The sequence below is a fragment of the Heterocephalus glaber genome, unplaced genomic scaffold (assembly GCF_053883595.1).
Source record: "Heterocephalus glaber isolate CG9 unplaced genomic scaffold, H.glaber_assembly_v1.0 deba00000594, whole genome shotgun sequence".
Lineage (NCBI taxonomy): Eukaryota > Metazoa > Chordata > Mammalia > Rodentia > Bathyergidae > Heterocephalus > Heterocephalus glaber.
This window is the reverse complement of record NW_028258151.1, coordinates 8122760-8194848: the sequence shown is the minus strand read 5'-3', so window position 1 is coordinate 8194848 and position 72089 is coordinate 8122760.

Below are 72089 nucleotides of genomic sequence, written 5' to 3'. Positions count from 1 at the left end.
AGAATTCTACTGAGTGGATCTAGCAAAGATCCTTGTTAGTCCTGATATTTCTACTTACTAATTTTCTATCAAGTTACCCCTCCAATCCTTGGTCATAAACCCCATTTTTTCTGCTTGGAATTTGAGTCAAGCTCAATTTCCCTCTACTACAAGACGCTATTGCAGTGGTCCTTGTACTATCACTATGATTCCTCAGTAATAAAGCCTGCCTAATCCTATAATAGGTGTCATTAATCATTTTCCTTTAATATCAGCCATTAACACCACAGGGCAGAATGGAATTGGCTTTTGCTCTTTGGCTAAAGAATATTTTAAGATTCAGAGACGCACAAACCAGGCTTCAAAACATGAAAAGTACCTGTGTCAGGGAACAATCCCCAGGAAAAATGATTTAGAAATAAAACTTGAAAGAATTTATGTCATTTATTAATATGCATTTCAGGTACCCAAACTCTTCAAAGAACTCTTGAGTGGGACTTCAATATCAAATCCTTCAAAGTCTTACTGAACTTCAAGCATTCGTTGAGCTTGCTCAGATACAATCCTTTAGCAAGAAGAAAGCTTAAAGTGGTATCATAAATATGTTTATGTTAGCCTGCTGTGGGAACACTAGAATACTTCCCAATCTACAATTATATTTGAGGCTAATAGAAATGCATGTAAATAAAGGCTGATGAGATTTTTAAAGACCCTGAAAACATCAGGTGTGAAGTCTCCCCACCTACTCCTTTTCAGTTACTGCAGCCCAGATGTATAGGGTAATTCTCCCCAGACTCTGCAGGAGTCTTGCAGGCTGCTATGATATACATAGATGTGCTATGAATCATCACATAGGTGCTGGTGGAGTTTGTTTCTGTAATGACTGGAGCCGGTGCCCTCAGCTCTCAGTGCTCTTTGTTCCCAGTGCTTTGTTCCCATCATGTGCTTGGTGGTTTGGAAGGCCTGGTTTCAGGACATCAGTTCTGCTTCCTGTTGTAGGATACAAACCCTGTGCTGAATTCAAGTTGCTTGTGTTATGTTTAAACACACTATCTGGATCTAGGCACATTGATTTCCTTTGAGGGTCTCATTGGATGAGAGTCAGCACCATGGATATGACCCCCACACTGGCCCAACATCTCCAGCTGCTAAAGCACTAAGTTAAATGAACTCTTCCCTAGTTAATTCTAACTCTCAAACAGATGAGTTGCTGTTCTCTGTAAAATAATTTTATATTTTCTTCCCCCCACTGGGGATAAACTTAAAGCAGAAGCTCTTGAAGCATAAGACTACATCTTGGAGTGTGTCAGCCAATAATAGAAAACATTTAAGCTTCCTGTTTCTTTTCCACCACCTTCAGTGATAGAGAGATACTTTCCTAATAATAGAACCACACAGGTTTCCAAGGGCAACATCCTGAAAGGATGTACAACAAGTTATTTGTGAACTGAACCAGCCAGCCACCATCTGGCCTCTTTCCAGAGGACAAATGCAGCCGCAGGAGGCCTCTACTTCCCCTCTGAGACACCCTAAAGTTGTGGACCACAGAGACCATTCCTGCCTTTTGTGGGCCAAGCTTTGTGCTTCAATCACAGATTACTCAATTGATACAGCATTTTTCATGTACCTTTGCAATTTTATTTGTTCCTCATATCCTTCAAATAAGTCTCTCTGTTTTCATCATTTTGCCAAAGACATCTGAACTCCCTTTGATCACAGTCTACACACAAGACAGCTACCACCCAGTGTGCTCAGTGAGAACATTTGGACAAACTTAGCATTTGCATTAAGTGTTGGATAATGTATTGCATGACTACTTTGTACTTGCATTTAAAATCTGTATATTCCCAATCAATAAAAACACACTAAGCAATGAGACATATGTAGAAAGCAAGAATTCCTAAAGCGACTTTTTCCTTGACCAATAAATTGTTAAGACTGTACAGATTAGTATTAGTTATCTATTGTTACATAAAAATTACTCTAAAACTTTGTGGTTTAAAACAATAAGCCCTTATTACCTCACAATCTGTGAGTCAGAATCAACATACCTTAGCTGGGTCCTTTCCATAAGATTCTCTCACAAGAGTCATCAAGATGCCAGGCAAGGATTAAATCTGAAAGTGAGACTGAAGAAGGACGTATCCCTAAGCCCTTCATGGGGCTGTGCACAAGGTCGCCACTGGCTGTTGATCAGAAACATCCCATCTTTGCCAATGGCTCTCACTAGGTCTGTTCAAAAAATTACAGCTCGGGCCAGGCATTTAGCTCAGTGGTTTCGCCACCTGTTACTCAAGTGCAAGGACCCGAGTTCGATCCCTGGTACCAAAAAAAAAAAAAAAAAAAAAAATTACAGCTGCTTTCCCAAAGTGAGAGGAGAGAAACAGACAGACAGACAAAGGGAAAGAGAAAAAGGAAATCACTCCCTCTAGAGCCTAATCTTGGAAATGATAACTTATCACTGTTGCCAGACTGTGATATCTGTCCTGAGGTCCACCCCACAAACAAGGGCAGAGAATTACATAGGGACATCATGTTGGTCAATCCTGATTGTCAACTTGATTGGTTTGAAAAAGACACCTAAGAGATTAATAAGCATATCTCTGGGTGTGTCTGGGTGGGCTATGAGTGTGTGACATTGAGGACTATCTCTGGTCCCTCTCCCCTTTTTCTTAGGTACTATTTCTCTGTTCTGTTTTCCAGCCACCATGAACTAAGTGGCTCCACCATGCCCTTTGTCCATGATGTTTCTGCCTTCCTGCTCATTTCCCATGGACTGAAACCTCTGAAACCGTGAGGCAAGTTAAACCTCTCCCCCTTGAAGTTGTGGGTGTCAGGTATTTTGTCCTAGAAATGAGAAAGCTGACAAATATAGGCATGAATACCAGGAAGCAGGGATTAATGGGAGTCATTTTAGAGACCACAGAACTGTTATATAATTTCTCTTATTTAATTTTATTCATTCATTGAATTAATTGTTCCTGCAAACCTGCTATGTGCCTGGCTTTTCCTGTACTGAAGAAACAGAAATAAACAAAGCAGATACAGCCTTTTAAGAGGCATAGAAAAAGAGAGGGAAAGTATCACTAGATATGAAAGGTCATCTTTTGTTTCCCAAGGATTCTGAAGAAGGAGATAGAAGAAGACGACAGGACTTCAGACACACATACTCCTCCATTGCCTAGGTCACAACTGGAATGTGGGGAAGGAGAATGGGAGAAGCAAGTGAGTAGTTTTAGAAGTCTAGACCAGAGGAAATTGCTTCTGTATTTGTGTGGCACAGAGTAGGAAACTTTCAAGGTACCCTGGAGAAGTGTAGTGACAGCAGAATGACAGTGAACTAACAGAGAATGCAAACCAATCTTTAGATTCCCAGAGGCCATTGGCATGGTATTCATAGGGGAAAAAAATGGGCCATAAACAACTTCTCAGGAGAGGAAGGAAGGGAAGGAAGGAAGGAAGGAAGGAAGGAAGGAAGGAAGGAAGGAAGGAAGGAAAGAAGGAAGGAAAGAAATCATAGTGCAGAAATTCTCACCAAAGGGAGAGTGGAAAGGGTCTCTAACCAAGAGAATGAGATTGGACCACCTGCTGCTTGAAGGCAAGGTGCACCATAACTCCATGTCTGGAAGACTCATAAGGTCCCCAGGCTGGGGAGAGGAGCCATCAGACAGCCAGAGACACGCACTGCACCAAGGACAGAGCCAGTGACGGAAATCATGCAAGCAGAGACCACAAGGCGAGGTTGATGAGGCAGAAGAAGCCAGACCAGGAGCTCCATCAGCACTGGCCATGGTGCTGTGGTGCCTCTGGGGAAACGTGAGCATCTAGGCCAGATCCAAGATGAGAAGCAGACGGGGGAGAATCTTCCTGCTAAGGGCTCCTTAACAAGCAGCATATCGTGTTTCCATTCAAGAAGCCACTGGATTTATAAAAGTTTTTTGCTTCAGCCGGTTTTTTCATGCTTTTGGAGTTGCCACCCATCTGAGTTATATTAAACTTTAAGGACAGAATGATTTAGTGAGCTGTGATTCTGCAAGGTCAGTGTAATATAAGCAGGGAAGAGCAAGGCAGGGTCAGAACAAGGAAAATTTTGGTAAGAGGGAAAAGAAGAAATGTGTTTAAGGAAAAAAATTTACACTTCCTTGTGCCACTTTCAACATACACTAATAGTAGAGGAAAAAATATATATTTTATTTTTTCTTTGATCAACTGCAAACTCAATTTATATAATTTGTATCTAGGTTAAATCGAATCTCACTCCATATTTCTAGACAGAATTGGCAGATGTTTTCATAATATATGGCAGATGGTTTATACACAGAGGCATTGTCAGTTTCTATGTACAGTTTAAAAATTGCTCAAAACACCTGTAGACCAGTAATGAATCTTACTGTTTTTCCATTTGAGGCACAATACTGTTCAAAACACATAATTAAATGTGCTTTTCCTTAATGAAATAATCTGACTCAGTCACTGAAATAAACTTTCTTGTTTTTCAAAATGTTGTACTCACATTTGTTAATGTGTTGTTTTATTTGTCTCAGTTTCCAAAATAGAATTAATTGACCCTGATCCACCTGATATGCACCATGGCCCCTGGGAAGTTACCATCAACCAGCTGGTGTTGCCAGCTCCCCACTGAAACACTGCTTTTTTAAAATGGGAAATAATATGTTTTTATCTTGTACAGCATGATGTTTTGAAGTACATGTACACACTGTGGAGCAGTCACATGTAGCTAATTCACAAACAGCACTTCACATAGTTATTATTTTTGTAAAGAGAGCACACAACTTGCACTCTCTTTGCATTTTTCAGGACCAGGACATGCAAGCTACACCATCCTGCTGTGCGATAGCTCTCTTGAAATGTGTTCTTCCTATGGAACTATAATCAGATAGACTTTGACCAATGTCTCCCCAGTCTCCTTCCCCCTAACCAGCCTCTGGAAGCACCATGACACTGTCTCCTTCTATGGAATTAGCTTCCACATATGAGAGATATATGAGGGATCAAAAAGAGACACATAAATGGCCAGCAACAGGAATATGAAAAAAGCTCATTACTAATCCTTAGGGAAGTGAAAATTATAACCATGATGGGATGGCACCTTGCTCCAGCAATCTTGGCTCTTATCAAAAACAAGCTATCAACCGAGTTGAGAATTTGGATAAAAGGAAAGACTTGTACACTGCTGATAGAATGTCAACTAGTATAGCCACCATAAAACATACTGTGGAAGTTCCTAAAAAATTAAAAAGAGAAATTCCACATGATCTGGCCATCCCACTACCAAGGATCTATAACCCAAGGCATGAAGTCACGATATCTAACAGACCTCTTCCTCCCCATTCCACTGCCATGCTGCTCACAACCAGCCAAGGTGTGAAATCAGCCTGTGGCTATCAGTGAGCAAAGAGTTAGGGACAGCGCAGTCTACTTGCCATCCAGACAGCGGGAATGTCCAGCCTAAGAAGAAGACAGGAGTTGGGATGTGTGGCAGCTTGGTTGAGGTGGGGCCATGTGGTTCTGAGTGATACCAGTGAGGCACAGGGAGACCTTGATAAGTGATCTGTGTGCAGAATTCAACAAAGGAGAATGTGCAGAAGGAAGGGTGGGACAGCAATTGCTGAGGGCTGAGGAGGAGAGGCTGGTCAGGGAGAGACAAAAGGAAGAAGTCCAAGAGGTGCACTGTACAACATAGTGACTACAGTTAAAAAGAATGTGTTGGAGACTGGAGAAATGTTAATAGAGTAGATTTGAAATATTTCATCACCAAAAAGTTACTGCAATGAAAGGTAATATATATGCTAATTAGATACTCCATCACATATACATATATGATAACATCATGTTGTATCCCATAAATTTGTACAGTCTTATTTGTAAATTTTAAAAGGGTAGGTATTAAAATGTTATTTTGTAAAAAAAATTCATATACATGAAGTACATAACTTGTAGAATTTTTAGCAGTCATCTAAAAAATAATATAGCACAAGGTTTTGATATTTTGTTTTGTTTTGTCTTAGACAAGGTTTCACTATGTAGTTCAAGCTGGCCTTGAACTCACTATGTAGCCCAGGCTGACATCAAACTGCCTGAGATTTTCCTGCCTCAGCCTCCTGAGTGCTGAGATCAAAGGTGTTCACCACCACGCCTGGCACATGGTTTTAATTTCTCTGATTTGATCAGATGGTATCATGATAGTCAAATACTTTAAACATTTTATAAGCCATGTTATTTTCTTCATACTTGTGGAAAAGTATTGATAATTTTGCTACACAAGTATATGATTTTTAAGTAGTGTTTATTCATTATATGTAGGTGATGATTGCATTTAGAAATTTTCTATTTTTATTGAAAATACACTGACCTAAATCTTAATCAAAATTATTTTTCTGAGAGCTGGGAAGACTTAAGCTATAATTTTAGCATAGCCATTTTTTTGTATTTTAGGTTTTTTTTTTTTAAGAAAATCAGCTTGGAATTTTAAAAGCACTTACATTTTTTAAATAACATGACTTTCTTCTTCTAAATAGCTTACTGTTTCTGTTTTCTTTTCTCTTTTCCATCTTAAAAATTCCTTTTGGAAACCAAATTAATATTTCAACCCAAAATTACAAGTTATATATGATACCGAAAAAGATGAAATTTCCTTCCAGAGTAGAATTTTCAACTTTTCACATGTTCACCTGTGATAGCCAACCTGACTCCATCTTGAGCCTCAACACCATTTTGTACCTGTGCTTGAACAAAGTGCTTGTGCTTGGAAAAAGCACCCAAAACCCCCACATCCTGCTTGGCAGTAAATTTGCTGCAGTTGCAGGATGTTTTGTAGCTCACCTAGTGTGTGTAAAACTTCCTTTGACCCCCACTAACCTGGCATGATTCTGCTTCTGTAAGATTCTGCTTGCTCTCCCCTGAGCCCTCCCCAACTGAAAGCATAATTTCAAAGGAGAAACCAAACTGCTTCCTGTTGCCAAGAGAACTTTCTGAGCACTACTAGCCCCTTCTTGGTTGCCGGCTTAATAAACAGTTTCAAATCTGATGCAGAGTGTGGCACATCTTTATTGTTCTAACTCGATCATCCATAACACAACCTTTTTTAAAAGTTAAGCAGTTTTTAACTTTAAGTTTTGTATTTGAATCATGTCTTTATAAATAAAATGAATTACAGATTCTAGGACAGATTGAAGCAGTGATATGGGTTTTGAAAAATACTTATTTCCATATAAGACAAAATTAATCATTGAAATGACTGCTTTTCTTAAAAATTAGATTAATAATAATTTACATAATGTGATCCATTCTAAATATGATGCTTATATTCCAAAGGGCTCTGTATTTGTTGTTGGAGAGGTGATGTATGCTGGCAAAAAAATAGGGCAAAAAAGGCCTCTTGGCATTGTCACTCCATTTTAAAACTGTCAATTCTAATGACAACCAAGGCTCCCCAAATCCTGGCTACTGTGAAGATGGAAAAATTAGAACATTTTGCCTCAGAACTTGCATTTGAACATATAATAAATCCTGGACTAAAAAAAGATAATTAAAAATGTTTCCATCTAGTTAAAACTACCAGAAACAAATTTCTTTCCCAAATTTGCATTTATATCTTTTAACATATCAAATCTGACATACCTATGTCATATTTTACTCAAATCAAGAATATAACACCAATAAAATTTACCAAGGTACTGTTTAAAATTTCATGTACAAATTATATTTGAGAATTTGTGAAAAAATATGACTGGCATCAAGTTGAGTGATTATTAAACTTCAATATTTCCTAGTAGATCAGCAAACCCACCATGTTAAAATAATGAGTACACAGTATGTCTTTGTATATTTACATCACTATAATATTCATGTTTTAGAATTATCCAGAAGGTGTTTCTACAAGTATAAACATTTTTTATGTTTCTTTATTTTTATAGAATGAGAATAAACTGTATGACTACTGTCTTCAAAAATCATCAAAGAAAGTTGCTTTTTTAATATTCACAACTATAATTTAGATAATCATATGTTAAGAACCAATGTTTAGAGGAGTATCACTTCATTTATTTGTTTTAATAAAATGTGGAATATTTTGAGATTATTTATAAGTGAGAAATCTAAGAGAAACAAAGTATACCAGTTTCAAGCTAGGTTAGAAATAATAAGCTGTTTTATGAGTGACTTAAACTTTAAAGAACCAAATATAATTTTAATTTTATTGAATATTTTGTATTTTTTCAATAGAATATATAGTGTTTTATGTTGATTTTCACAAGTAATGCAAGCATTTAAATATATTTTAAAGCACTTTAAAACTTCAAAACACTTTGGACACTAGAAGAAATTTCAAAGTTAGATCAATCAAGACGCAACTCACTCTCCTAAATTTTTAAATAAAAGTCCTTTAACCTATTTACACCAAAAAGTCCAAGAACATTATATCTTCAGAAGAAAACTAAGAAACAACTACAGCTAGACAGTGCTGGTAAAATTCTATGGTAGCATCATTTTGAAAATACCAGTAAACCTCAAAATACATTCTAACTCAACAAAGATAAAATATCACTCTCAACCTGACCTCATGAAATAAGTGGGAATATTTTCTTTTTTCTTCATTTTTTTCAGAAATACTCATGTAGACTTGGTAGTACTTCCTTAAATGTTGTTATAGAATTCACTAGTGAAGCCAGAAGGCTGGAGTTTTCTGTGCAAGGAGTTTCTAACCTAAATCCAACTTCATTCATGGATGTAGGACCAGTCAGAGTAGGTGTCTTTTTGACTGAGCTTCTACATCTTGTAGTTCAAGGAATTTGCCTGCTTTATCTAAGTCGTACAGAGTGGCATAAAATCATGCATAATGTCTCCACTTTTCTTCTGTGACTGTAGTGGTTGTAGTGACCTCATCTCCTACTGCAATGCTCTACTCGGCAGCCATGGCCCTGTGAATGCAGCTCCTGTGTCCCTCTAGGCCCAGCTCCGTCTCAGCTCAGCTTGGCCACCTTCCTCTTTGTGGGCTCTTTGTGCACTCAGGAAATCGCTCTGGGTATGAAATTGTGATAATTATAAGGTTCTCTCATTTTTATGTCCCATCTTTCAGGCTCACTGTTCTTTATTGCCTAATGATCAGTATCTAAAAATCATTGCTTCATATATTATAAGATTTTTTTACTGATTTCAGGAAGGAGACTAAATCCAGCCCCTGTCACACTTAGTTAAAAGTACAAGTGACAATAATAAAGCATAAAGTCAGCATATATTGAAATAAGAGAAAAAATCTACATAAACAAAATGTAAAAGCCTAGATTGCATTATAAAAATCTACACTAACAAAATATAAATTGTTGATTGTTTTATTAAAAGTTCAGAACACAGATATCCCTTTTTGCTTAAACCATTCTATAGCTCAAGGCACAGATATTTCAACTAACATAAATTATGCTACAACATCATAGGGGAAAAGAAACAACCAATTCTACAAGATAAATACAATGTTTATCTCAAAATATATAAGAAAAGCGAAGTAAAAAAATAAAGTGGTCACACCCATCAATCAGGTCCAAATATATTAAATAAAACATTTCAGCACTGAAAACACCGAATCAGCCCACTGCAGACAGGCAGGTCTGTGGACACTCTCCCAAGGTTGCCAGTCGCTCTGAAAACACTGAATCAGCCTGCTGCAGACAGGCTGTAGACCCACCACCCCTGCCCATTCCTTTCACCTCTTCTTTGTACAGACACCTGGTTCCACACTACAAAGACGCAGAGGACAACAGACCACCAGACCACTGTACTGGAGCTAATCAAGTTCTCAGCATTTAAAGAATTCCTGCCCAGAGGTAGGGGCTTCTGAGCTGTCATCCAACTGCTCCTGGTCCAGAGGAAGGGGCTTCCAGGCCACCTTCCCTCCTGCTGCACAGCCCACAAGAAAGGACTTTTGGGCCACCATCCCTACCACTGCTCCTGGCTCCTGTCCCACCTCTCCCAGCTCAGAGGAGGTAATATGTGCAGGTGCCAACAGCCGGCGCCCAGTTGAAATGAGAAAACACGTAAATAAGTCTCAAAATCAGACTTCCAGATCACCTACAGCAACCCCAAAGGGAAATGAGATGGAACACTCAGATACTCAACCACCTGGACCCACTGAACTGGCAACAAAAGGGGATCAGGAAAAAAATGAAATCAGAAATAGTTTCTCAGATAACATAGGAAACAAATGGAATCCATAAAACAGATGCAAATAGATTTCCAGGACATGAAAAACTCCACTGAAAGTCTACAAAACAGAATGAGCCAACATGAGGACAGAATTTCAGATACAGAAAATAAGATTACAATTAGTGACCCAGAAAAGAAAAATTGCTTCAAAATTATAAGAGAACATGAGAAATCAATCCAGAAGCTCCTAGATGATGCACACAAAGAAGAATAACATAAGACTGATTGGACTCAATGAAGAAACAGGAGACAGTGCAGATGACATAAAAAAATCTCTTCACAGAAATAATGGCAGAAAACTTGCCAAGCAGGGGAAAAGAGCTTGACATACAGATAAGTGAGGCATATAGGACTCCAAATAGCCTTGATCAAAAAAAAAGCTACACATAAGCACATAATTGTTAAGATTCCAGAAACTCAACAGAAGAATAAAGTTCTACAAGCAGTTAGAGAAAAGAAACAAATCACATACAAAGGAAAGCCCATCAGAATCACAGCAGACTTCTCAACACAAACCATCAAGGCAAGAAGAGCTTGGAGTGACATATTCCAAGCCCTAAAAGAAAACAGCCTCCAACCCAGATTGATGTACCCTGCAAAACTATCTTTTAAAATGGATGGAGAAATAAGATACTTTCATGACAAAGAGCACCTTAGGAACTTAGTGAATACCAAACCACCACTCCAAAGAATTTTACACAATATCCTAGGAACAGACATTGAGGATCACAACCCCAGGAAGCAAAGCAGAATGAACCCATCTGGCATGACAACAAATTAAATGTAAAGAGGGACAACCCAACAAAAAGAAAGTCATGACAATGATGTCAATATGTTTCAGTTATAACCATCAACTTTAATGGTCTCAATTAACCAATCAAAAGAAACAGACTGGCAGAATGGGTCAAGAAGCAAAATCCAACAATATGCTGCATACAAGAAACACACTTAATTCAAAAGGAAACTCATAGACTGAAAGGTAAAGGGTGGAAAACAATACTGCATGTGACAGGAACCAAAAAAAAAAAGGAGGAGGAGTAGCTATCCTCCTTGCAGATCAAGTAGATTTCAAACCAACACTGATTAAGACAGATGAAGAAGGACACTACATCCTTGTAAAGGGAAGAATCCAAGAGGAAGAGATGACAATCATAAATATTTATGCACCAAATACTAGTGCACCCAACTATATAGAACAAATACTAATGGACATGAAAAGTCATATCTGCACTAATACAATTGTAGTGGGGGACCTCAACACCCCACTGTCACAAATAGATAGATCAACTAGACAAAAAATAAATAATGAAATACTAGAACTCAATCAAACTCTTGAACAAATGAACTTAACAGATGTTTAGAGAGTGTTCCACCCCACAAAATCAGAATACACATTCTTCTCAGCTGAACATGGGTCATTCTCCAAAATAGACCACATATTCACACATAGAACATGTTTAAGTGAGTGCAAAGGAATTGAAGTTATCCCCTGTATATTATCAGACCATAGTGCAATGAAATTGGAGATCCATAGCAAAAGAAACTGAAAAATGTCATAAACTCAAGGAAATTGAACAACACACTTCTGAATAACCAATGGGTCACAGAGGAAATTAAAGAAGAAATCAGACAGTTCCTTCAATTAAATGAAAATGACAATACAACATATTGGAATCTATGGGACACAATGAGAGCAGTCTTATGAGGGAAATTCATAGCATTGAATACGCATATTAGGAAAACAGATTGAGCCCAATTAAACAACTTGATGCTGAACCTCAAGCTTCTAGGAAAAGAAGAGGAAGACAACCTCAAAGTTTGTACAAGGGACGAAATTATAAAGATCAGAGGAGAAATCAAGGCAATGGAGACTAAGAGAATGATACAAAAAAATCAATGAAGCCAAGAGTTGGTTCTTCAAAAGAATCAATAAAATTGACAAACCCTTAGCCAACTTTATCAGAAAAAGGAAAGAAAAAGCCCAAATCCATGAAATTAGGAATGAAAAGGGTAAAATTACAATAGACCCAGCAGAAATCCAGAGGATCATCAATACCTACTTCCAGAACCTATACACCAATAAGATGGACAACACAGAAGAAATGGACAGATTCATAGATACATATGAATTACCAAACTTCAATGAAGAAGACTTAAAAATTCTAAACAACCCAATATCAACCAATGAAATTGAAAATGTAATTAAAAACTTATCAATGAAGAAAATCCTGGGCCCTGATGGCTTCACTACTGAATTGTACAAGACATTCAGAGAGGAACTGCTGCCACTACGGTTTAAAATCTTTAATGAAATTGAAAGGGAAGCAATACTCCGAAATTCATTCCTGGAAGCAAGCATCACCTTGATCCCCAAAGCAGAGAAAGACTCAACCGAAAAGGAGAACTATAGACCAATCTCACTAATGAACATAGAGGCAAAAATCCTTAATAAGATAATGGCAAATAGAATGCAGAAGATCATCAAGAAGATCATACACCCTGACCAAATGGGATTCATCCCAGGGATGCAGGGATGGTTCAACATATGCAAATCAATCAATGTAATACACTATATCAATAGAGCCAAGGACAAAAACCATATGATTATCTCCATAGATGTAGAAAAAGCATTGGACAAAATCCAACATGCATTTATGATAAAAACCCTACAAAAAAATGGAATAGATGGTCTCTACCTCAAACTGATAAAATCCATCTATGTAAAACCAACAGCCAATATCATACTAAATGGTCAAAAACTGAAATCCTTCACACTAAAATCAGGAACAAAACAATGATGTCCACTATCACCACTCTTGTTCAATATAATTCTGGAAACATTAGCCATGGCAATTAGACAAGAAAAAGAAATAAAAGGAATAAAGATAGGAAACAAAGAAGTCAAATTGTCATTATTTGCAGATGACATTATACTCTATATAGAAGGCCCCAAGAACTCCACCAAAACTCTTCTAGACTTAATAACCAAATTCAGTCAAGTAGCTGGTTACAAGGTCAACACACAAAAATCAATAGCTTTCCTCTACATGAATGACAGACTCACTGAGAGAGAAATAGGGCAAATAATTCCTTTCACAATAGCATCCAAGAAACTGAAATACCTAGGAATCAACCTAACAAAAGAAATCAAAGACCTCTTCTCTGAAAACTATAGCATTCTGAAAAGAGAGATTGAAGATGATATCAGAAAATGAACAGACATCCCCTGCTCCTGGGTAGGAAGGATTAATATAACGAATATGGCCATACTTCCAAAATTGCTATATAGATTCAATGCAATTCCAATTGAGATCCCAGCAGCATACTTCATGGGCCTTGAGAAAACAATCCAAAAATTCATTTGGAACAAGAAGAGACCCAGAAGAGCAAAAGCAATTCTAGGTAACAGAGACATGGCAGGGGGTATCACAATCCCCAACCTGAAACTCTACTACAAAGCTACTGTGATAAAAACAGCATGGTACTGGCAAAGAAACAGACCTGCAGACCAGTGGAAAAGATTAGAAGATGCAGAAGCAATGCCAGACACACTCAGCCATCTTATCTTCGATAAACTAGCCAAACACCCTCACTGGAGGAAAGATAGCCTCTATAATAAGTGCTGCTGGAAAAATTGGGTTTCAACTTGCCAAAGATTAAAACTAGACCTATATCTCTCACCATGCACTAAACTAAAATCAAAATGGATTAAAGATCTAAATATTAAAATAGAAACTGAACCAGTTGGAAAAGAGATTAAGTAGAACTCTTGAAGACATTGGTGTAAGAAAAGATTTTATGAACAAAACCTCAGTTGCCTGTGATCTAGCACAAACAATCAACAAGTGGGATCTCTTCTTATTAAAAAGCTTCTGCACAGCAAGAGAAACTGCCATCAGTGTGAAGAGACAGCCCACAATGTGGGAAAAATCTTCACCTACTTTTCCTCAGACAAAAGTCTACTGTCTTGAATCTATAAAGAGCTTAAAAAGATCAGACCTCCCAAATTTAAAAACCCAATCTGAAAATGGGCATCTGAAATGAACAGACATTTCTCAGACAAGGAAATAGAAATAGCAAACAAATACATGAAAAAATGTTCAACATCACTGGTCATTCGAGAGATGCAAATGAATACAATGCTGAGATTCCACCTCACTCCAGAAAGAATGACTGCTATCATGAAGTCAACCAATAACAAATGCTGGCAGGGCTGTGGGGGAGAGAAACCCTGCTCCACTGCTGTTGGGAGTGTAGACTGGTGCAACCACTGTGGAAATCAGTATGGAGATACCTCAAAGAACTAGGACTGGAAGTTCTATTTGACTCCACTATTCCAGTGCTGGAGGTCTTTCCCAAAGAATTAAAAGAATCATACCACAGTGATATATGTGCACCCATGTTCATAGCAGCACAGTTTGTGATAGCTAAAACTTGGAAACAGACCAAATGCCCATCAACTGGAGCCTGGATAAAGAAAATGGGGGGGGGGGTATAAAACGGAGTACTACTCAGCCATAAAAAATGAGAAATTGGAGACATTTATAGCTAAATGGATGCACATTGAGGTGATACTCTTAAATGAAATAAATAGGACACACATATTTAAATACCGAATAGTTTCTCTGGTGTGAGAAACTGAAAGTGTAAATAGGGACTAAAATGTATGATAGGTCGTGTGAAATAGAAAGAAAAAGGGCAAAGGGGAAAGAGGTGGGAGAGGTAGGGGAAACGAAAGAAGGGAGTGGAATTAATATGAGAAAATGGAAAACTAGGATCAAAATCTTTGTAAATAGGGAGGACTGGAGGGGTTGAAGGGAGGGCTGGACAAGGGTGAAAGATGGGAACCAAGAGAGATTATATTGAATGAATAATCGATAATGCAAAATAGGAAGAAAAGTTCCAAAGTGGTAGAGGCAGTGGGAGGGACAGGGGAAATGAAAGAAGGGAAAGGAAAAATGATGAGAAATGGGAAAAATGGAAAAAAAAGTCTTTGTAAATAGAGAAGGGTGGAGGGGGGTGAAGGGAGGGCTAGGAATTGGGAAAAAATAAGAACCAAGATGCATCATGCAAAGGTACAAGTTCCCAATGAGAAATGTAATTGTGTTGTATACTAAAATGTGCCAATAAAAGAATTTAAGAAAAATAAATAAATAAATAAATAAATAATAAAACATTTCAAAGCCACATCCAAAATTATTCTAAGTGTATGATGCATCATGTCCAAGAAGGATTTACCCAGAAAGGACACAAAGCTCTTGGAAACAGATTATGAAAATGCTGTGTAAATGTTTATACATGACTTAATACATAGCAGATTTCTTCACCAAAGTGGCACAAAATTTCCAAGTATGAGAAAATGAGAAGGGTATCTAAGTTAAAGCTGACTTCGAGTTCAGAAGGATGTTGTAACTTACATGTACCTGAGGGTCTGAGGGTTTTGTTCCCCTACAGAGAGAGTTAAACCCACAGACCTCTGTGCCTAGGGCCAGGAGTGAAAGATGGTTCTCAGCATCAGATCCTCTACAACGTGTGAGCAGCGAGTCAGAAACAAAGCAGCCAGATTTCCACCTGGAAGTGTAGTTAGACATTTTCAGGGGAGCATGTGACTCAGAAGAGGTGGCTCATTCAGATCTGCACAGCTCATGCATTGGCCAGAAATGTTTTTATATAGAGCAGGTAGATCATGTGGAGCCTCATAAGCCATGTTAGAGTTGACTTCATTCTAAGGTGAGTTTTAAGGAGGTTGGTTGACAGTTCACAATTTGAAAAATAAACACCTTGAAACATGTATATCAAATATGTGCAGATTTGAGTATACATACATTGCACCGTAGGCCTAGGGTGGACGTAGCACACCCTAAGTGAAAGAGGAAGGCAGTGTGGATACTGCAAATGTAATGGAACATAGAAAAGCAAATAGAACAGCCATTATTAAACAGAAAAAGGGAAGAAGCTGCACTGAGTATAATGAGATAAGGAGGGGGAGAAAGGAGTGAAGACCACAGAGATCTTTCTCAAATAGGAAGGAGATCAGGAGATGGAGGGAGGAGCAGGGAGGGGAAGGGGGATGAGAAAGGGAATTAGGGCATGCTATGTCCAAGTACTAGCTACACACACACACTGTAAAAATTGTGCACTGCAAACATGTACTCATAGATGAGTAACAAAAGATTGCTCTAAGGATTTTAGACTGTGATGCTGTTGGCTAAGGTAAGAAAACTAGGAGTAAATCAAGTTCAGGAGAGAAGATCACTTTAGTTTTGTACATGGTTGCACTCATGTAATCCCAGCCCAAGGTAGGCTGAGGCAGGAGTGTTACAAGTCCAAGGCCAGTCTGGACCAGTGGACTCATGGTGAAACTTTAGCTCACTAAATAGTGAATGGAGCAGTTAAAAATTTGATATGAATCTGAGCCTGAGTTTAAAATCTGAATGTGAATGAATCAGTTATGTCTGATGACGACTTAATCTACAGGTATGGATAATTTCACCCAGTAAATAAGTCCTAACACCAAATTTTCAGGACCTTAAATTCCCTCTAAACACAAGAGATTGCACTTGCCAAAAAGACCAATTACCAGTGGGCATATTGCTATGGGAAGGTGCAAGGAGAAAAACATTTTGAACATCCCTCTGAGTTAGTGATTTGGTGGCTTATGTTACCTTTTCCATAGAGTGATTGAGCCAGAAACAGCACTAAACTATATTGGTTTGAAAGGCAAATATTTAGAAAGACACAAACTCAGTATTAGTAGCTGCTTCTGGACAGGAAAAACTAGATAGCTGGGAAAGTGGAAGTATGTGACTCACCATACACATTTTACACCTTTTGAAATTTGTACCTGTGTCCTTTACCAAAAAAATATGGAAGATTGTAGTTAATGGTAAAATGTTTGCTTTTATTAACTTGCCAATCTCTCAGACCAATGCCCTGCAGGACTAGCAGCTGGTCCTTAGGCAGGAATACTGAATGTCATGCTCCTATTGCACACAGCCTGGTAAAGAAATCAGCAGTGATATGCAGGGCTGTTAGCTGCTCTCATCGATTTTCGTTTTTCTATTTTTTGGAACTGTGGACAGAAATCAGTTCTACCCTAACCTCCACGAGCTCGTTATAGATCTGTGGCTACACATGATCATACTGAAGCTGCAATAGCAGTGCCACAGGCGGTGTGATGAGAGATAGATTCACTTGGAAACGATAGTTTCTAATAAGGCATAGCTGTGTGATGCGCAACACTGACAATCTGCTCTCGTTCCACTTGCTCCTTCGTCATTCTGACAAGTGCAGTGCCTGGTGCACATGCTTAGGGCAATCACATGTGAGGACAGCATCAGAGCTGCCCACAAGCCCGCCTGGCACCCACGCCCCTTGCAAAGTGGTGCTCACGCTCAATGGACAGCGCTGCTCCAGGGATCTCCCCCTTGCAGGCTTCTTCCACCATGGACAGGAAAAACGAGGGGGTCTGATTTGCAGGCCCAGGAGGTGTGGGCTCCAGCCCTGAGATGCCATTCTCCTCTGCAGCGCATCTGCCACTCTGACAGGAGCTGCCTCTTTGTTGCCTGCCAGGACACTTTCCCCAGGCAGGTAAGGTTCACATTTTCTTAGCCTGGTTTAAAAGATAACAAACATTTATTCCTGAAAAATGCTGGCTTCATCAAAAGAAGTCTTTACTTTCAAAACTACTTTTTTTCTATTCTGAATATTAAGAATTATTAACTTTTCTGTTCCTTTCCTCTGACTGTATCTCTCTTTCCCAATACAAAGAATGCCTCTGCTTCAATGAGCAGAAAGCTAGAGTGCAACATGAATTTTGGGGATTTTTTTACTTAAAATTGCAATATTGCAAAAGGACTATCCCACTATTGTAGTAAAGTAGGATGGAAACTGATCCGTGCATTTGTTTATTATTATTGTTTACTGGTACATTTTAGGTATACAATATGATGACATTCATCATTGAAAATTTGTACCTGTACATGATATACCTTGGTTCTTATTTTGTCCCCACTCCCCTGCCCTCTCTTCCACCCCTCCACACTTCCCAATTTTCAAAGGCTTTAATTTCATTTTTTCATTTTCTCATATTAATTACTTTCTCTTCTTTCCTTTCCCCTACCCCTCTCACTTCCCCTTCCCCTTTGCACCTTTTCTTCCCATTTCATGTTCTCTATTATACATTTTGATCCTTATTTACACTTTTAATTTCTCACACCAGAGAAACAATTTTGTATTTACATGTGAGTGTCTTATTTAATTCACTTAAGTGTATGGTTTCAATGTGCATCCATTTAGCTATGTCTCTAGATTCTCATTTTTTATGGTTGAGTAGTACTTCATTTTATAAAAAAAACAAAACAAACAAAAAAAAAAAAACACATTTTCTTTACCAAGTCTCCAGTTGATGGGCAATTGGGCTATTTCCAAGTTTTAGCTATTACAAACTGTGCCGCTATGAACATGGGTGCACATATATCACTGTGGTATGATTCTTTTAATTTGTTTGGGAAAATACCCAGCAAAGGAATAGCTGGGCCAAAGGGGATCTCTAATTCTAGTTTTTTGAGAAATCTCCACACTGATTTCCACAGTGGTTGCACCAGTGTACACTCCCAGAAACAGTGGAGTAGGGTTTCCCTTTCCCACAGCCCTGGCAGCATTTGCTATAGGTTGATTTCTTGGTAGCAGCCATTCTTTCTGGAGTGAGGTGGAATCTCAATGTTGTTTTTATTTGCATCTCTCAAATGACCAGTGATGTTGAAAAGTTTTTCATATGTTTATTTGCTATTTCTATTTCCTTGTCTGAGAAATCTCTGTTCATTTCAGATGCTCATTTTTGGATTGGGTCTTTAAATATGGGAGGTCTGATTTTCTTAAGTTCTTTATAGATTCTAGATAGTAGACCTTTGTCTGAGTAAAGCAGGTACAAATTTTTTCCCACATTATGGGTTGTCTCTTCGCACTGCTGGTGCTTTCTCCTGCTGTGCAGGAGCTTTTCAATAAGATGAGATCCCACTTGTTGATTCTTTGTGCTAGTTCACATGCAACTGAGGTTTTATTCATGAAATCTTTTCCTATGTCAATGTCTTCAAGAGTTCTACCTACCTCTCTTCCAGCTGGTTTAGTGTTTCTGTTTTAATATTTAGATCTTTGATCCATTTTGATTTTAATTTACTGCATTGTGAGAGATATTGGTCTAGTTTTAATCTTTGGCAAGTTGAAACCCAAATTTTCCAGCACCATTTATTAAAGAGGCTATCTTTCCTCCAGTGAAGGTGTTTTCCTCCTTTGTCAAAGATTAGGTGGCTACATCTTTTAGTCTGTTCCACTGGTCCTCAGGTCTGTTTCTTTGACAGTACCATGATGTTTTTATCATAGTAGCTTTGTAGTATAGTTTCAAATTGGGGATTGTGATACCATCTACCTTGTCTTTGTTGCCTAGAATTGTCTTTGCTATTCTAGGACTCTTCTTGTTCTGAATGAATTTTTGGATTGTTTTCTTGAGGTCTGTGAGGTATGCTGATGGAATTTCAACTGGGATTGTATTGAATCTATATAGCACTTTTGGAAGCATAGCCATTTTCACTAGATTGGTTTTTCCTACCCAGAAGCAAGAGGTGTCTTTCCATTTTCTGATATCCTCTTCAATCTCTTTTATCAACGTGCTGTAGTTTTCAAAGTGGAGGTCTTTCTTTTTTTCATTCGTTGATTCCTAGGTATTTCATTTTTTTTGACACTATTGTAAAAGGAGTTGTTTCTCCAGTTCCTCCCTCAGTGAGTCTGTTGTTCATGTACAGGAAAGCTATTGATTTTTGTATGTTGACCTTGTATCCAGCTACTCTACTAAAATTGGTTATTAAATATAAAAGACTTTTGGTGGAGTTCTTGAGGTCTTCTTTATAGAGTATCATGTCATCTGCAAATAATGTCAATTTAACTTCATTTCATATCTTTATTCTATTTATTTCTTTCTCTTGTCTAATTGCTGTGGCTAATATTTCCAGAAGTATATTGAATGGGAGTGATGACAGTAGATATCCTTATCTTGTTCCTGATTTTAGTGTGAAGGATTTCAGTTTTTGACCATTTAGTATGATGTTGGCTGTTGATTTTTCACAGAGAGCTTTTATCAGATTAACATAAAGATTGTCTATTCCAATTCTCTGTAGGGTTTTTATCATGAATGGGTATTGGATTTTGTCAAATGCTTTTTCTGCATCTATTGAGAAGGTTATATGGTTTTTGTCCTTGGCTCTATTAATATAGTGTATTACATCTATTCATTTGCTTATGTTGAACCATCCCTGCATCCCTGGGATGAATCCCACTTGGTCAGGGTGTATGATCTTCTTGATGAACTTTTGCATTCTATTTGCCAGTATCTTATTAAAGATTTTTGCATCTATATTTATTAGTGAGATTGACCTGTAGTTCTCTTTATCAGTTGGGTCTTTCTCTGATTTTGGGATCAAAATGATGCTTGCTTCCAGTTATGAATTCAGGAGTACTGCTTCCCTTTCAATTTAATTGAAGAGTTTAAACAGTAGTGGTGATAGTTCTTCTCTAAATGTCTTGTAGAGTTCAACAGTGAAGCCATCAGGACCTGGGCTTTTCTTCATTGGTAAGTTTTTAATTACAGTTTCAATTTTGTTGAATGATACTGAGTTGTTTAGAATTTTTAGGTCTTCTTTGTTCAACTTTGATAATTAATATGTATCTAGGAATCTGTCCATTTCTTCTGTGTTTTCCCTCTTATTATCTTATTGGCAGGTTCTCAAAGAAGGTATTGATGATCCTCTGGATTTCTGCTGGGTCTGTTGTAATTTCACCCTTTTCATTCCTAATTGCATGGATTTGGGCATTTTCTTTCCCTTTTTTTGATAAGGTTGTCTAAGGGTTTGTCAATTTTGTTTATTCTTTCAAAGAACCAACTCTTTGCTTCACTGATTTTTTTTTTGTATCATTCTCTTTGTCTCCATTGCATTTATTTCTGCTTTATAATTTCCTCCCTTGTATGAGTTTGAGTTTGTCCTGCTCTTCTTTTTCTAGAAGCTTGAGGTTCAGCATTGGGTTATTTATTTGAGCTTGCTCTGTTTTCCTAATATGAGTATTCACTGCTATAAATTTCCATCTTAAGACTGCTTTCATTTTGTCCCATAAATTCCAATATGTTGGATTGGCATGGTCATTTAATTGTAGAAACTGTCTGATTTCTTCTTTAATTTCCTCTGTGACCCATGGGTTGTACAGGAGTGTGTTGTTCAATTTCCATGTGTTTATGAAATTTTTGTGGTTTCTTTTGCTATTGATCTTCAATTTCACCACACTATTATATGATAATATACAAGGCATAACTTCAGTTCCTTTGCATTTACTTAAACATGTTCCATGAGCAAGTGTGTGGTCTATTTTTTAGAATTACCCGTGTGCAGTTGAAAAGAATGTGTATTCTGATTTTGGGGGGTGGAACACTCTGTAAACATCTGTTAAATCCATTTGTTCAAGAGTTTCATTGAGTTCTAGTGTTTCATTGTTTATTTTTTGTCTAGTTGATCTATCTATTGGTGACAGTGGAGTATTGAGGTCCCCCAGTACTATTTTATTAGTGCTTATTTGGTTTTTCACGTCCAATTTGTTTTGTATAGTTGGGAGCACTAGTATTTGGTACATATAAATTTATGAATACCATCTCTTCCTCTTGGATTGTTCTCTTTGCAAGGATGTAGTGTCCTTCTTTGTCTCTCTTATTTAGTGTTAGTTTGAAATTCATTTGATCTGCAAAGAGGATAGCTACTCCTGCTTTTTGGGGGGTTCCTGTCACATGGATTATTTTTTCCATCCTTTAACTTTCAGTCTATGAAATTCTTTTTTATTGTGTGTTTCTGGTATGTAACCTATTATTGGATCTTACTTTTTTACCAATTCCACCAGTCTATTTCTTTTGATTGGTGAATTTGATAGGGAAAAATTTTAAAGTAAGTTTAGTAGATTAGCTATTAAAGTAGTTGTGAAAGCAAAATAGGTAGTGTATCCCTTTAAAAGGTTGCCTTAGCCCTTTGCTTTTGTTGTTTAAAGTGAACATTATATAGCTCCTTTGATCTGTAGCTCCACTATAGATAACATCCTAGCTCTGAAGAACAAAGTGGGAATCCTTGAACAAACTTGTGATACATATGCCTTAACTGTCATGTGTTTAGGACTGTAATCAGTGACAGAAACCACCTGTGTCTAACCATTAAACAGGAATTGAAACTTTATGTACTTAACAAGGACCACTAGGAATGAGATAATGACTGACAAAAGCATAAAAGGTGATGGACAAAGAACACAGGGTGCAGACTCTGACCAGACCAGTTTCTGGCAGTCCTGCCTGCTTGTGAGTAAATTTTTATTTTATTCAACTTCTTTATCTCTGTGCATTTCTTTCCATGATTCTAGAACATTTGGTTCCCTGACCAGGAATCAGGAGAGAAATGCTCCTTTTGGGCATTGGCCCGAACTCCACCAGATGGAGTGGCTCTTTGCCTCCTTGAGTGAAATGGTGTGCCCCTGGGACTAATTTCCTAGGCTCCTCAACAGGACACAGAGACCCGCTCACCAGTGGCAGATCACCCAAACCCCAGACAGAAGGCAACAGAAGGAGGTCTGCTGCTGTTGGTGTCTCACCTGTCTCTTTTCTTTGCTTGGTGAGAAACCCCAGGAAACCCCCTAGTTATTAACTTTTGGTTTTGCTTTGGTTTCACATTGTGAATTTGTATTCTGTAACTTTGGGAAAATACAATGCAGGGGCCTGATCACCCCTTGTGCTTTGCCATTTGGAAAGATAGCTCCTCCCATTTGTTTTGCTTCACTTTGTGAACTTTGGGCAAACATAGTGCAGGGTTCTGATCACCCCTTGTGCTTTGCCATTTGGTGAGGTAGCTCCTCCCATCTTTTAACTTTAGGCAAACATAGTGCAGGGGCCTGATCACCCCTTGTGCTTTGCTATTTGGGGAGGTAGCTTCTTTCATTTGTTTTGGTTACAGTTAGGTGGTCACCAGAAGGGAATGTGATAACTTCAGAATAAATATGTGAATAGAAGAGTCCTGGATAGAAGAATGTGTGGGACAAGCTGTGGAACAAGACAAAGGGAGGAAGTGCTTGAGCTTAAAGAGTCCTCCCCAAGTCGCAGAATTTGTGTGAGGTCTGACCTGAGATTCTGTGGTTGCGTTTAACAAAGGCACAATGGTGAGCTTATGCAACAGCCCACCTTAGCCTGAATGGACCTTAAAGTGGCTGAGAGGCCTGAAGCCAGGCAGATGAGTGAGTGATCCCCCCACCTTTGTTTGTCTTGTGTCTCCGTATAAGGGTACCCATACATACACATCAACACTCTGATTGGCCAATTGTGGGGACAGAAATATCTCATCCTACTGTTTTGAAATGCATGCTTAAGAATTTAAAAAAAGGTTTTACTGGAAATTATGGTACTAAGATGAAACCCTAAAAACTTAGAGGCTTTTGTGAGTTAGAATGGTCCATGCTTTGCCCAGCTGGGCCAACTGAGAGATCCTAGATGAGGGTCTCTTTTGGTCCATCTGGCTAAAAGTCACTGCCCCTGGATGGGAACATCCAGATCAATTTCCTTATATTGATTCATGGCTCAACTTGTATCACAGAATGCTTCCTTGGCTTCATATGTGTCCCCTGGAAGCAAAAAATGATATCCTGGTCCTCCTTCAGAAAGAGGACCATGCTGGAAAGAAACCAGTCCTTTCAGATCCAGAACAAGAGAATTTAGAATTTTCCCCTCCTTTTGTGTTACTAAATTCACAGATGCAGAGGAGGTGGGGACAAAAGCATGAGAACTGCTTAACTGTAGTGCACCAGATGGTGCATACTATGGTCAGACTCAAAGAGGATTGAATAGAGCTTCCACTCAAATTGGAAAAAAGAATTGAAAAAAAGAAAATAAGTAATGGATTAAAAACAGCTAAGAAAGCTCTGAAGGGCATAAAACAAAGCCAGAGAAAGTAAGAAATTTTACAAGAGAAATCAAGTTAGAAATTTTAGCTAATTGATAAATGTATCTGTGTTTCAGTTTTAATTGATGTTTAATTGGTCTGCTTAAAATATTTCTTGTACACTGCAAATTCTTCAATTGTAATTATAGGGTTAACTTGCTCTTTTCTGTACTTTGCTGATAAAAAAAACTCAAGGTCCCTACCATCCTATTGGCAACCAATAAAATTTAAAGTGTAACAAGCTGAGAACAAAAAAAGGAGCACTTTAAAATTTTAACAACTAAAGACAAGTTTGTGACAAAAGATCTATAGTAAGTGAGACAAAAAAAATATTAAAAAGCTGTAAGTAAAATAGATGCAATTTTGATGTAAGAAATTTTGTGTTTGTCTTGTTAGAAAGATAATAGAGATGTACAAGACCAGAAGGTTTAGGTATGCCAAAAGATGTACAAAAGTGATTTATCAAAAAATATATATGCTTGTTTGTTGGTTTCAAGTTTGTTATGTAAAGTTTAAATATGTTTACATTGGTTTTCATCAAAGGGTTAAATTCTAAATATGTTACCAATATGTGTACATTGGTCATCTTCAAAGAGTATAAGAGCCAACAGGTTACAATATGACCTCCTCCTTTATAGTGAGTTTAAAAAACTGTTGGAAAAAGGCACAAATATGTCACACCAAGGTGCAATATTTGAGATTTGACTTTAAAAAGAATAAAAAGAGGCTTGGTCCAGGGAAAAAAGTCACTTATTCTCTGCCAAGACCCCTCCAAAATGCTTCAGTTATTTGATTCCATCTCTGCTACCCATTGTCTTAATTGGGAGGACTGTAAAAAATTTTGTAGAACTTTGTTAACCTCTAAAAATAGAGAGAGTTTTAGGAAAAATTAAGAAGTTAATCCCACTAGAATGCCAGGTGATATGCAGAATCCAGACACTTGGCATGAACAGCAATTCCCAGTAAATATGAGGCCTGATTGAGATCCCAATACCCAAGAAGGACAGGAAAACTTGAGAAATTATCAGACAGCCCTTTTAGCAGGAATGCGGGCTACAAGTAAAAGGCCTACAAATATGATTAAAGTGCTAGAAACACAGCAGGAGCCCGATGGGAACTCTGACAGGCTTTATGAGTAGCTCTATAAAGTTTACAGACTGTCTACACCTTTTGAACCTGCTGTTCCTGAAAACCATCAGCTAATTAATACAACTTTTGTAACCCAGTCAGCACCAGACATTAGAAGGAAAATCCAAAGGCAGGAGACTTGGGAAGGCATGAATATAATGCAATTGTTGCAATTAGCTGGGAAAGTGTATGTGAATAGAGAGACAGTGAAAGAGAAAGAGAGCCAGGAAAGAAGATAGCAGTAGCTATGGGAGCCAAGGAAGAGAAGGAAAAAGAAAGACAAGGCTCAAGGAAAAGTAAAACCAGGACTTGAAGGAAAGGAAGGATACTGGCACATTGTTGCCTGTGATGGAGGACAGTGACTGACAGACTGGGCTCAATGCAGCTAGGCCTCCATGAGCCCATGGTTGATATATAGATAGGGGGCCAAAACATATTCTTAATGGTAGATAGTGGCACAGAACATTCAGTAGTAACGGCTCCAGTTGCCCCTCTGAGTGGAAAGCACATCCAAGTGATTAGTGCCACTGGAATTTCAGAAAAGCATCAGTTTTGCTATGAAAGGACATGTGAAATTGGAGGACATAAGGTGAAACATGAATTCTTGTATATGCCAGAATGTCCTATTCCATTATTAGGAAGAGATTATTATCTAAATTGGGAGCTACAATAACTTTCATTCAATAGGGAAATGCATCTCTGCATTCAGACCCAGGAAAGGATCTCATTATGATGGTAACTACTAAAAGAGAAGATGAATGGCAATGTTACAATGTGGATGATGTTTTTCCAAGCTCCGCAAGAATTAAGAACTATGTCCCCTAGAGTATGAGCAGAGGAATCTCCCCTAGGCTTAGCTAAGAATCATCCACCCACAGTTACAAAATTAAAAGACAATTTGGCTCCATTGGTGTAAAACAATACCCAATGTCCAGGCAAACCCGAATTGGAATTAAACCCCATATCATGAGATTAAAGGAATTCAGACTTATTAAAGAATGTATGTCACCTTGGAACACCCCTTTGCTGCCTATTCAGAAACCTGATGGGGACTATAGGCCAGTGCAAGATCTACAGGCTGTAAATGACAGAACAGTAATGCTTCACCCAGTGAGTGGTCCCTAACCCCTATGCTTTGTTGGGCCTGATACCTCCAGAAACAGCATGGTTTACTTATTTGGATTTAAAAAATGCCTTCTTTTGCCTTCTCATCTCTCCCCTCAGTCAACCCATCTTTGCATTTGAATGGGAAGACCTGAGTGATGGGAAAAATATTCAGTTTACTTGGACCAGATTGCCACAGGGATTTAAAAAATAACCCATGCTTTTTTGGGGAAGCCCTAGCCAAGGACTTGCTTACCTCCCCTGTCGATATAGCTGTGTCCTACTGCAGTATGTGGCTGACTGACTGTTATGCAGCCCAACCCAAGAACAGTGCTGGGAAGGCACCAAAAAGTTGTTGCTGCACTTTCAAGAAAACTGGATAGAAGGTATTGTGGGAGAAAGCCCAGATTTGTGTACAGCATGTTAAATATTTAGGATTTCAAATAACACAGGGCATACATTGCCTAGAAAATGAAAGGTTATTAGTGCCATCCCTAAGCCCCAAACAAAGAAGCAGCTGAGAGAGCTTCTTGGGGCAGCAGGCTTTTGTAAAAATTTGGATTCCGGGTTTTACAGAAATCTCTAAACTCCTTTATGAAGCCCTAAAGGGACAAGAGGAGAATCATCTGCATTGCCCTGTAGAGCAGGAGGAAGCTTTAAAAAAAAAATTGACTTAGGCAGCCACCACAGCCCTAGGCATACCAGATGTAAAATGACCTTTTATTCTATATGTGACTGAAAAATAAAACCATGTGGCTATTGGAATGTTGACCCAAGAAGTAGGCCCATGGAATCAACCAGTGGCATATTTGTCTAAAAATTTAGATTCAATAAACAAAAGAATGGCCTCATTGTTTGGGGGCCTTAGAAACTTCAGTTCTGTTGATTCAAAAAACAGACAAGCTGACTTTAGGTCAGGAACTGACTGTGCAGATTCCACACCCAGTCCTAGAACTGCTAAACACAAGGGAGCATCACTGGCTCTCAAACAATTGGGTTACTCGGTGTCAAGCCCTTCTCTGTGAGAATCCCTGCTTATGGTTTATTTCTATAAAAACTTTAAATCCTGCTACCTTCTTGCCCACGGAGAGAGGCCCTCCCAATCATGACTCCTTGAGTGTCACTGATGAGCTCTTTTCCAGCCACTCTGACCTACAAATGGCACCCTTGTCCAATGCTGACCTTGTTCTGTTCATGGATGAGAGCAGCTTCATGGAAGATGGGGTTCATCATGCTAGATATGTGGTAACCATGAAGGATGAGGTAGTCCTAGCCAGGGCCTTCAGTGCAATGTGCTAAGCTCTGGGCACTCATACAGGCACTCTGATGGGCAAAGGGTAAAAAAGTATACATACATACATATATATATATATATATATATATATATATATATATATATATATATGACCCTAGTTAGCAAGACAGACTCCATATTGCTGCTTGACCCACCTGCCTGCCCCTTAGATGAACTCAGAAGGAGGAAGCTTAAAAACCTCCTCCCCTTAGAAAGTTTCTTTAGAAATAACAATTAATCAACTATTGTTTTACAAATGTTCTAACAGCAGGACGTTCCACTTCTGTACCTTTTGCCTGCTTTACTAGTTCTATCCCATAGGGGGGCCTAGAAACTGTTGGCCTCAAAGGTGTATAAAACATGTTTGTCAACCCCCAGTCAAGGCTCAAGTCCGATGCTCAGCTCGGGTCCCGGCCGGTAATAAACTCCTGTATGGATTTAATATTGGTCTCTGGTTGGTTCTCTCACTAGGTGTAACATTCTTGGAGGCCCCAGTGAGATAGCCAGCTGCTCTAAAGCTTATTATCTTGGAGCCTTTGTTTCTTTTTAGGAGAGACCAGGATCAGACATCAGCAGTGTTTGGCCTCTCTGGACACTGGTCTGCTAAAGGAGAGGCCACCCTGATGGTATTCTGGGGCTCCGGGTAGACCAGTCCCAGTCGGGCCCTATTGCCAATCAACCAACCTGCAGGAGTTTATTGGGAAAGCCTCTAGAGGTAAGAATCGAATGATTCTTAGTGCACTATGGGTAGGTAGGAGGAAGCCGGACATGGCACAGGTTCCCCTATCTAGAGTCTCTTTGAGATGGCAAGCAGACTCAACTGGGTTGGAGTCCTCAGAAGAATGACTCCCTGGGTGGGGTCCAAATCCATTCAGCCCCAGAGGTTTATGTGGCCAAAGTCTTGTTTTTTTGTCTGTTTATTGTTGTCTGTCTGTCTGCCTGCTTTGTGTGCCTTTTGCATTTTCACAGGCTAAAATTATGGGTTCCTCACAGTCCACAGAAGGAACTCCACTTGATTGTGTTTTGAATACCTTAAAAAAAAATTTATTCCACAGACAGAGAAGATAAATATGGCATGAAATTTTCCAAAGACAAATTGTGAACTCTATGTCAATCAGAATGGCCAAGTTTCGGAGTCAGTTGGCCTCTGGTGGGAATTTATTCTGTGCACATTGCTCGCAAGGTTTGAAATGTGGTCACAGGAGTTGGGGCCCCACAGGTCCTGATCGACCTTTGACACTCGATTGGGACAGGACTATGGTCCATCAGTCCCATCTTCCTCCTCCCTTTTTCCTTTAAAACAGACAGAGCCTGGGGGAAGATTGATTTATGTCCCTTTTACAACTAGTGATCTTTACAATTAGAAACATCAAAATCCCCCCTTCTCTGAAAAACCTCAGGCATTAATCTCTTCTTGAGTCTGTTTTTCATACCCATGAGCCAACCTGGGATGATTGCCAGCAGCTTTTACAGATCCTGTTCACCACTGAGGAATGGTACCGCATTTATCAACAGACAGTCAAAGAGGCCCTGGGGCCAAACCCCAGCATCACACCCAGAACTCCGGGGCATTCGGCCAAGGCTGAAACAGTAGTTCTGTCGTGACATGCAGAATGGGACCCCAATGATGATGATGGTAAGAGGAGGCTAGGTACCTACCACCAGCACTTATTAGGGGGACACTGGGCAGTGGCCAGAAAGCCTACTAATTTGAGTAAGGTAAGTGAGGTTTGCCAGGGAAAAACAGAGTCTCTGGCTGCATTTTTGGAGAGACTCTTGGAAGCCTATAGAGTTTTCACTCCTATTGACCCAGAGGCTCCCAAAAATGCAGCAGCTTTAAATCTGGCCTTTGTTTCCCAGTTGGCCCCAGGCATTAAAAAAAATTACAGAAATTGGAGGGCTTTGAGGGAAAGAATAAGACTGAACTCCTGAGCATAGCCCAGAAAGTTTATGATAACCATGATGCCCCCTAGAGAAGTCCTAGCCAAGAAACTGGGGAAAGTCACTATTGCTGCACTCCAGACACAAGAGACAGTCCCTCTGGACAGAAAAAGAGAAAGCTGGATTTTTGGCTTTAAAGAAACCCTTAGTGTTAGCACTAGCCTTGGCCCTACCTGATGTCACCAAGCCCTTTCAGTTGTCTGTGGCTAAACGAGGGGGCATAGCCAAAGGAATGCTAGCTCAGGCATTAGGGCCTTGAAACAGACCTGTGGCCTACCTGTCTAAAAGACTTGATCCTATGGCAAGTGGATGGCCTACCTGTTTGAGGACAGTTGCAGCCACCACCCTCCTGGTCAAGGAGGCAGATAAATTCAGCCTGGGGCAGAACCCGGTCATCACCGCACCCCATGCAGTGGAAACATTGCTGAGAGGAGCCCCAGAACAATGGCTCTCTAACACCTGCCTGACTCAGTACCAGGCCCTGTTGCTGGATGCTCCACACATCAAATTCACCTGAGAAATGACCCTCAATCTGGCCACCTTACTCCCGGACTCCAACTCCTACACAAGCCCCTTGATGACTGTCTGGACACTCTGACAACTTCCACCACCAACCCCCCAGATCTGATTGATGTTCCCCTACAAAGCTCAGATGGAAACAGCTTCATGGAAGACTGAGTCAGGTATGTGGGGGCGGCCATAGTCAGTCCAGAAAAACAGGTACACTGGACACAGGTATTAAGCCAAAAGACTTCAATGCAGAGGGCTGAGCTAATAGCCTTAACTCAAGCCCTGTTAGGTTGAGACAAGGCTGTAAACATCTACACTGACAGCCAGTATGCATTTGCCACTGCCCATGTGCATGGCAACATCTACAGACAGAGAAGGCTATTGACATCAAAAGAAAAAACTAACAAAAATAAAAAAAATTTTGGCCTTATTGGAGACAATTTGGAAACCCAGGGCATTGGCCATTATTCATTAAAAAATCCACCAAAAAAGAGACAGCTATGAGGCCTGTGGTAACTGAGAGGCTGATGATGTGGCCCGACAAGTGGCCAGAGAACCAGTGGGGCCAACAGACATTCTGCCCATCTGACCCTTTGGCTACCTGCCAGAAAGACCCACATATACCCTGGAAAAAAAAAGAAAAAGAAAAAAACCAAAAGCGAGGGGGTACAAAACTGGACTCAGGCTGGTGGAAAGGGAAAAATGAATGAATTTGTCTCCCCCGAGCCCTGGGGTGACAACTTGTTCATCAATTACATCACTTAACTCACCTGGGAGAATCAAAGTTAAAAAGACTGATGAGCTCTAAGTTTTCAATCCCAGGATTGACTTCCATAGTCCAGGACATCAGTTCCAGGTGTCAAATGTGTACACAGGTAGACTCCAAGATGAGACCAAGGAACAAAGGTAATCGACTACAGGGAAGAGAGCCAGGGAAACATTAGAAACTTGATTTCACTGAAATAAAATCCAGCAATAGGTTCAAATAGTTACTGGTATTGGTTGACACCTACTCAGGTTGGGTAGAAGCTTTCCCCACTCATGGAAAATCAGCCAACATAGTAACTAAGGTTTTGCTCCAGGAAATAGTTCCTTGGTTTTACATCCCTCATTACCTGGGGTCCAACAATGGGCCTACCTTCATGGTATGGATATCCAAATTGTTGGCAAGGGCACTACATATCCATTGGAAGTTACACTGTGCCTACCACCCACAAAGTTCAGGGCAAGTAAAAAGGATAGCTAGGACTCTGAAAGAAACCCTGACTAAATATGTTCTAAAAACTGGTGGTAGGTGGCCCAATCTGCTTCCTCTAGCCTTGTTAAGAGTTAGATATACCCCACATGTGACAAGTTTACCCCTTTTGAAATCTTGTATGGGAGGCCACCGCCACTCCTCCCTAAGTTAAACCTTGAACAGATAACAGAGAGTTCTTGTGTCTCTTTACTTCAGTCTCTTCAAGCCTTACAGATTCTTCAGAGTGAGATCCAGGCTACAAAACAACAGGCTCAGGGGAAAAAAAACCTTTGTGACATTCCAGCCCCATAGTTTCAAGCCAGGAGACCTGGTCCTGATATGCTTGGTTTGCTTGCACCGAGGACTTGACTAAATACATTCCCAAATCAGTCTTGGCTACCCAATCTGCCACTTTATTTTGTGTCACCATGTATGTTGTTCCACAAGTCTTGTATTATAATAAAAAGGAGGGCTGTGAACATCTGGAATTAACCACTGAACACTATAGGAGTAAATGGGCTGCCCCCGTTTTAGTGCCTATTCTGGTGGGATTAGGAATAGCCAGGTCAGTGGCTATTGGAACTTCCTCCCTGGTCCTTCAGGACACAAATTTTAAAGCCCTAAGCCACCAAGTAGCCAGAGATTTGGGTCACCTAAAAGACTCGATCTCCAGATTAAAAAGCCAGGTTGATTCCCTAGCTAAAATGGTCCTACAAAATCAAAAGGGACTTGACCTCCTGTTTATAAAACAAGGAGGGTTATGTGTAGCCTAGAAAAAAAAACCTGTTGCTTCTAGGCTAATCATTAACTACCCTAGTTTCTGCTGTAACAGGCCCCCTAGTTATCTTACTTCTGCTTTTGCTCGAGAGACCTTGCATTATAAATGCTCTGACTAAATATGTTAGACAGAGGGTTGATGGAGTTAAACTGATGGTGTTGAGACAAAATTATGAGATTTTAAAAGACATTTAAAAAAATTCAAAGAGTAAATACAGGAATCAAAGATTTGATTAAGTTGCCAGAACCAGTGGGGAATGAAAGACCCTAGTTAGCAAGACAGACTCCATATTGCTGCTTGACCCACCTGCCTGCCCCTTAGATGAACTCAGAAGGAGGAAGCTTAAAAACCTCCTCCCCTTAGAAAGTTTCTTTAGAAATAACAATTAATCAACTATTGTTTTACAAATGTTCTAACAGCAGGATGTTCTGCTTCTGTACCTTTTGCCTGCTTTACTAGTTCTATTCCATAGGGGGGCCTAGAAACTGTTGGCCTCAAAGGTGTATAAAACATGTTTGTCAACCCCCAGTCGAGGCTCGAGTCTGATGCTCGGCTCAGGTCCCAGCCGGTAATAAACTTCTGTGTGGATTTAATATTGGTCTTTGGTTGGTTCTCTCTCACTGGGTGTAACAATATATATATATACACACACACAGACTTTCACTATGCATTTGCTACATTACACATCATTGGCATGATTTACCGAGAGCGAGGTTTTCTCATGGCAGAAGGGAAGCAAATTAAAAATGAACAGGAAATTATACAGTTGCTAGAGGCAGGGTGGGAACCTACCAAAGTTGCAGTAATATGTTGTTCAGGACACCAGAAAGACAAAGACTTCATTGAACACGGTAACAATAAAGCTGATGCTGAAAGCCAAGAAAGATAATGCACTCAAAGCCCTGCTCTCACCACTCTGGAGGCTGGTGAGTCAACGCACAGCTGAAGAATGGAAGCACCAACAAGGATGACATGGATTATTGTGCTGTGCCAGATCACCACTGCCTTAAGTTCACTTGTTTTCGAACTGTGGGTGTTTATGAGAAGTTTGATGAACAATATGTGACTTTTAAAATGGTAAAATGGGAACCTGAAGGCTATCCATTTATAATATTCTTTGATAAAAACATTATGGGGGACCTGGGGTAACTTCTGACTGTCGGGGGCTATTCTAATGAAAAATTATATTGCAAAGAGAAAACACAAGTTTGGATCAATGGCTCCCTTGTTGGACAAGCCAAGGGTAATTGTAACAATTGTAAACAAGGTCAATGTAATCCTATATCTATGTATATGCCAGCCCCATGGGATCTTATTTGGCTACAAGGAGTAATATATTTCATTAGGACAAGAAATTTAAAAAGATCTTGAGGAAATTCGAGACACACTTCAGGCTTTAGAAACCTAACTAGATTCACTGGCCAATGTCATTACAAAATAGGTATGCTCTCGATTTGCTCACAGCCCAGAAAGGAGGGACTTGCTTATTTCTTGGTGAAGACAGCTGTTAATATACTAATAAATCTGGTATAATACAAGAATCACTAGACAGACTGAAAGATCAGATCAAGGCTCTTGATGAGAAATTTTGTATAGGACAGCTGTCCTATGGGATTAATTTTACTTGGACAAGATGAAGAAACTTGGATAGGACCTCTTCTGAGTCCACTTCTTGTTACAATATTAATGTTTGGTCCTTGTGTCATCCAATGGATTTCAAAATTTATACAGTAGTGCAGTGCTGCAGCTCAAGACTATCAAATGCTAGTGTTAAGAAATGTAGATAAACTGGATAGAAGAATTATTCTGAAGTAAACAGAGGGAGGAATGATATGGAAAATTTTTAGATAATAGATTGAATATTAAGGTAGTTGTAAAAACAAAATAAGTAATGTGTTCTTTTAAGATTTGCTTTTCCCAAAATTCCTCATTTAAGGTGACAATTATCTGACTCTAATTGGTAACTTCATTAACCTAACAAAGTTATCATGCCATGGTGAATTTACAATGTACTTAACAAGGACCACTAGGGGTGAGATAATGACTGAAAAAAGTATAAAAGGTGATGGACAAAGAAAGCAGGGTGCAGACTCTGACCAGACCAGGTTCTGGCAGTCCTGCCTGCTTGTGAGTAAATTTTTATTTTACCCAACTTCTGTGTCTCTGTGCATTTCTTTCCACAATTCCAGAACAAATTGAAACCATTAACATTGCTATTTATAACTGATATTTTTTGACTTATCCTTGTCATGACCTTTTCTTGTTGTTGGATTCTCCCCCTTTGCATTTAATTTTTTGTCTTGCCTGATGGATTCATTCTGCTGGGCTTCATGGGATTGTGACCCTCATTATCTTTTCCTAGGATATTGTTTAAAATTTTTTGGAGTCCTCGTTTGGTATTCATGAAGTTCCTCAGGTGTTCTTGTCATGGAAGTATCTTATTTCTCCATGGATTTTGAAAGATAGTTTTTACAGGGTACATCAATCTGGGTTGGAGGTTGTTTTCTTTTAGGGCCTGAAATACTTTACTTCAGGCTCTCCTTGACTTGAGGGTTTGTGTTGAGACGTCTGCTGTGATTCTGACAGGCTTTCCTTTGCATGTGATTTGTTTCTTTTTGCTGACTGCTTGTAGTATTTTATCCTTCTGTTGGGTTTCTGAAATCTTGACCATTATATGCCTTGGATGTAGTTTTTTTTATCATGGCTAGCTGGAGTCCTATATGCCTCACTTATCTGTATATGAAGTTCTTTTCCCCTTCTTGGGAATTTTTCTGCTATTACTTCTGTGAACATTTTTTTATGTCATCTGCACTCTCTCCCCTTTCTTCATTGACTCCAATCAGTCTTTTGTCATTCTTCTTTACATCATCTACCAGCTACTGGATTGATTTCTCTTGTTCCTTTGCTATTAAAAAAAAAAGAAATCTTTCTTTTTCTGGCCAGTACTCACAATCCTGTCTGCTATATCTGATATTCTGTCCTCAGATTGACTCGTTCTGCTGCATAAAATTTCAGTCAAGTTTTTAATCTCCTGGATATCTGTTTCCATCTGTTTATGGATTCCATTTTTTCCTATGCTGGGATTCCATCATGTTGCTCAGCTCCTCTATTTTTTTATCTGTGTCTGCTCTAGAGTTATTAATCATATCTTTTACTATCAACACAATCTCTGTTGTTATCTGAGAAATTATTTCTAATTTCATTTTTTCCAGATCCTCTTTCGTTGCCAGTTCAGGGAGTCCAGGTGTTTTGAGTTTCCAACTGTTCCATCTCGTTGGCCCTTGGGGTTGCCTTAGGTGATCTGGAAGACTGATTTTGAGTCTTGTTTCGGTGTCTTTTCTCATTTCAACCAATGTAGCCTGTTAAGAATTAATTTCTCTCATAACATATGATAGCAATCTGTGTGTGCTAAATTACAGTTATGCAAGGTCAATGTTAAACATCAGATTTTTCAGTATTTTCATTTCATTTATTTTTCTATGTATATGTGAGGTGATGTAAAATATTCTGTGTCACTTTGATATTGCTAGATTTTAGATGCAGTGTTAGTTGTAGTTCTCCAGAGTAAAAACTTATGTGCATTATCCTGTTTTATTATTTACCTACTAAATACCTCTTAAAATTTCTTGTAAAGAATAATGAATTACTTATATACCTCTTTCCTTCATTAGCATATAAGTCTTCAATGCCAGTAGAAAAATATAAAATATAGTAGATATTTCACAAACATGTGAATGAATTTTTAATGACTAAAATAAATCACACTTTTTACTAATATCAAATCAAGACTTTGTACCATGAGATGATTAATGCTATCTTTTTTATTTCCTCTCTTACATTTTTAGCCTCTTTTATCCCCTGAGTCTTTTGTCTTCCAGTGTTTTCCTTGCATTACCTGAATTTTTAACTAAAAATAAAGCTTATCTCCCCAAAGCATAATCTTTAGAGATAATACATTTAACACAAGATCCAAAACATTTTGGTTACTTATTTCTCCTCCTCCTCCTCTTAATCTTCCTTCTCCTTTTTTCCCTCCCTATTCTCTCCTCATCCTTCTCCTCCTTCTTTTCTTCTTCTTTCTCCTCCTCTTCTCCTTCTCCCTCTCTCTCTCTCTCCCTCCCTCCCTCCCTCCCTCCTTTCCTCCCTCCCTGTGTTACTCAATCTGGTCTCAGTCTGAGGGCTCAAGGGTTACTACTGCTTCACCCTCCCAAGCAAATGGAACTGCAGCGTGTGCCAGCAGTTGTTGTGAATTACTTGAAATAGCTCAACATCTACAAATATGTGCACTCCTGCATGTGTATACCTAATTATCAAGCCTAAGCACATGATAATGATAAAAATAAATTTTAAAACTTCTGTCCAAATATTCACAATGTAATGGGAGAGACAAACATGGACATACTCTAATATAATAGGATTATAAGTAAATCTAACATATTTATTCACTATTTTCCCCAAGGTCATTAAATTCAAACCATTCCAGATAATTTATTTTTCCTGTGCATCAACTTTTGGTGCCTTCTCCAATTCTCTCATGTAAACCTCTCTTTCCACAGAGGTGAACTCTTGACAAGTTCACCTGGCTGGTTAGTGTGCATGTTTATGCTCCACCTTTGTCTGCTCACCCAGCTCCACTTCCTGGGTCTGCACTTACTGACTTCCATCCCTCTGCCATCCCCATCCTCAGAGGAAATGCCTCTTTGCTCAGCCTGTCTCTACTTTCCTGAGTGGTTGTCAGAGGAATGGTGACACAATCCAGGAGGCAAGGAATTGCATTCCATGGAGTGTCTCTTAATGCTTGAGAAGTGTGAGATATGGAAAAATTGAACAAATGCATTCTTTCTCCTTCTTTCCCTTTATGCTCTTCCCTAAAGTATGATTTCTCCCTGTAATTCCTCCAGGGAAAGTTACATGTGTAAAGAAAATGCCTTCCAGAAGTCTCCCATTCCACTTTCCTGATTGTGAATTGGTATGGATTTTTGTTTCCTTTTTTTCTTCATCTTCAACCACTGGCTTGCATTTCACTTAACTTTGAAAGTTCACAATATATGAGCCAATCACTAAACATGCAAATAGTGTGGGTATTCTAAGCTATAGAATCCCATAATACTCTCACCCACACCCACAACTTTGCTTGCTAAGGATTCACTTTAATCCTTCCCTTTGGCTTTGATTTCTAAAGGATCAAGTCTGAGACAGTATGTACTTATAAACTGAACATAGAAGTGTTTCATACTCTATTTTATGCACTTTCCACCCTCATGAGACTATGAACCTAGATAAAATTCTAAAAATTTCATAAACTATTTTACTATATCCTAAAAAACATAGTTGCTGTTATTTGAATTTGATATCAGAATCTTCACTGAAAGTAAATTTTTCTTCTAGAAAAGGTAAAGATGCTGAAGGTTAAAATTAGTTTCCTAATAAGACAACACTTATAAATCAGTTTTAATTCTTGTCTTATAAGTGTGTGCATATATTTAGTCATCTGGAATTATTGAGGAAAATATCTGATTGGAAATTATATTGAAGGATATGCTGAAAACTGGTTAAGCTCACAAAACATTATGACATGAAATTGTAGAAATGGTGGAAAATATGGCAAAATTAAAGTAAGGTAAATTTCAAATCATTGAAAAGAAGTAGCTCTTTATTCAACCAGGGTAGATCCTTCCTCTGGAGGTCAGCAGCATGCATGCTATGGGTTGCAAACCTGACAAGGAATAGCCAATTTTATCACCACCTATAAATCTGTTCAACCCAGGACCATGACAGGGCTAATGAAACATTACATTTAGGATGCAAACCATTCACCGACAAGGGTCAGGAATAGATTTTCCTTTGCCAATGAAGTCTGCATTTGAATTTTATGTGGGTTATGTAGAGGGGTATTTTTGAAGTACAAAAACACAGACATCATACTAGGGAACTACCAAATGTGGGGAGAAATTCTCAAATTTAAAACTACTCTTTCTGTGTGTAGTGCTATGATATGGATACAAACTCATAGAATTATGTTTAAACATAACTGTTGTCTTAGTAACTTTTCTCATTACTGAGACAAAATACCCAACACTCAAAGTTAAAGGAAGAAAGGTTTATTGTAGCTCACAGTTTGTCAAAGTTTCAGTCCCTAATTAGCTGGCTCTATGGCAAACTGGCATGGCAGAGGGTCATCACAGAGCATGCAGGAGACAGCAGAAGACAAGCAACAAATTTCTGTCCATTATATCCTATCCAGGATACCCACCCTTAGGACAGGTAGCACTTACACCCAGGGTGGGGCAGCCTTAATCCTAGCATTGAACTGTGAATCAACACCAGCGTCACATCCTTTATGCCACCAGCACACCCTATGGATCCAATCACCTCAGAAAAGCCCCACTATGACAGCATAAGGCTTTGAGGGGACATCTAGTTATGAGCCATAACATCAGGAAATTAACAGAATTAGTGGTGAGGTCACTTTTATTAATATGGTGAGATGAGCTATATTTATACTACATGGCTGTCCTCTACTTCATTGCTTTCACTCATCTTAAAGTCTTTTGCCAGATCCTTGTCTTTTTTAAAATTTGAAAATACTAGGGATCAAATTCAGGGGTGCTCTACCACTGAGCTACATTCCTGCCTCTATCTATCTACCTATCTATCTATCTATCTATCTATCATCTATCATTTGTTTGCATTTTGAGACAGGGTCTAAGTTGTGCAGGCAGGACTTGAATTTCTGATCCTCCTTCCCCAGCCTCTCAAGTTCTGGAAATTGGAAAAGGACTTTCAATTTATACAATGTGATACTATTTAAACTTTTTTACTTGAAAATCCCTCTTTCCTATCTTTAGTTTTTCTTGCAAATTCAAAGACTCTTCCTCCTTTGTTGATCTTAACAATAGCAGGATTCCAGCCTGGAATATTGAAAGACTGTGAATTTCTGTGTGTGTGTGTGTGTGTGTGTGTGTGTGTGTGTGAATTTCTTTAATCAGAGGACATAGACAAGTCTTTGTGCCCCCAATCCATATATTTTTTCCATTGTAAGAAGAAGGAAAACCCACAATACAGATTTTTAAAATATTGCTATCAATAATCAAACAAACATAATAAAAATTTAATAATTCCACTTGCCTTGACAGAATTGTTGCCTAGCATTGCAGTAAGTTCTTTTACACAGTTGTAAAATGTGAACTCAAAGGGCTTGAGTGGCCCCACTGCTGTTGTCTTGTTGGGGCAACCCACATAGCTCTCCTGGAGTTGATTCTGCACAGCTTTCCTTGGAAGATGGTCCACATTCCTGGCATCTCTGAAGTGCTAGAACGTCTACTCCATCCTTGACTTCATTCTCACAGCTTCCTGTACTGCCCTCTCAGAAAGTCCTTGCCTGGCTTCCTAGTCTTTATTTGAATTCTGAGTGGAAGCCTTCCTGGCCCCACAATTCTGGCATTCTATGTTCCAGTAAAACCAGCATCCCTTGGACAAATCAAGGTCTGCCACCAGCAGGAGCAGGAGCAGCTCCCACCCGCCTTGAACATGGCTGCAGCAGCCTCTGTGAGCAAGGATGGCTGATCACAGTGAAAGGAATCCCAGGGAACTAGTTCCCGAGAAGGCCTTTCTGGAGCAGGGGTCCAATGCTCTGTTCTCAAATGAAAGTTTTGTAATTTTTCCTGCAATTAGTGGAGTCTAGCTGATTCCTGAGATGCCCCTCCAGGCATCTTCTTGTCCCTGTACAATGTGCTTGCAAACTTTAATGGTGCTAATCCCACTAGCAAGCATCTCTCCTTTGCCCCCAACTTTACATATTGGTCTTTTCAGGTCAAATTTTAAATCTTTCAAATATTTAGTCTCTGCTTTTCACCACAAATCTGGCTAAAAGTAGACAGAAGACCTAACGCCACAGTCTGAATGTTGAGCTGCCTTTGATATTTCTTCACCAGATTAATCAGTCCATTGCCCTTAAACTCAGCCTCCCACAGCCTCAGGACATAGGCAAAATATAGACAATTTTTTCGACAGACTGTAACACAATTTTTCGACAAAATATAGACAATTTTTTGACAGACTGTAACTCTAGTCCAATTGCCAACAGAGTCCTTGTTCCTAACTGAAGTCTCCTGAGCCTGACTTTTACTCTGTATTTCTATCAGCATTATGATCCTCAGACCTCTAGTTAGAATCACCTGTCAGGCTCTGATTAGAGCACTATAGATTTTCTTCAGCTCAATTTTCTGAATCTTTTCAAACTCCTCTAAAAAGCCAACTCCTAAGGCTCTGAACTACATGGTCAGATACAGTTACAGCAATGATCCTTTCCTGGTAATAAGCGGTATTGGTCAGCTTTCCCTTCACTGATCACAATACCTGGAACTTAAAGGAAAACTGGTTTAATTTGACCAATATTTCAGGAGATTCAGTCCATGGTCAGCTGGCCTAAAGTCAGGAATAAAGTCAGGTAGAAGCACATTGGAACAGAACTGCTCTGTTCACTGCAGCTAGAAAACAGAGAAAGGGACAGGCACCAGAGATGAAGGGATCATATAGCAGATATAAACTGCAAATCATGCCTCCATTGCCCACCCTGACACATTTGGGAGTGTCCTTTACTAATCCTATAGATGGATCCCAAGTCAATCAAGTTGACATGTAAGTTTAACCAGCACACAGTCTCACTATGTTGCCCAGGCTAGCTTCAAACTCCTAGCTCAAGTGATCCTCCTGCCCCAGCCTCTTTAAAAAACTGGAACTATAGGAATACACCACTATGCCTGCTCATTTGACTTAATCATATAACTGCATCTATGTTCTCCTTAAGAAAATGAAGGTCCCTGGCTCCACCAGAAAAGAAAATCCTGTAGTCAAAAGAAAGTTATTGTGAAAGAAATTCTTTTAACAATCCCAAATCATGTCCCCCAGGGAAGCACAATTTTAGATTTTACCTATATTTGTGTAATTTTTCTCTACATTGTAAATTCTTTGCACAATGGAAGATATACTCTATATGTGATCCATAACTCTTTATTGAATCAATCAATACATAGACCTCACAATACAGATTTTCTTCTCATTTGTGGTACCGTAACTGGTAGAACAGTGAGATTTTTCAAGAAGGTACAAAAGCTGAAGTTTTCCTATAATGTAATACTTTATGTTCAATGTTCATTTAACAAATACCACACCAAAAAACATTTTTAATTATACTTTCTTATTTCATGCTCATATTTAGCTTCAAAATTATTATACCATAACTTGCCAGTCAAAACCAAGAAATGATTCTCAAATCAAAGTTTCCACTCTGGCATATCTTCTCAGTTCAGTTGAAGGAAAATATGGTAACCATTTGATTGAATTTGTTAAAAGTCAATTCTTGTATATCCTCTTAGATTTAAGCTGTATTTAATGATGTCTTCTACATTCTGAGGTTGAAAGCTGTAGCTATGGCTTTTACATTGGTGTAAGAAGAGAGAAAAAATTTTTACAAATGTTTAAAATGATAGACCAGTATTTCCATGCTAATTCTTATTTTAGCCCAGTTGGATTCCAGCAAAGAATGAATGAATCAAGCATGTGGGTCATTTAGCTCTGCAGTGTTCTAACATCCTGCAGGCATCTGAGGGCCTGGGGGTCTCCCATGGCACAACCCACTCCAAGGGTTCTTGCCCTACACCCCAGTGGAGAATATAGAGGTGGGGCTGACTAAAAACCAAAGATACCTCTGACACAGAATGAGAAACTCAGAGAAGGATAGTAGTGTGAAGTCCAACAGCAAGTTCCCTGGCAGGGAGAGCTCAAAGTGAGCTTCTCAGGATGGTGACTTCACTCTGTAGATTCCTACAGGGGTTCTAAGCCAATCAGGGTCTTAGCCTTTGTGCTGGGGTGAGCTGTTACTAGGGTTGAGCTAAGGTTCATAGAGTTTTAGGGTGCTTTCTGTATACGCGAGCAGTCCCTAAATATAATTGTTCTACATGTGCAAAGTTTTCACAAAGGGCAATTTCTGATCAGCAGGTGGTTATGTCTCTAGCCATCTCCATGTCCTGTCAGCCACTTTGCACCTCTGTCCCTGCCTAGCTACACCCAGAGTTATCCGGTGACAAGCTTAGCTTACACCATTCACTTAAAAAGGCATCACAAATGCTGCCCAGGTCTAGTGCTGGGGAACTCAAAAGCCAGGTAAAAATGCAGGGCATTCTCTTTGCTGAAGGTCTGCTGGGTATGTTATGTCCTCTTTTACTGCTCTTTTGGAATTGACTGTGACACTTTTTTCTTCTTTAGTATAAATCCATCAATATTCCTAGAAACTATGAATAAACTTATTTACCTAAGTATACTGAATATGCCATATCTAATAAAGTGAAACAGATTTAGCATTGCATTTACTTTATTTAAAAAAATGGAAAAAAACTAAAGAAAAAAATATATTTTCTTATGTAATCCTAAATACAATTTCCAAATTAAACAATACTGATTATGAATCTGTTTTTAATGTAGATTTTAAATATTTGTTTTTGTTTTTATATCACAGGAAACAGTGGTTACAAATTTAGAAATAGAGTCATATTTTTCCAAATTAGTACTTTCAAAAATATCTGTCTTGGATCCCGCTTCTCAAGCAAATTGCAGCTGGGTTTCTGCTGGGTTTTGTTTGATTATTTCATAATCTATTTGTGACTCTCCAAGAAATTAAAAATAAAAAATAACTTAAATTTGAAGAACAGTTTTGAAATCCATATTTTGCACATTAGTAAATTGTACTTAGTGTACTATAATAATGTCATTTAACAATAGGACATATTCTGAGAAATTTATTGTTAAGCAATTTCATTGTTGTGCCAATATCAGAGAGTGTATTGAATGGTCACAATGTCATATTGATGGAAATATATACTGAAATTACATGTACATTAAATATACATATTAGATATAAAGTATATTAAATTTTGTACATGTTAAATATTTGGACAGTCTTATTTAAAATAGTGATATGGAAAAAAGTCTACTAACTCTGCCACCTTCTTTTCAAGCAATTTAATGAAATAGATATTCAGATTATTCTCAAGAATTTACGTTCATTGTTGAAAGTAGGTTTCAACCTACTGGTATATTTGGAAAAAAAGGCAGAACTTTGAGCTAATTTCTAAACCAAAAGGCACCTTTTTGTAGGAAATACACTAAATTCTTCTTTTGAATGACTCAGCAAGACTAATAAAGACAATGGTTACATAACAGAATATGTTTTTCCACAGAGTTTAAATGATTCCCATTTTATTTCTAAGTTTCATAATTAAATAAACACTATGTGAACACACCATGAAAGTTTAATTATTTTGGGAAAAACTAATTCCATTGTTTGAAGGTCACCATACACAGAATCTACCACAAAAAATGTATATACACTTCAGGAAAAGAAAAACAGTATGATGTTGTTTCAACAGATGGTATTACTATCATATGAGAGACCCTAGAGGATGTTATATATCACAGAAAACCCACTACACTGCCAGCCCTTGGAGAAGAAATTGAAAATGCATGTGCAGCAATCTCAGTGACCATGGTTACCCAAGCAGCAGTTCATCATACTAATAAATGTCTGGAAGCTCATGACCACCACTTTGAGCACCTCTTGTAATTGTAGAGGCCAAAGGTAGTTTGCATTAATCTCATGATGTCTCAGTAAATTTACTATTAAAATACTTGTACAAGTTTTTCTTTTCCTGAAGTATGTATACTTTTTTTGGTGGGCTCTGTATAGCCATAGTTGATAGAACCTACCTTTACAAATGCAAAATATTTGACTAGTGTCAGTGAGGACAATGTATTTCATTGACTTTAAACTATATGAATTCAACTTCCCTGTTCTTATTCATCATTCTTACATTTCATGTTTGTCAAATATTTCTTATGAATCTCTCAATACAGAACAAATTATTGTCGACCTTATTTCCTTAATTACTTAATTTCATAATCAAGAAACAATAACCATTAATTTAATTCTTACTACTCCAGTTCTGTTTCAAGTTTCTTGATATTGAAAATAAATAATTCCTTAGACATACTTATGCAACTTTGATAGCATTCTTTCAAAAAAGATCCTCAAGAAACAAAATGGCAGAGTAGTGATCAGCTGAAAAACACAGCCTCTCTGAGACCTGGAACGCAGACACCCAGAATAACAATTTGCAAAAAGAAGACAAGAAGTAGATCTCTGGCAATTGGGAAGGAACCAACAGGAAATTTATAAACCACAGAGAAGCTGGGCAAATGGAGCACATGCAGAGAAAAAAATGAAGCAGTTTGGAAGCTCACCCTGGCTCCCTGGTAGGGAAATCTGTCTCCACAGACACAAGGTAAATGCCCAGATCAGAAGCTCCAGGGAGAAACAATGGACTGGGCCAGCCACACTAACCCAAGGAAGAGACCATGGGTATTGTAAACTGTTAAAACAGTGTAATGTTTCACTCCAAAAGTGACTTTCCCACCTCAGGCTAGAGATGGAAAAGGAATCCAGAGCAGCACACACCATACCACTAGAGAGTGTGTAATCAGGCAACATTGTGGGAAGGGATTGATTATTTAAGACTGAATCACACATCACCTATACCACACCTTTGGTTCAGGGTTCCCAGCACGCCCCCCTCCTAGAGAGACTAGGTGAAAGACAGTCAAGAAGACAATCACAGAGTGTGGCAAGACATAGACCCCACTGAGAAGTTTAAATTCAGGACAGAAGGGCCAAGGGGCCTGCCCTCCATCATCAGAAGGCAGGCCAGCATGCGTGGCTTTCAGAAATGGATGGGTCTGAATCTCCCAGCATTAAGGACAGTGGTGTGCTTGAACCCTCTCACTACTGAGTGCATCCAGCGCACATCAGAAGTCCTGTGGTTTCCCCATGTACAAACCTGACTGAGGACAGTCCTCAGTTTGGACAGCATCCATAGCCTGGGGTAAAAGGACTGAGGGGCTATGGAACAGGGGGCCATAAACCTAGGTGAAGAAAACCATGAGTTCACTGTGATCTTGGAAAGAAACCACTCATTAAAAACACAAAAGAATTTTTTTAACTCATTTCATTTTTTTCTTTCTCATTCGGTTTTGGGGGCTTTGAGGTACTTTTCATTTTCCCTTTGTTTTCTTTTTTCTTTCTGTTTTCCTTTTCAATTTCTGTTTTAATTCTTCTGACTTTTTTCCTTTTTTCATTTGTTCTTTACTGCTTATCAGATTCTATTAATTTTTTACTTCTTGGTACTTTTTTTTTTGGTACCAGGGATTGAACTCAGGACCTTGCATGCCACTGAGCTAAATCCCCAGCAATTTTTTTACTTCTTAGTAGGATCATTTATCTCACTTTTATTTCCTCCTCTTATTCCATTACTCAATTATTTTTCCTTTCATTTTCTCATTCCCTATCCCTTCTATCTTTACCAGTATAAGCCACTATGATTTATTAATCATTACATAGCTAATTACTCTGTGTTATCACTGTTGAAGTCTTTTCTATTGTTAGTGTTATATTTATGTCACTGTTATATTTAGTAGATATTTACTGTAGGTCAATATTCAGCTCATCTCTTTTCTACGGTAAATGTGGTACTTTATGGGTTCTTATGCTATGTCAATATCCAATTTGTCTCTAGTAGTATCACTGTTGCTGATTTAGTTGCCATTCCCAGGGTGGAACATTTGGTGTTATGAATATGTTTTCTTTTTATGCCAATATATAGATTGCCTTTGTGTTGGCAACATAATGTGGTCCCTGCCCAGAGAACAGAGTGCTGGGACAACTGCACTGCATGCCCTCCTGCAACACTGAGGTAGACACCATTGGACAGAGAAAAAGGCCAACAGTAGCCATTCCCAAAGTGCAGTACTGAAAAACAGATGTTGCCTAAAGAGATCACCTTAGTAGTAATACAGTCTTTCCAATATGAGTCCCCACAAACCTAGGTGCACACACACACACACACACATGCATACACCAGCAATAGTAGAAATATGAGACCACGAGGCAACAAAAAGCCTCCAATAAATATGCCCAAAGCTGATCCCTGGGCCAAAGAGGGGACAGAAATCAAAAGTCACATAGCTGTATTATTCAAAATGATAAAAAATGAGATTAAAAAACAGATCAATAACATTTTCAGCAAGCTCAAAGAAGATGTAACAGATAAAAGACTTAAACAAAATAGCCATGAGTTTACTGAAGATAAAAATAAAAACCTAGATGAGGTAAACAAAACAATTTAGCAAAGAACTTGAGTTCATGAAAAGGTACCAAACAGAAATCTAGGGAATTAAAAATCTACTGAATGTCTGGGCAGCAGAAGTGACCAAAGTGAAGATAGAATATCAGAACTAAAGACAGGACTGATGGCTGTGACCATTTACACAGAGGTGCCTTGAAAACAACAAGTGAATGTGAAAATGGATCCAAAAGCTACTAAATGATGCAAACAACACTAATCTACAATGAATTGGAATTAGTGAAAAATCAGAAGTCACCAAAAATAGCATAAAATCTTATTTACAAAAGTAATTGGAGAAAACTTTACAAATATGGAGAAATAATTAAACATATAAATAAGAAAGGCAAATAAAACCCAAAATAACCATGACTAGAAATGAAATTCTCAACAACACACCATAGTCAAAATCCCAGAAGTCCAATATGAGGATTAAATTTTAAAAGCTGTTAGAGAAAAGCAGTAAATCACTTATGAAGGTAAACCCAATAGAATTACAATCAAGTTCTCAACACAAACTGTAATGGCCAGGAGAGTTTGGAGTGAAATATTTGAAGCCCTAGAACAAAACAACTTCCAATCCAGAATGATATATTCTGAAAAACTATCTTTCAAAATTGATGGAGAACTAAGGTATTTCTATGACACAGACCACTTTACAAAATTCATGACCAGCATTCCAAAAAAGTATCAAGGATATTTTAGAAACAATGAAGCTAACAATTCTGAAAAGTCTAATTGAATGACTATAAGAGGCAGGGTGAGCAGTTAAGTGGGGGTTAGGAGGGATCTGCAAGAGGAAAATGATGAAATGAGAACAATAAGTAAAAAAAACTTTGCAGTAATAACCCTCAATGTCAATGTAAATGGTTTCAACTCACCAATCAAAAAAACAGATAGACAGAGTGGGTCAAGAAACAAAATCCAGGCACACCCTACCAAGATCCCAGGTCACACGGAACACACTGAACCAGCCAGCTGCAGACAAGCAGGTCTGCACACACGCTACCGAGGTCCCGAGTCATGCAGAACATGCCAAATCAGCCTGCTGCAGACAGACAGGTCTGCGCATGCCCTACTGAGGTCCCCAGTCACACAGAACATGCCAAATCAGCCCGCACCCCAGCAACAATCCATTGGACCCCCCACCCCGCTCCTCTGTACAGCCACCTGGTTCCACACTACAAAGACGCAGAGGACACCAGACCACCAGACCAAGGTACTGAGTCCAGCTGCTGCCAGCCCAGAGGTAGGGGCTTCTGAGCCACCATCCCACTGGTGCTCATCCAGAGGAAGAGGGTTCCTGGCCACCATACCTCCTGCTGCTCCCAGCCCAGAGGAAAGAGCTTTTGGGCCACCTTCTGTCCTGGGACTACTGCCCCAGAGGAAGGGGATTCCAGGCCACCATCCCTCCCACCACTACCGGCCCAGAGGGAGGGGCTTCTGAGCCGCCATCCAACTGCTCCTGGACCAGAGGAAGGGGCTTCCGGGCCACCAGCACTCCCACAGCTCCCAGCCCACAGGAAAGGGATTTCGGGCACCATCCCTACCTCTGCTCCTGGCCCCTGTCCCACCTCTCCCAGCTCAGAGGAGGTGAGCCACGTGGGTGCCAACAGCCCCCCCCCCAGTTGAAATGAGAAAACACCTAAATAAGTCTCAACACCAGACTTCCAGATCACCTACAGCAACCAGAAAGGGAAATGAGATGGAACACTCTAATACTCAACCACCTGGACCCACTGAACTGGCAACAAGAGGGGATCTGGAAAAAAATGAAATCAGAAATAATTTCTCAGATAACAGGAGAAATTGTGCCCCTAGTGCAAGACATGATTAATAAACCTACAGAGGAGCTCAGGAACATGATGGAATCCCAACATAGGAAACAAATGGAATCCATAAAACAGATGCAAATAGATTTCCAGGACATGAAAAACTCCACTGAAAGTCTACACAGCAGAATGAGCCAATGTGAGGGCAGAATTTCAGATATAGAAGATAGGATTGCAATTAGTGACCAGGAAAAGAAAAATTTCTTCAAAATTATAAGGGAACATGAGAAATCAATCCAGTAGTTCCTAGATGATGGAAAGAAGAATAACATAAGACTGATTGGACTCAATGAAGAAACAGGAGAGAGTGCAGATGACATAAAAAATCTCTTCACAGAAATAATGTCAGAAAACTTCCCAAGCAGGGGAAAAGAGCTTGACATACAGATAAGTGAGGCATATAGGACTCCAAATAGCCTTGATCAATAAAAAGCTACACATAGGCATACAATTGTTAAGATTCCAGAAACTCAACAGAAAAATAAAGTTATCCAAACAGTTAGAGAAAAGAAACAAATCACATACAAAGGAAAGCCCATCAGAATCACAGCAGACTTCACAACACAAATCATCAAGGCAAGAAGAGCTTGGAGTGACATATTCCAAGCCCTAAAGGAGAACAGCTTCCAACCCAGATTGATGTGCCCTGAAAAACTATCTTTCAAAATTGATGGAGAAATAAGACACTTTCATGACAAAGAGCTCCTCAGGAATTTCATAAATACCAAACCAGCACTCAAAAAAATTTTAGACAATATCCAAGGAAAAGACAATGAGGATCACAACCCCAGAAAGCCCAGCAAAATGAATCCATTGGACCCAAGAAATTAAAGGCAAAAGGGGAGAATCCAACAAAAAGAAAAAGTTATGACAAGGATAACTCAATACATATCAGTTATAACCATCAATGTTAATGTCCTCAATTCATCAATCAAAAGAAATAGGCTGGCAGAATGGGTCAAGAAACAAAATGCAACAATATGCTGCATACAAGAAACACACTTAATTCAAAAGGAAACTCATAGACTGAAAGTTAAAGGGTGGAAAACAATACTCCATGTGACAGGAACCCCCAAAAAAGCAGGAGTAGCCATCCTCTTGGCAGATCAAGTAGATTTCAAACCAACACTGATGAAGAGAGACAAAGAAGGACACTACATCCTTGTAAAGCGAAGAATCCAAGAGGAAGAGATGACAATCATAAATATTTATGCACCAAACACTAGTGCACCCAACTATATAAAACAAATACTAGTGGACATGAAAAGTCATATATGCACTAATACAATTGTAGTGGGGGACCTCAAAACCCCACTGTCACAAATAGATAGATCAACTAGACTAAAAATAAGTAATGAAATACTAGAACTCAATTGAACTCTTGAACAAATGAACTTAACAGATGTTTAGAGAGTGTTCCACCCCACAAAATCAGAATACACATTCTTCTCAGCTGCACATGGGTCATTCTCCAAAATAGACCACATACTCATGCATAGAATATGTTTAAGTAAGTGCAAAGGAACTGAAGTTATCCCCTGTATATTATCAGACCATAGTGCAATGAAATTGGAGATCCATAGCAAAAGAAATTCAAAAAATTTCATAAACACATGGAAATTGAACAACACACTTCTGAATAACCAATGGGTCACAGAGGAAATTAAAGAAGAAATCAGACAGTTCCTTCAATTAAATGACAATGACAATACAACATATCAGAATCTATGGGACACAATGAAAGCAGTCTCACGAGGGAAATTCATAGCATTGAACACGCGTATTAGGAAAACAGAATGAGCCCAATTAAATAACCTGGTGCTGCACCTCAAGCTTCTAGAAGAAGAAGAACAGGACAACCCCAGCACTCATACAAGGGAGGAAATTATAAAGATCAGAGGAGAAATCAATGCAATGGAGTCTAAGAGAACAATACAAAAATCAATGAAGCCAAGAGTTGTTTCTTTGAAAGAATCAACAAAATTGACAAACCCTTAGCCAAACTTGTCAGAAAAAGGAAAGAAAAGGCCCAAATCCATACAATTAGGAATGAAAAGGGTGAAATGACAACAGACCCAGCAGAAATCCAGAGGATCATCAATACCTACTTCCAGAACCTATACACCAATAAGATGGACAACACAGAAGAAACGGACAGATTCCTAGTTACATATGAATTACCAAAGTTGAACGCAGAAAACCCAACAATTCTGAACAACTTAATATCAACCAATGAAATTAAAAATGTCAATAAAAACCTATCAACTAAGAAAAGCCTGGGCCCTGATGGCTTCACTGCTGAATTCTACAAGACATTCAGAGAGGAACTGCTGCCACTACTGTTTAAGCTCTTCAATGAAATTGCAAGGGAAGCAATACTCCCAAATTCATTCCTGGAAGCAAGCATCACCTTGATCCCCAAAGCAGAGAAAGACTCAACCGAAAAGGAGAACTAAAGGCCAATCTCACTAATAAACATAGATGCAAAAATCCTTAATAAGATAATGGCAAACAGAATGTAGAAGATCATCAAGAAGATCATATACCCTGACCAAGAGGGATTCATCCCAGGGATGCGGGGATGGTTCAATATACCCAAATCAATCAATGTAATACACTATATCAATAGAGCCAAGGACAAAAACCATATGATTATCTCCATAGATGCAGAAAAAGCATTTGACAAAATCCAACAAGCATTTATGATAAAAACCCTACAAAAATTGGAATAGATGGTCTCTATCTCAAGCTGATAAAAGCAATCTATGAAAAACCAACAGCCAATATCATACTAAATGGTCAAAAACTGAAGTCCTTCACACTAAAATCAGGAACAAGACAATGATGTCTACTATCACCACTCTTGTTCAATATTATTCTAGAAACATTAGCCATAGCAATTAGACAAGAGAAAGAAATAAAAGGAATAAAGACAGGAAAGGAAGAAGTCAAATTGTCATTATTTGCAGATGACATGATACTGTATATAGAAGACCCCAAGAACTCCACCAAAAGTCTTCTAGACTTAATAACCAAATTCAGTCAAGTAGCTGGTTCCAAGGTTAACACACAAAAATCAATATCTTTCCTCTACACAAATGACAGACTCACTGAGACAGAAATAGGGCAAATAACTCCTTTCACAATAGCATCAAAAAAACTGAAATACCTAGGAATCAACCTAATGAAAGAAATCAAAGACCTCTTCTCTGAAAACTATAGCACTCTGAAAAGAGAGATTGAAGACGATATCAGAAAATGGACAGACATCCCCTGCTCCTGGGTAAGAAGGATTAATATAGTGAAAATGGCCATAATTCCAAAACTCCTATATAGATTTAATGCAATTCTAATTGAGATTCCAGCAGCATACTTCATGGACCTTGAGAAAACAATCCCAAAATTCATTTGGAACAAGAAGAGACCCAGAATAGCAAAAGCAATTCTAGGTAACAGAGACATGGCAGGGGGTATCACAATCCCCAACTTGAAACTATACTACAAAGCTACTGTGATAAAGTCAGCATGGTACTGGCAAAGAAACAGACCTGAGGACCAGTGGAACAGATTAGAAGGTAAGGAAACATTGCCAGACACACTCAGCCATCTCATCTTTGACAAAGGAGCCAAACACCCTCACTGGAGGAAAGATAGCCTCTTTAATAAATGGTGCTGGAAAAACTGGGCTTCAACTTGCCAAAGATTAAAACTAGACCTATATCTCTCACCATGCACTAAACTAAAATCAAAATGGATTAAAGATCTAAATATTAAAATAGAAACTCTGAACCAGTTGGAACACAGGTTAGGTAGAACCCTTGAAGACATCAGTGTAGGAAAACATATTATGAACAAAACCTCAGTTGCCCATGAACTAGCACAAACAATCGGCAAGTGGGATCCCTTCTTATTAACAGGCTTCTTCACAGCAAGAGCAAACACCAGCAGTGTGAAGGGACAACTCACAATGTGGGAAAAAAATCTTCACCTGCTCTTCTTCAGAAAAGGTCTACTATCTCAAATCTATAAAGAACTTAAAAAGATAAGACCTCCAAAATTTAAAGACCCAATCTGAAAATAGGCATCTGAAATGAACGGACATTTCTCAGACAAAGAAGTAGAAATAGCAAATAAATACATGAAAAAATGTTCAACATCACTGGTCATTCGAGAGATGCAAATGAAAACAATGCTGAGATTCCACTTCACTCCAGAAGGAATGGCTGCTATCATGAAGTCAACCAATAACAAATGCTGGCGGGGCTGTGGGGAAAGAGGAACCCTGCTCCACTGCTGTTGGGAGTGTAGACTGGTGCAACCACTGTGGAAATCAGTATGGAGATAGCTCAAAGAACTAGGACTGGAAGTCCCATTTGACCCAGTTATTCCCCTACTGAGAATCTTCCCCAAAGAATTAAAAGAATCATACCACAGTGATATATTTGTGCCCATGTTCATAGCAGCACAGTTTGTGATAGCTAAAACTTGGAAACAGCCCAAATGCTCATCAACTGGAGACTGGATAAAGAAAATGTGATTTTTTAATAAAATGGAGTACTACTCACCCATAAAAAATGAGAAATTAGAGACATTTATAGCTAAGTGGATGCACATTGAGGCGATACTCTTAAGTGAAATAAATAGGACACACATATATAAATACCAAATAGTTTCTCTGGTGTGAGAAACTGAAAGTGTAAATAAGGACTAAATGTATAACAGGTAATGTGAAATAGGAAGAAAAGGGGCAAAGGGGAAAGAAGTGGGAGGGCTAGGGGAAAGGATAGAAGGGAATGGGATTAATATGAGAAAATGGAAAAATAGGAACAAAATCTTTGTGAATAGGGAGGACTGGAGGGATTGAAGGGAGGGCTGGGCAAGGGTGAAAAATAAGAACCAAGAGAGATTATGTAAAGGTGCAAATTTCCAATGATGAATGTCATTATATTGTATACTTAAAATGTACCAATGATTAGAATGAATAATTGATAATGCAAAATAGGAAGAAAAGGTCCAAAGAGGTAGGGGTAGTGGGAGGGGCAGGGGAAAGGAAAGAAGGGAAAGGAAAAATGATGAGAAATGGAAAAAATGGAAATAAAGTCTTTTTAAATAGGGAAGGATGGAGGGGGTGAAGGGAGGGCTAGGAATGGGGAAAAAGATAAGAACCAAGATGCATTATGTAAAGGTACAATTCCCAATGAGAAATAATTGTGTTGTATACCTACAATGTACCAATAAAAGAATTTAATAAAAAAATAAAAAATAAAAGAAACAAAATCCAAAAAAAAGAAACAAAATCCACCTGAGCATGGTGGCCCACACCTATAGTCCCAGCACTTGGGAGGCTGAGGCATGAAGATCACTGTGCATTTGAAGCCAGCTTGGGCTATATAGTGAATTCATGACCAGCTTAAACTATACAATGATACCCTGTCTAAAGGAAAGAAAGAAATACAAAGAAAAGCAAAATCAAACAGTATGCTGTATAAAATAAATTTTAACAGGAAAAGACATTCATAGATTAAAAGTCAAAGAATGGAAAACAATATTTTATGCAACTAGGACCCAAAACCTGCTCAGAAGAGGTACAACATATTGGTTAAAAGAACAATTCCAAAACTAATGTACAAATTAAACACAATCCCAATCAAAATACCAACACCATTCTTCACAAAACTGGAGAAAAATTCTTAAAATTCATATTGAATCAGAAGAGACCCAGAATATCAATAGCAATTCTGGACAACAAGAGCAAAGCAGGAGTCATCACAATCCCTGAATTTAAGTTAATACAAAGCTACAGTGATTTAAAAAAAAAAAAAAAAAAGCATGGTACTGCAACAAAAACAAACATGTGGTTCAATGGAACAGAATAGAGGAAGCAGAAACATCCCCAGGCACATTCAGCTATCTGAGCTTTGACAGAGGAATCAAAAACACATACTGAGGGAAAGACAGTCCCTATAATAAATGGTGTTGGAAAAACTACCTATCCACATGCAGAAGATTGAATCTAGCCGCCTATTTCTCACCACATACTAAACTAAAATCAAAATGGATCTAAGACCTAAATGTTAAAACAGAAACCTGCTGGAAGAGAGAATAGGTAAAACTCTTGAAGACAAAAGCATAGGAACAAAGGAATTTCTGAACAGAGCACCAACTGCACTAGAAATAATACCAAGAATCAAGAAGTAGGATCATATCAACTTTAAAAGCTTCTGCATAGTAAATAAAATGACCAACAGAGAGAAGAGGCAACCTACAGAACGGGAAAAATATTTGGCAGCTCTTCCTTGGACAGAGGATTAATATATGGTATAATACATGATGCACTCAAAAAGTAGCACCCCAAATAAAATATCCAATTGAAATATGGGAAAATTAAACGAATAAACACATCTCAGAAGAAGAAGTACAGATGGTCAATGAATACATGCAGAAATACTCAACATGGCTGGGCATTAGAGAAATGCAAATTAAAATAACATAGAGAGTCCACCTGACTCCAGAAAGAATGGCAATCATCAAGAAATCAAATAACAAATGATAAGTTATGGAGGAAAATGAACCCTTCTACATTGTTGGTGGCAAGGTAAACACTACAATCTTCATGGAAATCATTATGCACATTTCTCAAAAAACTAAAACTCAAGATCGAGGCTCTGCCCCAACCTTGCATTTCCGGCAGGAGGTACAGCAGCACCCGTGGGGCTCAGGCTCACTCCGGCTGAAGGGGAAGTGGGAGGGTAGGGGAAAGGAAAAAAGGGAATAGAATTAATATAAGAAAATGAAAAAAAGGAAACAAAGTCTTTGTAAATAGGGAGGGGTGGAGGGGTTGAAGGGAGGGCAGAGAAATAGGGAAAAAATAAGAACCAAGATACATCAAGTAAAGGTACAAATTCCCAATGATGGATATCATTATACTGTATACCTAAAATGTACCAATAAAATTAATAATAAAAAATAAAAGTTAAAATAAAAATAAACTCTAAGTTCCATTTAACTCAGCTATTCTCCTTCTAGGTATCTTCCCCAAAGAGTTAAAGACATCATATTACAGTGATACATTCACACCCATGTTTATAGTAGCACAATTCATAAGAGCTAAATCTTAGAAGCAGCAAATGAAAGGATAAAGAAAATGTGGTATTTATACACAATTAAATACTACTCTACCATAAAGACATATAAACTTGAGCCATTTGTAGGAAAACTGATGAAACTTGAGACCATAATGTTAAATGAAATAAATCAGACACACAAGGTTAAATATCACATGGTTTCTCTTTTATGAGAAACCCAAAATATAAGTAAAAAGCAAAGAACCACCTAAAATCATTTCATTAAAAAATCATTTAAAATATCTCAACTTTCTTGGATAAGTTATTCATTCAATCTGATATATTCTTTCTTGTTGCAAATTTCCTAAATCTCCAGATATATGTGCCATGAATCTTAAAAGCATTACTATAGAAAAATGTCAGAATAAGAATTTTCAAAGCACCTCTTAAAGAATATTATCTTGCTGCTTTCCAAGTATTTTCTTCAATATTTTAAAATGCATAGTAATTTTCATGGCATTTAAAAAAATCCTTTGTCCTTTGAACATATTTTGGCCCAACTGAATAACTAATTATTTTAGTTTTATCATTTTTTTCATACTGGAATTTTTGAAAAGCAGATGCCAGAATATGTGAATTAATGGAAATATTGGTATTATTTTTAACATACTTTTAAGTTGAATTATGGAAAAATTCTATCATCAAAAAGTAAAACTTGAAGAACCTATTCAAATAATTTTCATGTAGATTAAGACTGAATGGTTCCTCTATGGAACAGAAAAAGACTCAATTTTAAAATTCAGATTTCATTTTAATTTGAAGAAATCTTTAAAATTCATGATCTTAATTTTCTCAATTTTATGTAATGTCATATGAAATTGGGTGATATTTCAGTGCAGAAAAGTGTAATAAAGCAATGACTTATTTGCTGTGTTTTATCGTCTTTCACATCTTTATGTCTGTGTTTAGTACAGTACCCAGAGTAGTGAACTCTCAATAAATCCTGAGGTGCTCTAACCAGCATCTGCTCCCTCTTTCCTCATTTAAGACAGTCTTCATTCAGAGCAGTCTGTGCTGATCCTGTTAAACTTTGCCCATTTCTTTGTTAAGCCAGGGGGTACATAGCATTTTCCTGGAGATTTGTGCAGGAGAGGGAATGTGGATGAATCACATGCAGATGAGGATTTATACCCTACAACTAGAGGAGAATTTCTCTTTCCCACCACAGGTGGATAAAATATATCTTTTGGCCAAGAACAAACCAAAGTCAACACCGAAAGGGAAGAAATGCTAAGGGGCACATGGAGGCAGAGCCGGGATGACATGGGACAGGACCCCATCCTCTCTGGATTTTCTCTCCTGTGACACCAATACTCTTACACTCCAGTTTTCTTTTACTTATAGCCAAAAGTATCTTAAGTGATACAACTTCTGAAGTATAATCTTAAATAATTATTTGCAACAACTACAGTATTTAGTGTTAAAAATTTACATTTATTGGTTCATCCATTCATTTTAATACACCAGATTCCTTCTCTGTAAACCAGAGAAAAATAAAATGTCCTCCTTCACTGCACTGACCTGGCTGCCGGGCACAGGGCCTCCAGCCACTGACACCAAGTTTTAGAGGCTCCAGTGCCTCAGAGAAGGTCAGGGCCATGGGGAGGCCACAGCGCCTGCACGGCATGTTAATGGCACTCTCTGCACCGGCTAGTCAGCTCCTAGATCCTCCACAGTTTCTTGAGAAAGTCTGAGCAGTGACACTGGGTCCCTCTCAGAAAGTCATCCATGCAAGCTGCTCCCTCGACCTCCAGCCTTCACCATCTCTATTTCTGCTTCTGTCAGTCTGCCAATCAAACACACATCCAGGTGCTACTGACTCACAATCCTGCCTCATATATAACAATATCTGTAGTATGAGTATTTTCCATGAGTTTATTTCCTTCTAAAAAGTACTTTTATTAAGTTTTTCTATTCAACTTCCTTATTTTTCAACTGAATAATGCACTAAATTAGAATTAAAATATCTTTATGACCAAATCTCACTAAGTTGTACTAAATGAGCTCTAATTCACCTACTCACAAATAGACATCTATGTCCAAACATATATAATTTCTGAATTTAAGCACTTTCAACATAAATATTACTGTCCTCTCCTATAATAACTTTCTATAATTCCTCATTACAAACTGGCTGGAGACTTACTTCCTCATAAGAAAAATAAAACATAAAAGAAGTTTAAAGCAATCTCTTATACATTAATAATAATTCTGCCCCTCAGGAAGCTGAGGCAGGAGGATCAAGTTTAAGGCCAGCCTGGGCAAATTAATGAGACACAGAGGGGAAGCTGAATATTTTCAAACTACATAATACTTTTAGGGAGTAAAGCAGATATGGAGTATACAGATCACATGTGAATCCTGCTTTCAGGGATTTAAACCTGCTACAGAAAGAGAAAATTAAGACAAATTAAGAAATAATTTAGTTTTAAATGATTATTGTCAGCATCAAAAAGAAGTACAGAAAAAGTGGAAAATGAGCAGTAAAAAGGGAGAACGCATTTGCAGTTTGGATATCCATTAAACATAGTAGGTGATACTTTGATTTTATTTTATCATTTACGAAAAGATTAAATTACTCTGCATGTGTAATTAAGATTTTAAAAGATTGTGTAATTTATTTTTAAAGATGGGTGGTTACAAATTACTAAAGAGATGGGTCATAAAATTGACTTTTTGGCCTACTTTTAAGTTGAGGATATATGAAAATATAATTTTCTCATTTTTTATCTTAAGATTAATTAAGTTAAAGTAGGGAATGTAGTTGGAATAGCCAACCCTAGAATGTTAGTCATTATCTAACCAGTATCTCCTTGAAACTGTATTGAATATGTTCTAGTTTATAAAAATTGAGACCATATTTCTATGTCCCAAATAATTATCCTTCAAGAATGAAGAAAAATAGGCATATTTTCACATTTTAAAATAAAATTTGAAAATTCTCTACAACCAGTTCTTCACTGTAAGAAAAGCTAAAGGACATTCAGTAAACGGAAAGTATACAATCTCAGAGGGACACTTAAGAAAATCTAACAAACACTGGAAACGACATAAATGTGGGTAATTTTTTCCCTCCTAATTTAAAAAATAGTATCATAAACAGTTAAGTTAGGTAGAAATTAATGGACAGAGAGGGGCCGGCCGCAGGGAGTCAGCGCGGATGAGACGCAGAAGGACGAGCTGGAGGTGAAGCTAAGGAGAGCCAGGCGGTGGAAGTGGAGACGCAGTGGCCAGGCCCGCAGCCTCTCAGGGATAAACAGCAGCTCCAGATCGGACTGAGCCAGCACCGCCCGACCCAGTGAGCTGCAGAGGCAGCAGATGCAGGGGTGGGCGACCAAGATCGCGGGACCCATACCATCCCTTCCCAGGAATGCCGCCGGTTTTCCTATACACCCTCGCCACTGACCTGCTTCCCTGTTGGATCAGTATTAGCTAAGCGGATGTACTTCTGACCTTGTAGGTTGGTTACAGTTTGACCCACGTTGTACCCACACTGTGACTTTGCTGTATAAATTACCCCAACAAAGAGCCTCAGTGGCCACAAACTGTCTCCTCCTGTCTCTCAGGAGCTTTCTCTCAGTGAAGTTTTCCTACCCCTAACCTCAGTGCTCCTCACACTTTGTTCTTCGATATTCACAGAACACACACTTGGCACATCTGATACCTAATAGGCTGGGATTTATTTTCTAGATCACAATAAGGTAACCTTTTAAATATTGTAGTATTGTCTTATGAGCATGCCACACACTGGCTCTAAGAAGACAGCTATTTTAGCTAGATAGCAGGTGAGTTAAATGGACCTGTATGGTAGCAAGATTTCCACATTTAGTCTGAAGTTGTAAAATATTAACTCTGCATATATGGTGAGAGTTTAAGGATATATATATTGCAATTCTTAGAATTACCACTGAAGAAAAATGTGAAGTGAAAAACAAGAGATAAAACATATTTAACACATTTAATAATGCCAATTAAGGCAGGAAAAATAAAAAGGAGAATAATGGTAACAAAGAGGAAAACGACAAAAAGCAAATAGTAAAACTATAGATCTAAATACAAACATGTTAATAATTAAGCACTAATTGACCTAAAACTCCAAAGTAAAAGCCATAGATTGTCAAAATGGATTTAAAACAATGAAAAAAATAAATCTGGACAAATAAATCTGGACTCACATTAAATTTTAAGAATCAAGTAAACTCAAAGTAAATGGGTGAAGGAAGGAATTCCATGCAAACATTAAATGTAAGTGGCTATATTAATGTTGAAGAAAGCAAGTCTTCAAGACACAGAGTACAATCAGAAGCAAAAATGTACATCTCATAATGACAGTTTTATCAGATTATAAAATCCTCACAATTATAAGTAGATATGCTTCCAATAGTAAATCTTCAAATAAGTGAAATATCAAGTCAAGTGTGTTTGACGCTGTGGGGTTAAAACTGCTTTACCCCTTTCTCTATAAATAATCTTTCACAATAAATATCAGCCAATTAAATGTTTCTACTGATAATTTATGTAAATTTCCCAGCCAAAAAGACATTTTAAAGAAAGGATTAGGTAATTCCCAAATACTTTTCCACTTCAAAAATATTCCTCAGATGTTTTTGAGAATTTCAAATTCTCCATTCATTTATGATAGAAGTTAGACTCAGAATGTACTTACCTTCTTCTCATTCTTTCCTATATCCTTCCCAGATTTTTGAATAGTAACTATTTCACACTATAATAAAGGTAAGGGATTGCCTTTGGACAGAAACTAGACACCTATAGAATCCCATATGAAAGTACTATTTTGAATTCACCAGTAGGACAGCTGTGGAATAAGGGAAGGAACACTCTATTTGCAACACTGTGGGCTGCTATGGGTCTTACTCATATCAAATATGTGCCTTTGATCCAGCCTCTGCAGATCTTCAGGATTCATTTCCTTCATCTGGAAAATGCAGGAAATAATGTGCATGGTTGAAGGTTTTCCCTACTCCTGATCTTAAAGAGTAGTAGGGAACAGGAAAATATTTCTACACAAAACAATATGCTTAATGCACTTATGTAGTAGAGTATGTTGTAAAATCTTGCAAATACCGTTATTTTAAAGATTATATATTATATTCATTTTTAGTTTTATTAATAAGAAAGAGAAATTATAAGCAAATCATTGACAAGGATTTTGTTGTTCCTTTCTGAAAAAGAAGAAAGCATTCATTTTGTTCTTATTTTAAGAAGTCATTTATTTCAATGTCTCTAATCTTCAGTAAGTTAGATGTACAAAAAACCAAATTTAGGTTCATACTCTGGACATTTATGTTTGCAGGCATTCACACCTGCATGACCGAAATACAAAGCATTTATGTGCAGAACACTTGGAAGAGAATGTTATAAAAAAAAACTGTCAGTGAAGCTTAACATGGAATTTACTTCTCATTTCCACTTTCCCCTTGAAATGCCTAATAATAAAATAAGCTACTGGAATCACTTTTTAATAGTGGCAAAGGTCAACGTTGCAACTATCTGGTACCACATACCTTTAAACATACATCAATTTCTCTTCCAAAGTGACACACACTTTATAAGATATACGAGACAAAAATTAAATTCATAGGAATGATAATAAGTGATTTGAGAAAATTCAAATGGCAATGAATGCATATTAATATTTATCTCCTTTAAAAGTTTAATTGACACATTTATAAAGAATTTACTGAAGATTGTTATATGTAGCACTTGACTTTATATTTAAAATTTAGTATTTATGAAATATAAAACATATGTTCGTGCCAATTCTGATTTCTTTAAAATTTATATGGTTTAATAAAGAATAGGAAGGATGTTTTACCTCATAATGCAGATTCATTAAATTCTTGTAATGAATAAGTGATATTTTCTATTTTATAAATATTGATTCCTACTTTCATCTATGATATATAAAATTAGCTTTATATGATTTTCACATGAAACTCATCTAAATAGTAATTATAATGTTAAAATGTTTGGAAACATATTCATTAAGTATTCTTAATTCTCTTAACTACTTCAAGCAGATTCTATCTGACATTCTCGTATACTATCATTCTGTTTAAAGCAAGTTGATCCAATATCATCTCTGTTGCAGTATTTGTGAGGAGAGAACTCAACACCCACCTCCTTCCAAGGAAAATCATTTCTGGGAGATAAAATCCACCTTAGGAAAGTAAATTTAACTCAAATTTGAACTGGTTACACCATTTCCAAAGAACAGAAACCTAACTTAGAGAGACAGAGCTCAGCCCACCCTATCAGGTGACTCACTTTGTTCCTTTCCACCCAGCCACTCTGACCCAGGTCTCCTGAACCCAGAGCTCTCTCTATGACCCCAAAAACCCGGGGGATGGTGGCAGGGTGGCTCCTGGATTCCTGACCAGGTGTGTGGTCACTGGGGCACTGAAAAGTCCACTTTCAATTTTCTTGCGCCTGGTTACCTTGTTGGTTTCACTAGGGGTCTTGTTGGACCTAACAGTAGTAAGGGGACTTTCCCCAGGAACTTATGAATAAAGGAAATAAAGCTCCTTTCTGAGATTTAAACTTTAAAATTAATACATAATTAAGCAGAGAGAAGCATGATGGAGCTTCCTGGAGGGACACCTGGAGACGAGGCCTGCTGGATCAGGAGTCAACCGCCAGGGCTGTGTCGAGTAAGGACCTGATGTCCTGGCTTCTGGGGAGGAAGTGGGCCAGCTCAGGAACTTGTCCACGAGGAGCCAAGGAGCCATGCCTTTCATGTTGGGAGCACAGGGCAGAATTTTGACAGAGGTAGCCGGCAGACACTGAACACAGAGGAGAAGAAAAGTCTCATCAAAAGGAATAGCCTGGGAATCCTGCCTAATAGGATGGGTGTTGTTAGAAAAGAGTAAAAAAAACCTCATATTCTTTCAAAGATATATTGATTATATGACACTCAGAAAGAATTAAAGTTAATAAATAACAAATAAGAACGAAAGCATTTAGGAATGCTAGAGCTGACATAGTAGAAGACCATTTCCAAGGCCACGTTTCCATAACTATCAGCAAAACTACCACTGCTGATGTGTCCTCAACTACATACAAGTTCTCAGCAGTTGGTGGACATTAGCTAAAAAATCATTCCTTCCTTGAATCACAATAACCCTGCCTTCACTATCACCTTCAGTAATCTAAGAATGTCTGTTTTTTGCAGCCTCAGTGAGCCAGTGCCAATAAAAAACTAGAATGCCAACTCCATCTGCTGTATTAATGTAAAACAGGGAACCTGTTTAGAAAGGGCTGGGGTATTCAGCCACAGAAGCACAGTGGGAAAGAGTTACAGCAGGAGGCATTGACAGTGTCCATCCAGAACTGCCCGGGGAAAAGCTAAAGTAGCAGGAAGTCCAGTGAGCCCTACAATCCTTTGGCCCATTATTACAGGGGTTGCCAAGCTCCAGGACTTGTAGCAGTTCTGGGCCTGTTGGGATCCAGGCCACACAACAGGAGATGAGCAGCAGGTGAGGGAGGAAGCTTCAGGGGTGTTCACAGCTGACCCTCACTGCCATCCCCACTCCACCTAGGGTCAGGTCAGGGGTCAGAGTCTCCCAGGAGCCTGAATCCTACATTGACCTGAGCAGGATCGGGGCCTGGGGGCATGCTGCTCCTTTGAGTCGTCCTGAAACCACACCCTGTCCACCCAACCTGAACTGCAGAAGTTGTCTTCTGTGAGACCAGTCTCTAGTGCCAAATAACTTGGGAGGCTGCATTGTAAGACCCTCTCCTTGGCATACAGATGCCTCCTTCTTCCCTAATGGTGTTACAGTTTCATTGATCTAAATATTCTTTTTATTCTTGTTTTATGACTAAGCAAGAAGTTTTGGATTATATTTCTGTTTCTCATATACACAGCCCCATAGGATTAAAATGCATTCATGAGTGAGATGAGTACTTTGTTCTGTGTAATAATAATTTCTCATGAATTAATAAATTAACATGTGTTTACATCAGTTGAGTTAATTTGGCTAAATAACACTCCGCCACTGCATATGATGCAAGACTAAGAAGAAAATGTTCCTAGCTCTGCAAAGGCTGAGATGAGAACTGGCCCATTTTAAATTTACCATAGTAATATTATTACCCAGGGAGAACCCTGAGACAACCAACAGCCAAAAGCTTTGCTGTTGAGACCTGCAAGCCACAGCCTCCTTTTTTTGTCTAAATATCTGCAGTCACCACTGGAAAAGGTGAGGCCACGTCTCTTACAGAGAAGCAAATAAATAGTGCCCATTGTTTCCCTGGAGCCCTTCTAAGGGGATCTCAGCTCAGGCAGAGCACACTGTCACTGTGCCTCCTCCGACACCTCACTCCATTCAGAGCCACTTATCCGGGAACTGCAAGTCTGACAAACACGAAATATTTCACAATTATGCAGTAGTTTACAATAAAGGGGTTTTATTTACTATTTCAATCTCATCCCAAGCTTAATACAGCAGCATTAACTGTGTCATTCTCTAAGCAGTGCTTCTCAGCACGTAATCCAAGCTACTTCTGTGTCAGGATTACTGGTGTGCTTGTCAAAATGAAGATTCCTCTAAGCCCAAAAGGGAATTGTATGCGTACTGAGATTTCGTAAACATGAATCTGAAATGTGAGTAACAACCCATAGCCCTAATTCCTGGAGTGCTGTGAAAATTAGTGTCAAGTTATTTTCCCCAAAGGCTTTGCTCACACTTCCCACTCTGCCTGTCTATTTGAATCATCTGCAAACATACAATGCATGGCTTCACCTTAGGCCACAAAACCAGAGCTCTGGGAATACGAGTCACACAACAGGACTTTTAAAGCCTTCCAGGCTAAGGTGAATGAAGTGCAGAAAAACCACTATAGGCCTATTGGGTTTTTTCTATTAACAGAAGTTTACTGTTTCTCTGGGCTTTTGTGAGATAACTTTGGTATAATCACCCAATTTTGAATTATCTTAAATATCTAAATTAAAACCACAAAGATAGTAGCCACTTTATTAGGAAAATGGCTACTTATCACTGAAATATGCAAATACAAGGAGAAAATGAACTGACTTGTGTATAAGGGAGAAGAAGTAAGGCTGTGTCAGTATAATTATACTCTGCATCTTTGAAGCACCCTGAAAGCAGACTACTTCTGGAAATGAATGAATGTTGTAGGACTAAGCACTACTTTTTCTCATGTTGCAGTCTTGTTTTGTTGATGAACATAGGTAAATTTAGCATCCTGGAATGTTATGGACCTGCACTGCCTAACATAGTAGCCATCAGCTCCATGGGCTAATGTAGAATTAAAGTTTAGTTTCTCATCCAACCACTGGGTGTGCATGTGACATGCAGTTACAGAACATATCCATCCTTGCAGAAATATATCCTGTATTATGCTATAAACACTTACAGCACACCTGTCTCGTTGAGAGATGGGAAAATAAAACGCCAAAGATTTATATGACTTGCCCTGTGCTATATATCTAGTTAGAGAAAAACCAGGAAAAGAATTAGATCTAAATGTTAGGTCTTGTACACTGTCATGAGTTAATGTGTCAGTCAATAGTTATGGTCAGCACAATACTAATTAATTGGTATAGAAGCCAAAAGTATTGATCATTTACTGTAAGCTGAACAGTTTTCTGAAGATGTTTGAATTCATGTATCTGTTTCTCTGGAGAAGCTGAAAAGCTGGCAAGGTATTGTATTTAGTTTAGCAATTTGATAACAGAGCCACTGAGGCAAGTTACCCAAGGACACATGGCCATTAGTTGACAGAAAGAATGGCCACATATATGTGAAATATGTATGTGATACTATAAATTTTTATATAAATCTAAATAGGAAAGCATATCAATGTATTTAAGTCCCATGGTTCAAAGTAGTATTTAATACATCATAGATGCCACTGGGTATAGCATGGAGGTACCAGGCAATCCTCTAAGAAGGGATCATCTCACCAGGGAGGAAATGCAAGGAAGACAAGACAGATTTTGGAAAGGGCTCAATTCCAAGCTGAATTTGTCTAATTATGTAAACTGCTTCTGTGAACACAAACGATGCCTGTAGTTTCTCTGTGTCTATCAACCCACTAGTTGATTAAAAACATACCAACTATGTATTGATAAATATTTCTCCTAATTTACTTCATGGTATTTTATTTGTCAGATAAGCTACCGATATTTCACTTCCTCACCCTAAATACATTGACAGAAATGCTAAAGGAACTGAAATGTAACTTGCAAGAAAAACTAACACACGTGATAAGGAAATAATAAAAACTAAGATATAGCTATCTCTGTAATAAAGAAAAATGAACCTCTGAGTGTTTGCTGTAAAACAAAAACAAAATTAATTTTATAACATTTTGGTTTCCAAATTACAACTGACTGTAATTTTGCTGACATTCTAACAGTGTTTAGCAGAAGAGAATTTTGTTATTCATTCTCAGAGAATCTTAATTTTTATTTTTATAAATTAAAGAAAATGAATAAAATATTTTGAACCTCTTCACTAGTGGATTTTCTTATAACTCATTTTATGTGCGAATACTCATGCAAAGCTTCTGTATGTTTAGCGTGGCTGACTCAAAATTTCCTTGTCGATGAACAGTCTCCACTTTAGCAGAGACCTGAGCAGTGCACCGCTGCAAGGCCTCATCCCCACACGGCCTTGTCCATGGCAGCAGTTAATACAGACACCAGAATCTGCAGAACAGGTTCCTTCCTCCTTGCCCACCCACCTTGTTATTTCTGTCTTGAACTCAGCTGTGATAGATACTTTTCTTTTTTCTTTTGCTTTCCTTCTTCTCTTCTTTCTCTTCTCTTCTCTTCCTTCTCTTCTCTTCTTCTATTTTACTGTAGATTGAACCAAGGAACTTCACACTGAGCTACATTCCCCACCCTTTTCTATTTTTTCTGTTTTGAGACAGAATCTCATGGCTGGGCTCCAATTTTGCAACCCTCCCACTCAGCCTACCAGAGCGCTAGGGTTGCAGGGATGCATCATCAAGCCCAGCCATGATGGTAGAATTTGGGAAACCAGTTTGAGTGATGAAATACCTGTGGGTTGGAAATGAAGTGCTAACTTTATCGGACCAGAAATCATGCAGGAGACAGAGTCCCTGATGAGAGCACAGCTGCCTCTTCAGCCATGACTGTCCTGTCAGAGCTGTGCTATGCAAGTCCTGTAAACGTTTTCCAAGCCATTGTTCTCTCTGGTCAATAACTCTGAAGGCCATGTTAAACTTCAAACACATTCTGTCTTACAAAACCTTGATAATCAAGTCATAAAAGTCAAGCACAACAACATAAAAGGCAATATGAAAACTGTATAATATGTGCAAATTATTTTTATCCAAATAAATAAATTGAAGTGACAAATTATAAGTTTAAAAAATGTTAAAACTAATAATTTTCAGTAAAAATTGAAATGTCAAAATTGTGTCAAACAGACACTGAAAACTAAACAGGCTAAAATATGGAATAATGGGGACATTCTCAAAGAAATTACCCCACGGAAAATGTGAGGCTAGAAAGAGTTATAGAAAAATTCACACAAAGTTTTTAATAAACAAGTTTTCTTCACTTTAAAATATTCAGAAGGTAAACTAGGGGCAGCACAAGCTTGATGGGGTTAAAAATAATCAAAGTATGTTATGTGCCTGTGTGAATCTGCCAACATGGTATCATTAATCTGCAGGATGAAGTGAAGAGTGAAAAAAATTCAACAAGTGAACAATCCAGAACTAGTTCCATTCAGGTGCCCCAACTCATAGTCTTTGTGACACAGATTTTGTCTTTATGATTACAAATGTTCCTCCTTGTCATTTTTGTAATATCTCATAGGCAGACAGAAAACTAAAGGACAAAACCCAAAGTTTCCTAACTGAATTTGCCCAGTTCACAGAGTTTTCCCAGGAACTCCCTGCAGTGCCTTCTGCCTATTTTCACTCAGTCATCCTGACTAGAATCTATGTGGGTGACCCCTTCTCAGGAACCACTGGGCCAAGGGAGGAGGAGAGGGCAGAGCATCCAGGCTCAGCCACTCTAGAACACACTGGCGTGTGGACCAGGCCCTGCTCAAGGGTAAACTGAGTTCAGGGTCTGAATTCTGTTAGATGATTTTACTCCTGGCACTATTTCATCCACATTGGAAAAAAAAGTAAACCCAATACCTGAAAAGATGGGCCACATTGCCAACCCAATAGGGTCGCATTGCCATTTCTTTCCCAGAAGTGGTAAATCAACTATGGTGTGTACTAATGAAAGATGAAGGAGAATGTATTAGGAGCTCAATGACAATTTAGGGTGGTGAGGACAAATGTGCAGAGTTATAATATATCATACTTGTAAGACTATTACGAGCTCAGAAAAGCAGACTAGTACCTGATAAAGGGAAATAAACAGCAGGATTAACAGTAATATGAATTTAATGTGTAAGTGTGCATTTGCTACTTTTAGTATCATTCAGTTTATTATTTCCTGAACTGTTATCTCTAAAATCATACTGTGAATTATATTCAAACCTAACTGTTGAGCAATATCAACTCAACTAAGAGTAAAATCTATCAATAACATAAGTTAATATTTTTGAGTTTTCAGATACTTTACATGGATTATTTAATTCTGAAAGGACTAGTTTAAGAACTGCAGTGTTGTTGTTGCTATGGTTGTTCCTTAATTATCTTCTCTTTCAGTAATAAAACTGATTCTAGAGAGATTGGGTGACTTTATCCAGGTCACACACACAAAGCCTTGGTGGGACAAGACTTTAATTCAGATGTATAGAAATCCACGGCTGCATTTGTAGCTACCCCAAATCTCCCCAGCTACCATGTGCTCTCTCTGGCACATGCTATTGAGAAACAGAAGTAAAATAACGGGAGGTAGGCTGAGTCACTTTCTACTGACTGTTAAATTATTGAAGGTGACAAAACAAACAAAAAGTCGTCAAATCAGCAAGCACAGGAGAAGCAACTCTGGCACCAACTGCACTATTGGCAGGGGAGTCACATGAGACAGAAAATACTTTCTCCAGAGATTTTTAAAAGATGTTGTCATGCACCTAATAAGAAGGTGTTACCCCCAAAAAGATGGGAGCGATAAGTGCAAGTGAATGGTGTGGGACTCTGATTTTCACACCTAGTAGCAGACTTACCTCCGGACGGGTCGCTTTCTGCTGCAGTGGGCATTCATCTGGGATATCAGGGCTTCCCTGTCTCTAGGTGATACACTGGTTCACAGTAGACGTGGAATAGGAGTCCAGTGGCCTCGGCTCTCTCCTCCTCACTGACCAGATGCTACCTGGGCCTTCCATCCATAATTTCCTGTTCCTCACAACGCTGAGAGCACAGGTCCGGAGGACTGAGAGTGAATCTTCTACTTTCTTTCTCCCCCAGGCTAGAAGGTAATAGTTCTGGGGCCTCACACTGGAACCCGACCAGTAGATGGCAGCACAGTCCCCCAGGTCTCTGAAATCCTCATTGTTTTCAATCCTGTACCTGTTTTTCCTCCTGGACTTCATACAAGAAATGCTGTTCTGCAAAACCATTCCCTGAATTATTCAAACTTCCACAAAATATTCACCATCACTGACTCTTTCCTTTTTTACCTGAAAGAACCCCTTAATCCTCATAAACAATATTTGTAGGCAACTCCAGCATTTGTTCAGTGAAAGCAGAGCTCTGACTCAGCAGCCCAATGGTTCTCTTGCTTTATCCTCATGATTTCAAGGTGGCTGCAGAAGCACTGTTGTTTCTGACACTGTCCAGTACAAAACAAATTTTATTGATTTTAAAGAAACATCTGTTATAGAAAACTTCCAGAAAACTTACTCCCAGCTCACAAAACTAAGACTATATCCTATCTCCATCCCCTAATTGGAAGTAGTCTGGAAAAATAAGTGTCTGCCCTTTTCCAGTTTCTATGGTCAGAGGGTTCTTCTAGAAGCCAGTAAACAGAGGTTTGAAGGACGGTGAACATCAGGATGGCCACACTCGCCAATTAACACATTGTAAATTTCTCACATAATTGGAGGTTTTATCAGAGAGAAAACAGAAAATCTTTTACATAAACACATTTAGAGAGTTTCCTAAACGTCAGCATGAACTATTGTGAAAACCTGGGCAGAACCAATCACCTAGAATAGCACCATCTTCATTTATCAAACATGTACATTTTCCCCTTCAGCTCAGAAAGACTAATGATGGTTTTAGGAAGTAGTTCAACTTAGTCTCTCTAACCAGCAAGACTTTCCTCTGAAAATATGCCCACATCTGTAAAACTTAATTTTCTCACTTCCCTAAGAAGGAGGAAAGGGAAATCATGGGAAACGAGACATTCATTTATCTGTGAATGAACTGCAGCTTCATAGATGGGCCTTTGCAGGAGAAAGAGAGAATTTCCTTCCCACTACCTCTATATAGAGCTCTCTGCTCTCAGCATCTCCTCTTAGACCAGCGTCACTTTTTCACAAAAACAAAATGCACTGTCATTCCTCCATGCAAGTCTCCTTAGTTCTGTTAAAACCACATTTGAGGGCCGGGGATATAGCTCAGTGATTCCGCAACCTGCCTTGCAAGCACAAGGTCCCGAGTTTGATTCCTGGTACAAAAAAAAAAAACCACATTTGAAACTGGTGTGACCTCTCCGAGAGCATCTCTGTAAGCTGTTCATGAGAGAAGACTGGGAGAGGACAAAGCAGCCCCCTTCCGTCCTTCATGTAAAGAAGGACATTTTCAACAGTGTTAGTGCAGAATATGAAGTGTAAACATTTAAATATCTTTGACATTTAAAAGTTACTAAATTAACTATAATGACAATAACTATGTTTATGAACCACTTGATGTTTTTCAACATCCTTCTAACTTATATCCTGTCCCCCTTTGCAGAGCAATCAATACTTAAACTGATTTGTCTAGAGGAGCATGGGTAATTAGTATATAGTCTTTATAACAAACTGGAAGATTCACTTACTGCTGTGGATTACATTTAGTTGTCTCTCCAAAGCCTCATGTGGTCATGGGTAGGGAGGACTAAAACCTCTACAAACTGTGAGCCAAAATACACCTTCCTCGTCTAACTTTGGCTGTTGAGTATTTTGTGTCAGCAACTGGAAGAGTAACTAAGACGGATTTTGGTGCCAGAGAAGTGGGGTTGTTGCTGTATCTGATCATGTAGCTCAGGAGCCTTTGGAACTGGCTTGTGGGAAGAGTTTGGAAAAGTTTGGAGATGCTGGCTGAAGAAGTAGGCCTGGAATTCCTTAAACAGTACTTGATGGGAGAGTCTGGTCAGAGTTCAGAAGCCCAGATGCTGGTAGAAGTACAGTCAGTAAGATTAGGCTCAGGACGTTTCAGTCAGGATCAAGGACTCCCCTGGGTGTTGAACTCCAAACATGTCCTTATCCTTTGTCAGAAAGTTTGTCTACATTTTACTCATGCCCAGAGACTTCGCCTGAGACTACAACTAAAGACAGCAGACTAATTAATCTTATAGAAGAAATTTCAAGCCAGTTTAATATTGTGCCCATGCCATGACTACTGTTGGGGACTTTTAGCCAGATTTATGTTGAGAATCAAGCTCAAAGGGCACGGAATGGTTTAAAATGTTTTGAATTTGGCCAGAAAGAAAGCTCAGTAAAGTTGCAAACTGCAAAGATAGAGCAGAGGAGAAACTGATTGGTGAGAAAGAAGATGACAGAAGAAAAGACACCCACAGGACATCACAAGAATCAGTAGGAGTCCACACTTTGCAGCCTTAAAATTGCAAAAGTGAAAGACTTTGCTTCAAGAAGAGAGGGCCAGAGCACCATGTTGCAGAATGGCAGAAGTCTAGAGAATTCGTCCCTGGGAGTGGGTTCAGAGTGCTTAGTGATCCAGGCACTTGACTCCTACAGCCAAAAGAGAAGAAAGCCTGGCTCCAGCTGGCAGCAGACCTTGGCATCATCCACTGATGCTGGTTTTAGGCTCATGAAGAATGCAAGAGTTGTTGTGTGAGGAAGGCTTCCACCTAGATTTCAGAAGAAGACCTGGGAGGCCAGGCAGTGTGCCCCTGAAAGGGCAGTGTGTGAGGCTGTGAGTGAAGCTGAAGATGCAGTGGAGACCCTAGAAGGTTTGACAAGCCAAGAATGTGGATAGTCTGAGGAAAGTTGCAAGGAGTGAGCAAAGCCAGCCCAAGAGAGAAGCTGGGGAGCTACAACCACCAGAGTGTCATAGGGACTGAGCCACCCAAGCACTTTGGAGCTCACATCTCACCATAGACTCCTCCAGAGGCTGGACATGGAACTATGTGATATAATGTTTGGTCTGCTGGATTTTGGACTTGCTCTAGTTCCATTCTTTTCTATCTCCCTATGTATACCTTTTGGAATGGGAATATTTATTTTGTGCCATTGAATGTTGGAAGTGTTTTTCTTTTCATTTGTACAGGTCCTTGCAGCTAAGAGATTTCTTAAATCTCAGAGGAGACTTTGGACTTGGACTTTTCAGCTGAAACTGGTAATCTTGCTGAAAGGGCTAGGACTTTAACAACTCTTAGATATGCACTAAATGCCTTTTGCATAAAGAGATGTCCATGAGTCTTTGAGGGGACAGAGTTGAATGCTATTCCTTTGTCTACATGTCCCCCAAAGCCTCATATGGGCACAGGTGGGGCTTTTCAGAAGTGTCTGGACCTAGAGTGTGTGACACTGGGATTAAGGGTATCCCACCTTGGGTATG